The following is a 72,089-nucleotide window of genomic DNA, read 5'->3' as shown; positions in this document are numbered from 1 at the left end:
CACGGCCCTATGCTTCTTCCCGCTGCCCGGAGTGCCTGGCGCGGCAGAAGAGCCCGCGCTAGTCTGGCTGGCTCCTGGCCGATGGCGGGGGGCGACTTCCCCCTCGGCATCGTCGTCAGGCCAGTCGGCGAAAGTGGCCGAAGGCTTGGAGCCGCCTGCTGCTCCTCCTCCTCCCTCGGCGTCGTCCTCCAGAGCCGCCGCCCCCAGATCAGGGTCGTCGACGTCGCTCTCCGCCCGATCGGCAAGGAACTCGTGGGCTGGCCCCGAGGTGCCGGCTGGTGGATGGAGGAGGGGATTCTGACCAAAGCCGACTGGTCAAAATAAACTCGGCAGGAACGAAGACAATCCAAAGAAAGAAAGAAAAGGCAACTCACCATGGGCGGGGGGTTGGCGCGGGAATACGGCTCCTTGCCGAACCGCCAATCCTCCAGGAGCTTGCTGTCCGAGAGGTAGTTCACCATGTAGGCCACCTCCTCGTGAGGCATGTCCTTGGTGCACATCCGACTCGGGTCATGGCGCCCGCTCATTTGGCATATCATGTGGGGGCATCCTTGGAGCGGGAGAACTCGGCGCGCCATGAAGGCGGCCAACAGGTCTGGACCAGTCAAGCCCTCCGACTGCGTCAGCACTCGGAGTCGCGCGACGGCACCGGCTCCCGCAGGCGTCAGCGACTTGACCCGGTACGACTAGTTGGGCTGCCTCCCAGCCAGCGGGCCGGCTTCGAAAGCCGGCAGGTTGACCCAGTCGCCCCTCGCGGAGACGCTTCTGACATAGAAGTACGATCTCTGCCACATCTTCACCGACTTAATCAGCAAGATGATGGGGAAGGGGTTGTCGGCCCCCAACCTTCGCACGGCGATGAAAGCGCCGCATTAAGCCGGCACGCCTGCAGCCTGGGTGCCAAGCTTGGAGAAGAAGAACTCCCCCCAGAGCTCGAGGCTGGGGAGGATTCCGAGGAAGCCTTCGCACAAGGCCACGAAGGCGGACAGGAGCACCACCGTGTTGGGGGTGAGGTGGTGCGGCTGGAGGCCGTAGAACTCCAGGAAGGAGCGGAAGAAACTGCTCGCCGACAGCCCCAACCCGCGCAAGCAGTGCGAGTGGAAGACGACCCACTCGCCCTCCCGCGACGCGGGGGAAATCTCCCCCTTCGGCGCAAGATGCACCCGCACGTGATCCTCGCCGGGGAGCCGACGAGTCTTGCGGCGGAACTCGATGTGGTCGTCGCGAACTTCAGAGCGGTCCCAAGTGCCGGAGCGCACCGGGGGAGGCGCGGCGGCAGAGGAAGAACTCATCGCGAGCTGATCGCCGTGGTGTTCGTCGAAGCTTGGGCACGCGGAGGAGCGAAGTAGAAGAAGGAGGAGAGCGAGGAGCAGTGAGAAGGAGGAGAGCGAGGAGTAGTGGGAAGGAGGGACGCGCGTGCACCCCTCTTTCCCCTACTTATAGCCTCTTGGGCTGCGAAGCCGAGGGGGCGGTCGTGGGATTTACTGCGCCCACGGCCCCACGACCCCCACATTCCACGACAAAGTTACTGCGCACAGTAACTCCACGGGAATCCCAACTGTCTGCCGGGGCCGCAGCGGATCCGCTCGGGCGCCGAGGCGCGGTAGTGGCAGGCCCCGCCTATTGGCATGTCCCGTCGCGCACGTAGGCTGGCAGAATGGCCCAGCCACGTGTCATCGCATGACAGGCCTAGAACGGGCGGCGGCCTGGAGACTTAGCTAGCACGCTACTTGGATCCCACCGCGACGTTCGAAACATTGTGCGAGTCAGAGTTGGGCGAGTCTGACACCTTCTAGCCGGCCCGGCAGAAGTCAACCAATAACCATGTGTTGAGCACCCGGAAAGAGAAACTGCTGAGGCTTCTCGGCCAATCGTCCGCGGCGCCTCACCAGCTTTGGGGACTACTGTCGGAGTAATGGGCCACGGGGCAAGGTGCGCCCCTCAAGACCCCAGGGTGAAGAGCCACCTTCTAAGGAGTCGACGGCAAGACGACCGACTGCCCACTCACGGCCGAGTCCCAGGGACGACTTCATGGTAAGACGACACCTGACTGGCGACTTCCAGAGAAGCCAGCTTTGGGGAGTCGGCCTGCGACTCCAACAAACCCCATGTCCTCATCAAGAGGGACAGGGCAGGGGAGTGGCTACAGTGAAGCCCACTCCCGCACCTTACCAAGGGCAGGCATGGCCACAGCACGCCGTACCCCGGAAGATCTCCGTGCGGCGTGGCACTGTTGCCATGCCGGCCCTGACATCAGCACCGCAGGACCGAATCCTGCACCCACGACGGCTTGTCTGTACGGCCCAGAGGCAGCGGGTCCCACCGGTCAGTGAGACCCCAGGAGACCGCAAGAGGACCACCTGTCAGACCCGTTGGGAGCCGGCCCCGGGGAGTCGGCCGAGCCCTCCCCCGGGGGCCCACGCGCCATTAATCAGATGTGATGGAGAGTGGCAATAGTGATCACCCGCCAGGCGGCGGGGCTGTTGCCACGACTCCATGATCAAGCCCGCGTCATTAGAAGCACGGCTACAGTAATCAGCAGCCGGCAAGACCCGCCCGCGGCGGACACGGCCTGTCGGCTCCGTACCAGACCAGTCAGCGGGCCCCAGCAATTGGCAGAGAAGACGGAGGCCAGAGGCACTGACGGCTGGGCCCGCGTCCAGCCGGATTACCATTGTACCCCTGGGGGGTGGTAGGCCTATATAAACCCCCCAGGGCACCCGTGCAAAGGGTTGGAATCCATTAGCTCTAGACCAGATCATATAGGAGGGAGAGAGCTAGCCCTGCCCTCTCCTACCTCCAGGAAACAGCTCAAGGAGCAATCGTGTAAACACTTTGCCATAGTGATCATGTGGAGACCCCGCAGAGCAGCAGTAGGGGTATTATCTCCCCGGAGAGCCCTAAAGTTGGGTAAGATTTTCCGGCGTGCATGTCTTCGCCTCATCCCGTTTCCAGGCACCGGCGACGTTCTACTCGCCCCCACCATGATAAGCCATCCTTTGGCATATGTCGCACCCAACCCTCGACACTTAGCACTTGATCGTATAGTTTGTTGCTATTGCTTTCTTCATGACTTATACATGTTCCTATGACTATGAGATTATGCAATTCCCGTTTATCGGAGGAACACTTTGTGTGCCACCAAATGTCACAACGTAAATGGGTGATTATAAAGGTGCTCTACAGGTGTCTCCAAAGGTACTTGTTGGGTTGGCGTATTTCAAGATTAGGATTTGTCACTCCGATTGTCGGAGAGGTATTTCTAGGCCCACTCGGTAATGCACATCACTATAAGCCTTGCAAGAATTGCAACTAATGAGTTAGTTGCGGGATGATGTATTACAGAACGAGTAAAGAGACTTGCCGGTAACGAGATTGAACTAGGTATTGAGATACCGACGATCGAATCTCGGGCAAGTAACATACCGATGACAAAGGGAACAATGTATGTTGTTATGCGGTCTGACCGATAAAGATCTTCGTAGAATATGTAGGAGCCAATATGGGCATCCAGGTCCCGCTATTGGTTATTGACCAGAGAGGTGTCTCGGTCATGTCTACATAATTCTCGAACCCGTAGGGTCCGCACGCTTAACGTTCGTTGACGATATAGTACTATATGAGTTATGTATGTTGATGACTGAATGTTGATCGGAATTCACCGGAAGGGGTTCCGGATGTTTCCCGAAATGTTTGGGCACGAGAACACTTTATCTGGGCCAAAGGGGAAAGCCCACGAGGCTTTTGGAAAGTGCAAAAGGAAGTTTTGCAGAGACCATAGGCTAGACGCAGGAACCCTTGCGTCTATGGGTAGACTCCGGGAACCCTGGCGTCTAGCCTGGAGTCCGAGAAGGACTCTTGCCTTTCGGGTGAAACCAACTTTGAGGAGGCTTTTACTCCAAGTTTCCACCCCAGGGCTCAACATATAAATAGAGGGGTAGGGCAAGCACCAAAGACACATCAAGAAACACCAAGTCGTGTGCCGGCAACCCCGTCCCCTCTAGTTTATCCTCCGTCATAGTTTTCGTAGTGCTTAGGTGAAGCCCTGTGGAGATTGTTCTTCACCAACACCGTCACCACGCCATCGTGCTGTCTGAACTCATCTACTACTTTCCCCCTCTTGCTGGATTGAGAAGGAGAGGACGTCACCGAGCCGAACGTGTGCAGAACTCGGAGGTGCCGTGCTTTCGGTACTTGGATTGGTCGGACGTGAAGACGTACGACTACATCAACCGCGTTGATATAACGCTTCCGCGAACGGCCTACGAGGGTACGTAGACAACACTCTCCCCTCTCATTGCTATGCATCACCATGATCTTGCGTGTGCTTAGGATTTTTTTTGAAATTACTACGTTCCCCAACAGTGGCATCCGAGCCTAGGTTTTATGCGTTGATGTTGTGCACGAGTAGAACACAAGTGAGTTGTGGGAGATATAAGTCATACTGTTTACCAGCATGTCATACTTTGGTTCGGCGGTATTGTTGGATGAAGCGGCCCGGACCGACATTACGCGTACGCTTACGCGAGACTGGTTCTACCGACGTGCTTTGCACACAGGTGGCTGGCGGGTGTCAGTTTCTCCAACTTTAGTTGAACCAAGTGTGGCTACGCTCGGTCCTTGCGAAGGTTAAAACAACACCAACTTGACAAACTATCGTTGTGGTTTTGATGCGTAGGTAAGAACGGTTCTTGCTAAGCCTGTAGCAGCCACGCAAAACTTGCAACAACAAAGTAGAGGACGTCTAACTTGTTTTTGTAGGGCATGTTGTGATGTGATATGGTCAAGACATGATGCTAAATTTTATTGTATGAGATGATCATGTTTTGTAACCGAGTTATCGGCAACTGGCAGGAGCCATATGGTTGTCGCTTTATTGTATGCAATGCAATTGCGCTGTAATGCTTTACTTTATCACTAAGCGGGAGCGATAGTCGTGGAAGCATAAGATTGGCGAGACAACAACGATGCAACGATGGAGATCAATGTGTGCGCCGGTGACGATGGTGATCATGACGGTTGTTGGTGTCAAAACCGGCGGATCTCGGGTAGGGGGTCCCGAACTGTGCGTCTAGGCTGGATGGTAACAGGAGGCAAGGGACACGAAGTTTTACCTAGGTTCGGGCCCTCTTAATGGAGGTAAAACCCTACGTCCTGCTTGATTAATATTGATGATATGGGTAGTACAAGAGTAGATCTACCACGAGATCGGAGAGGCTAAACCCTAGAAGCTAGCCTATGGTATGATTGTTGTTCCGTATGCTGTCCTATGGACTAAAGCCCTCCGGTTTATATAGACACCGGAGAGGGTTATGGTTACACAAAGTCGGTTACAATGGTAGGAGATCTACATATCCGTATCGCCAAGCTTGCCTTCCACGCCAAGGAAAGTCCCTTCCGGACACGGGACGAAGTCTTCATTCTTGTATCTTCATAGTCCAGGAGTCCGGCTGAAGGTATAGTCCGGCCATCCGGACACCCCCTAATCCAGGACTCCCTCAGTAGCCCCTGAACCAGGCTTCAATGACGACGAGTCCGGCGCGCAGATTGTCTTCCACATTGCAAGGCGGGTTCCTCCTCCAAGTACTTCATAGAAGATTTTGAACACAAAGATAGTGTCCGGCTCTGCAAAATAAGTTTCCACATATTGCCATAAAGAGAATAATATTTACACAAATCTAATCTGCTGACATATTCCGTAGTGTGACGCACCACATCCAAGCCTTTATTCGAATCGTTTTATTATCCCACCTCAGCGCGTCATGCGAGGCGGTTTCCTTGGCACGTCTTGTTAAAGCAGAGATCGTGTCCCCTTAGTCCGGGATTCTCATCAATATGGGCGTGGGTAACCCAACTGCGCCATTGATTACGGTGATTGGAGATAAGCGAGTTTTACCAGGCTGGTGGGGACACGTAGTTGCGTCCACCCATATAAGGGGATAAGGATCCACCTTTTCACCCACGCCTTCTTCCTCCTTTGCCTATCCATTTTCGCGCACTCGTGCTCCAGCGCCCAAGTCCGCACTCCCACCTCAACCTTCTCCAGCCATGTCCGGACCGGGAGGCAAGTGGATGGTCTCCTCCGTCACGGAGGGACACATCAAAAAACTGAGGAAGGTCGGATACTTGTCTAAAGACATCGCGTACCGGCTTCCCGAAGAGGGGCAGCTCCTCCCCACCCCAAGGCCCCATGGGAGGGTAGCGTTCCTTCCCCACTTCCTCCACAGACTGGGCTTTCCTATCCACCCATTCGTCCGGGGACTCATGTTCTACTACGGCCTGGATTTCCATGATCTGGCCCTGAACTTCATCCTCAACATCTCTGTGTTTATCATCGTGTGCGAGGCTTTCCTCCGCATCCGCCCCCATTTCGGCCTATGGCTCAAGACTTTCAATGTCAAGCCGAAGGTGGTGCGCGGCAACCAGGCGGAGTGCGGAGGCGCCATGGTGGGCAAGATGCCTAATGTCTTATGGCTCGAGGGCTCCTTTGTGGAGACCCTGAAGTTGTGGCAATCGGGGTGGTTTTACATCACCGAGCCGCGCGACCCTGAGTGGGTCGCAGCCCCCAAGTTCTGGTCCGGACCCCCAACGCGGCTCCTGTCCTGGAAAGAGACGGGCCTATCGTGGGGCAGCAAAGAAGAGGTGACTGGACTGCAAACATGCATCCAAACCCTGGTGAACAAGCAGCTCAAGCTTGTCAACGTAGTCCAGGTTATGCTCATCCGCCGGACCCTCCCGTGTCAACAACGGGCCTTCAATCTGTGGGAGTTCAACCCGGCGCAGCACCAAACTTTGAGCAGGCTTTTCGACATGACATACGAAGATGCCTGGAAGGTGCTTTTCAAGGGCGCCGAGGCTCCCGCATCCGCTACCGAGGATCACGAATTCAGCGTGCAGCATCACGCTAGCGCGGTAAGTTGTTTGTACCTTTTACAGGGTATTAGTTTTTCATAGTTTAACTCTATGCAGGATCTAAGCTCCCTTACCTTTGACTGGATTGGCAGGCGAAGTCCGGACAGATCGACTGTCCGGCTCCTTTGCCCGAAGACCCAGTCGATGCCCGCTTGGCGAAGCTACTCGTTCCGGCACCCTATGTGGTGCCGGAGAAGAAGGCCACGAAGAAGGCCACGGGGACTTGAAAAAGTGCCCGGCGCTAGGAGATGTCGGGTTCATCATCCGGCGGCTCCAAGGCGCATTCCTCCCGTGAATACGAGGAGGAGGAAGAAGATACCTCTCCCCCTCCCGTGGGGGGAGAGAAGAAAAGGAAGGCCGCCCTCACCGGGGAGGCCAAAGGGTCCAAGAAGGGGAAAACCCTTCCTCCGGACTACTCCAGCGACGCCAACGACGGCGGAGAGGAGTGGCCGCTCAGGGCCAAGCCCCTGGCGAAATCATAAGTATCCGGATACCAGAGTAATTCATAGTATTCCTTTATTGCACAGCTTTCCCTTATGTCGAATATGATTATGCAGCCCACCCAAAGACCGGCTCGACGCGTCGTCGAGCGGTTCACTGGACTCATTGGATGTGAACTCGCTTCCGACGGCTACCTCCCCCCGCCCTACGGACGACGCCGAAGTGTTGTCCCAATAGGTTCCAAGCCAGGAGGAGATGGTCCTGGAGGCGCCGCAAGGCGACCTCCCGGACTCCAGGAGTAAAGGAGATAAAACCCCCCAGGGCTCCAAGTCTGGCTCTAGGCCGGAAACCGCTCCGGAACCTTCAAAGGTTCCAGAGTCCGGCGGGCGACCTCCTTCCAAGAGGAGCAAGTCCACCATGCCGGTGACCCCCGTCCAACCGGAGGCGTCGGACAATCTGTTGGAGGTGCTCAAAGGCGCCTCCATCGACGAGGAGCACCGCACGATTATGAGTGTGGTGGTCCAGAAGGTTCAGTCCGCCAAGAGTGGACTAACTGAAGCTTGTGCTAGCCTTTTAACAGGCTTTGAGGTAAATAAAAAATGTGTAAATAATATTACCGCATAGACAGTAGCCCCTGATGCTCTATTTGGCGTTCGGGAAGAAAAGCCGAATAGAGGATCAAATAAAATTCGCAGGAGTCTAACAAAAAGGAGTCAATATGCGTATGCAGGCTTCTCTGCTGGCGTCCGCCGCACTGACTGCAGAAGTGGACAAGCTAAAGCAGAACCTCGAGCAGTCCGAGAAAGAGCTCGGGCGTGCCAAGAAGTAGCTCAAGGACAAGGAAGGTAAGAAATACCTTGTTTAAAGATATATAAAAAAGGTGCAATTGCAAAAAATGACAGGATTATCGTGGCTATTGTAGGGGCCACGTCTGAGGTGCGCGGCCCTTAAGCAAGCATTGGTCGAGGCCGAGAAGAGGGCGGCCACGGAGTGCACCGAGCGGGAGAAGTATGAGGCCCAGGTTGGCAAGGTGCGGCAAGAGCTCCAGGCTCTCATGAAAAAACATGAGAGTTTGGAGCTTGACTCAAACAGACGAGCATCCGAGCTCGCGATGGCTATTGAAAATGCCAAGGCTGCCAAGGCCGAATCCCAGAAGACCCTCTAGGAGTTGGATGCGGTGAAAAAGATAGCGGTGGGTAAGGCATTCTTTATGCAAAGCAAACACATAAACGTGAGTTAGTTGTTACTTACCCGAATTCGGAGCTCTCTAGGAGCATTCGCAGATCTTCCCCGTAGCGTGTCCGATACTGCCGCATTCTATCGAGCCGAGGAGGGCAGCTCGACAGAGAAGGTGCTCTGGTCTCAGTATGCTGAGGCCAGACACCCCGTGCCCCTGAGCGACCAGCTGAAGCAACTGGTCGAGCTCCACAAGGCGGCCGAACAGGCCATGAAGGGCCTCATAGTTCGGCTGTGGCCTAGAGAGGCTCTTCCTGGGAGCTATTTCGGGCTAGGGCGGTGGCTGGTGGGGGCCTGTCCAAGTCTCGAAGTCATCAAGCGCTCTGTCAGCATTGAAGGTGCCCGTAGGGCCCTTGCCCGTGCTAAGGTGCACTGGGGCAAGCTGGATACTGAGAAGCTTATGAAGGAAGGGCCACCGCCGAGGAAAGAGCATCGTAAGCCCGAGAATTATTATACGGATGTTTTGAAGGGTGCCTGCCTTGTGGTGGATGAATGTTCCAGGGATGTAATTTTTGAGTAAAACTCGCTCGTTTTGTCCTGTGCACTGAAAACTTGTTCATATGCGCTAAGCAATGCTGTTGGAATTTAAAATATTACCTTCTGTGCGGCTGTTTATCAATTCTGAGAGATGGCGAGTCGTCGGCTTCTGCCCCCGTGCCGCTAGTGCTGGAGTGTTCGGGGATAAACCTGAGCGCTCTTTTTCCCATGCTTTGGTCCTTCGAGGGAGGCGCTCAGCACAACGAACAAGGCAATCGGACTATAATGCGTGAACACTCTCACTTAGCCATAGAATTCTATAATTTTAAATTTCGGCGAAGCCCATGGTTTTCGGAAGACCGAGTTCGGGGCGCTATCCACACCTTGGCTGGACAGAGCCGACTCCTCGCTCTATGTGGCATAAGTGATTAGGGACTCGAAAAACCTCTCAAATAGCGACCAGCTCTCGCTTCATCATGATAGTCAGTTTTAGCTTTCTCTCTTGAGGTGCTCGACCCAGCTCAACTGGGGCACAATCGCAGTAGTTCTCCTAGTGCTACCTTAGCCGACACAGCGGAACGTAAGGCACCAAAACATAGGAGCCGAGCAAACCCAACTATTGAACCAAGACATGATTCGGAGCCGATGCATATAATGCTATAAGTTCGGGGTGCCGCACTTGTTAAAGTGTTCGGACATCTCACACCATATTGAGGGGTACTAAAGCCCCTGGCGTATTTTGGCTGTACCAAAGTGTACGAGTGCAACATGTCGTTAAGGAACATATATTTGTAAAAAAAGTAATGCAAAAATAGACAAATGCTATGCATTGTTTATTAAAAAGGGTTGCGATCAAAGCAAAATGATACAAATAATGCGATAAGCAAAATGTTGGACTATTTAACATGTCCGTTCCAGGGGCAGGCTGCGGAATGGTATGCAAAACAGGTATACTGCTCGTGATAGAGACCACCTGGGAGTTCTGTAATGTGGCATGGCTTGTCTGCTTCCTTGGTTCTTGCATCGTTTGTGCGGCAATTGAACTGCCGAACAGGCCTTCCGAAGAATGGAGTCCTGAAAGTAAGAGAAAATTAAAAAAATCGGTAGCCCCTGGTGCGGTTTAAGCCGTGTTTCGGGCGTGCCGTGATGGTACCCCTCCCCCTGGTATTTCTAGAGCGTAGTTATGTACGCGAAGCACTGGTGTCGCATTTTTGCGAGGCTGGGGTTGGGGCCGCATTGCTACGTCTACTCAGAACGTGCCAGGCGGTCTTGTCGCAGGTTACTCCGGGCGCGCTTGACGGTGTCCGGACGTTTAACGGCCGGACTGGAGAACTGTCTGGAGAGGCTGCTTTGTACTTCCCCTGCAAGGGCCGCCGTGTGCTCCTCCGTTCGGAGAGAGCGTTCGGTGTTATCATTGACCGTAATTACTCCTCGAGGGCCTGGCATCTTGAGCTTCAGGTATGCGTAGTGTGGTACCGCATTGAACTTGGCGAATGCGGTTCGCCCGGGCAGTGCGTGATAGCCATTGCAGAATGGGACTATATCGAAGATTAACTCCTCGCTTCGGAAATTATCCGGAGATCCGAAGACCACTTCAAGTGTGACTGAGCCTGTACGGTTGGCCTCTATGCCTGGTATTACTCCTTTGAAGGTCGTTTTGGTGGGCTTAATCCTTGAGGGATCTATGCCCATTTTCCGCACTGTATCCTGGTAAAGCAGGTTCAGGCTGCTGCCGGCGTCCATAAGGACTCTAGTGAGATGAACTCCGTCAATAATTGGGTCTAGAACCAATGCGGCGAATCTTCCATGACGGGTGCTAGTGGGATGGTCCCTTTGATCAAAGGTGATCGGGCAGGAGGACCATGGGTTGAACTTTGGGGCGACTGGCTCTACCGCGTATACGTCCCTTAACGTGCGCTTCCGCTCCATCTTGGGGATGTGGGTTGCGTATATCATGTTCACCGTCCGCACTTGTGGGGGAAAACCCTTCTGTCCACTGTTGTTCGGCGGCCGGGGCTCTTCGTCATCATCGCTATTCAGCCCCGTGTCTTTATTTTCGGCATTTAACTTGCCTGCCTGCTTGAACAACCAACAATCCCTATTGGTGTGATTGGCCGGCTTTTCGGGGGTGTCATGTATCTGGCACAAGCGGTCGAGTATTCGGTCCAAACTGGACGGGCCCCTAGGATTTCTTTTGAATGGCTTTTTCCGCTAACCAGATTTATAGCCTCTGAATCTGGCATTAACTGCCGTATCCTCAGCATTGTCACCGTTAATGCGGCGCTTCTGCTTGTTGCGACGCGACCTGCCACTACTGTCCCTGGTATCCGAATTACCAGGGTTCTTGGTCATATTGTTGCTACGAGCAAGCCAGCTGTCTTCTCCCGCGCAAAAGAGGGCCATGAGTGTCGTGCGTGCTGCCATAGATTTCGGCTTTTCCTGTCCAAGGTGCCGGGCAAGCCAGTCGTCACGGATATTGTGCTTGAAGGCCGCTAGGGCCTCTGCGTCCGGATAGTCGACTATTTGATTTTTCTTTGTTAGGAACCGTGTCTAGAATTGCCTGGCTGATTCCTCTGGCTGCTGAATTACGTGACTTAGGTCATCGGCGTCTGGTTGTCGCACATAAGTGCCCTGGAAATTGTCGAGGAATGCGGCTTCCAGGTCCTCCCAACAACTGATTGATCCTGCTGGCAAGCTGTTAAGCCAATGCCGAGCTAGTCCTTTCAGCTTGAGTGGGAGGTGTTTGATGGCGTGGAGATCATTGCTGCGGGCCATGTGGATATGAAGGAGATAATCCTCGATCCATACCGCAGGATCTATTATGCCATCATATGATTCGATGTTTACGGGTTTGAAACCCTCGGGGATTTGATGATCCATTACTTAGTCTGTGAAGCATAGTGGGTGGTGGGTGGGCTTTGAATTTCTTCATCGTCCGTATCCCAACCTTGCTGACCGTAGTCCGGCCAGGGCTCTCCTGATAAAGAGAGAGACTGTAGTGTCTTCAGAATATCGCCGAAAGGCGAGTGCTGAAAGATGTCCGCGGCAGTAACCTCCATGATCGGCGCCCAATCGGATTCGATCGGCAGGGGCGCGGAGGGTTCGGAGTCCGGAGAGGAGTCCGGCTCCTTGGAGTCACTAGTCTCGCGGAGTGCGGGGCTGGTGTTTGGCTCGATCACCGTTGGGATCGCAGCCCCCAAGGCGGCGTCCAACCACCCATCCTCGATCGGTGCAGTTGGCTCCTAATTAAGGGTCGAAGCCAATGCGGGTGCGGCCTCCAGGGCACTGTTCGGCCGCAGAGCTAGATCATGCTCGTCGTGATAGTGCGGCGCGCTCGACAGTGGCTCGAATCTGTCGAAGATCAAGTCCCCGCGGATGTTAGCCGTGTAGTTTAAACTTCCAAATCCGACCTTACGGCCAGGGGCATAGCTTTCGATCTGCTCCAGATGGCCAAGTGAATTGGCCCACAATGCGAAGCCGCCGAAGACGAAGATCTGTACGGGGAGGAAGGTCTCATCCTGGACTGCATCGCTATTGATGATCGTAGGAGCCATCAAGCCTAACGGTGACGACATAGAGGAACTCTCAATGAAAGCACCAATGTCGGTGTCAAAACCGGCGGATCTCGGGTAGGGGGTCCCGAACTGTGCGTCTAGGCCAGATGGTAACAGGAGGCAAGGGACACAAAGTTTTACCCAGGTTCGGGCCCTCTTAATGGAGGTAAAACCCTATGTCCTGCCCTATTAATATTGATGATATGGGTAGTGCAAGAGTAGATCTACCACGAGATCGGAGAGGCTAAACCCTAGAAGGTAGCCTATGGTATGATTGTTGTTTTGTATGTTGTCCTACGGACTAAAGCCCTCCGGTTTATGTAGACACCGGAGAGGGTTAGGGTTACACAAAGTCGGTTACAATGGTAGGAGATCTACATATCCGTATCGCCAAGCTTGCCTTCCACGCCAAGGAAAGTCCCTTCCGGACATGGGACAAAGTCTTCAATCTTGTATCTTCATAGTCCAGGAGTCCGGCTGAAGGTGTAGTCCGGCCATCCGGACACCCCCTAATCCAGGACTCCCTCAACGGTGCTTCGGAGATGGATATCACAAGCACAAGATGATGATGGCCATATCATATCACTTATATTGATTGCATGTGATGTTTATCTTTTTATGCATCTTATCTTGCTTTGATTGACGGTAGCATTATAAGATGATCTCTCACTAAATTATCAAGAAGTGTTCTCCCTGAGTATGCACCGTTGCCAAAGTTCGTCGTGCCCAGACACCACGTGATGATCGGGTGTGATAAGCTCTACGTCCATCTACAACAGGTGCAAGCCAGTTTTTGCACACGCAGAATACTCAGGTTAAACTTGACGAGCCTAGCATATGTAGATATGGCCTCGGAACACTGAGACCGAAAGGTTGAGCGTGAATCATATAGTAGATATGATCAACATATTGATGTTCACCATTGAAAGCTACTCCATTTCAGGTGATGATCGGTTATGGTTTAGTTGATTTGGATCACGTGATCACTTAGAAGATTAGAGGGATGTCTTTCTAAGTGGGAGTTCTTAAGTAAGATGATTAATTGAACTTTAATTTATCATGAACTTAGTCCTAGTAGTATTAGCATATCTATGTTGTAGATCAATAGCTCGCGTTTAGCTCCCCTGTTTTATTTTTGATATGTTCCTAGAGAAAACTAAGTTGAAAGATGTTAGTAGCAATGACGCGGATTGGATCCGTGATCTGAGGTTTATCCTCATTGCTGCACAGAAGAAATATGTCTTTGATGCACCACTAGGTGATAAACCTATTGCAGGAGCAGATGCAGATGTTATGAACATTTGGCTAGCTCAATATGATGACTACTTGATAGTTTAGTACACCATGCTTAAACGGCTTAGAATCGGGACTTCAAAGACGTTTTGAACGTCATGGACCATATGAGATGTTCCAGGAGTTGAAGTTAATATTTCAAGCAAATACCGGAGTTGAGAGATATGAAGTCTCCAACAAGTTCTATAGCTAAAATATGGAGGAGAATAGCTCAAATAGTGAGCATGTGCTCAGATTGTCTGGGTACTACAATCGCTTGAATCAAGTGGGAGTTAATCTTCCAGATAAAATAGTGATTGACAGAATTCTCTAGTCACCATCACCAAGTTAGTAGAACTTCGTGATGAACTATGATATGCAAGGGATAACGCAAATGATTCCCAAGCTCTTCGTAATGCTGATATCGACGAAGGTAGAAATCAAGAAAAATATCAAGTGTTGATGGTAGACAAGACCACTAGTTTCAAGAAAAGGGCAAAGGGAAGAAGGGGAACTTCAAGAAGAACGGCAAGCAAGTTGCTGCTCAAGTGAAGAAGCCCAAGTCTGGTCCTAAGCCTGAGACTAAGTGCTTCTACTACAAAGGGACTGGTCACTGGAAGCGGAACTGCCCCAAGTATTTGGCGGATAAGAAGGATGGCAAAGTGAACAAAGGTATATTTGATATACAGATTATTGATGTGTATTTTACTAGTGTTCGTAGCAACCCCTCGGTATTTGATACTGGTTCAGTTGCTAAGAGTTGTAAATCGAAACGGGAGTTGCAGAATGAACATATACTAGTTAAGGGTGAAGTGACGATGTGTGTTGGAAGTGGTTCCAAGATTGATATGATCATCATCGCACACTCCCTATACTTCTGGGATTAGTGTTGAACCTAAATAAGTGTTATTTGGTGTTTGCGTTGAGCATGAACATGATTTGATCATGTTTATTGCAATACGGTTATTCATTTAAGTAAGAGAATAAATTGTTGTTCTGTTTACATGAATAAAACCTTATATGGTTACACAACCAATGAAAATGGTTCGTTGGATCTCGATCGTAGTGATACACATATTCAAAATATTGAAACCAAAAGATGCAAAGTTAATAATGATGGTGCAATTTATTTGTGGCACTGCCGTTTAGGCCATATTGGTGTAAAGTGCATGAACAAAATCCATGCTGATGGGCTTTTGGAATCACTTGATTATGAATCAGTTGATGCTTGCGAACCATGCCTCATGGGCAAGATGACTAAGACTCCATTCTCCGGAACAATGGAGCGAGCAACTGACTTATTGGAAATAATACATACTGATGTATGCGGTCCGATGAGTGTTAAGGCTCATGGCAAGTATCGTTATTTTCGTAACAAGAAAATAAAAGTTTCTACAATATGATCGCAGAGGTAAAATATTTGAGTTAAGAGTTTGGCCTTCAGTTAAAACAATGTGAAATAGTTTCACTACTCACGCCACCTGGAACACCACAGTGTAATGGTGTGTCCGAACGTCATAACCGTACTTTATTAGAAATGGTGCGATCTATGATGTCTCTTACCGATCTACCACTATCGTTTTGGGGTTATGCATTCGAGACAGCTGAATTCACGTTAAATAGGGCACCATCTAAATCCGTTGAGACGACACCGTATGAACTATGGTTTGGCAAGAAACCTAAGCTGTCATTTCTTAAAGTTTGAGGTTGCAATGCTTATGTGAAAAAGTTTCAACCTGATAAGCTCTAACCCAAATCGGAGAAGTGCGTCTTCATAGGATACCCAAAAGAAAATGTTGGGTACACCTTCTATCACAGATCCGAAGGCAATATATTCGTTGCTTTGAATGGATCCTTTCTAGAAAAGGAGTTTCTCTCGAAAGAAGTGAGTGGGAGGAAAGTAGAACTTGATGAGGTAACTATACCTGCTCCCTTATTGGAAAGTAGTTCATCACAAAAATCTGTTCCGGTGACTACTACACCGATTAGTGAGGAAGCTAATGATGATGATCATGTAACTTCAGATCAAGTTACTACCGAACCTCGTAGGTAAACCAGAGTGAGATCCACACCAGAGTGGTACGATAATCCTGTTCTGGAGGTCATGTTACTTAACCATGATGAGCCTACGAACTATGAGGAAGCGATGATGAGCCCACATTCCGCGAAATGGCTTGAGGCCATGAAATCTGAGATGAGATCCATGTATGAGAACAAAGTATGGACTTTGATTAACTTGCCCAATGATCGGCGAGCCATTGAGATTAAATGGATCTTCAAGAGGAAGATGGACGCTGATAGTAGTGTTACTATCTACAAAGCTAGAATTGTCACAAAAAGGTTTTCGATAAGTTCAAGGTGTTGACTACGATGAGAGTTTCTCACTCGTATCTATGGTTAGGTCTATCCGAATCATGTTAGCAATTGCCGCATTTTATGAAATCTGGCAAATGGATAAACAAAACTGCATTCCTTAATGGATTTATTAAAGAAGAGTTGTATATGATGCAACCAGATGGTTTTGTCAATCCTAAAGGTACTAACAAAATATGCAAGCTCCAGCGATCCATCTATGGACTGGTGCAAGCATCTCGGAGTTGGAATATACGCTTTGATAAGTTGATCAAAGCATATAGTTTTATACAGACTTGCGGTGAAGCCTGTATTTACAAGAAAGTGAGTGGGAGCACTACAACATTTCTGATAAGTATATGTGGAAGACATATTGTTGATCGGAGATAATGTAGAATTATTCTGCAAAGCATAAAGTAATGTTTGAAAGCAGTTTTTCAAAGAAATACCTCAGTGAAGCTGCTTACATAATGAGCATCAAGATCTGTAGAGATAGATCAAGACGCTTGATAAGTTTTTCAATGAGTACATACCTTGACATGATTTTGAAGTAGTTCAAAATGGAACAGTCAAAGAAGGAGTTCTTGCCTGTGTTACAAAGGTGTGAAGTTGAGTAAGACTCAAAACCCGACCACGGTAGAAGATAGAGAGAGAGAATGAAAGTCATTCCCTGTGCCTCAGCCATAGGTTCTATAAAGTAAGCCATGCTGTGTACCAGACCTATTGTATACCCTGCCCTGAGTTTGGCAAGGGAGTACAATAGTGATCTAGGAGTAGATCACTGGACATTGGTCAAAATTATCCTTAGTTGAATAAGGATATGTTTCTCGATTATGGAGGTGACAAAAGGTTCGTCATAAAGGGTTACGTCGATGCAAGTTTTGACACTGATCCAGATGACTCTAAGTCTCAATATGGATACATATTGAAAGTGGGAGCAATTAGCTAGAGTAGCTCCATGCGGAGCATTGTTGACATAGAAATTTGCAAAATACTTACGGATCTGAATGTGGCAAACCCGTTGACTAAACTTCTCTCACAAGCAAAACATGATCACACCTCAGTACTCTTTGGGTGTTAATCACATAGCGATGTGAACTAGATTATTGACTCTAGTAAGCCCTTTGGGTGTTGGTCACATGTCGATGTGAACTATGGGTGTTAATCACATGGTGATGTGAACTATTGATGTTAAATCACATGGCGGCGTGAACTAGATTATTGACTCTAGTGCAAGTGGGAGACTAAAGGACATATTACCTAGAGGCAATAATAAAGTTATTATTTATTTCCTTATATCATGATAAATTTTTATTATTCATGCTAGAATTGTATTAACCGGAAACATAGTACATGTGTGAATACATAGACAAACAGAGTGTCACTAGTATGCCTCTACTTGACTAGCTCGTTGATCAAAGATGGTTATGTTTCCTAAGCATAGACATGAGTTGTCATTTGATTAACGGGATCACATCATTAGGAGAATGATGTGATTGACTTGACCCATTCTGTTAGCTTAGCACTTGATCGTATAGTTTGTTGCTATTGCTTTCTTCATGACTTATACATGTTCCTATGACTATGACATTATGCAATTCCCGTTTATCGGAGGAACACTTTGTGTGCCACCAAACGTCACAACGTAACTGGGTGATTATAAAGGTGCTCTACAGGTGTCTCCAAAGGTACTTGTTGGGTTGGCGTATTTCAAGATTAGGATTTGTCACTCCGATTGTCGGAGAGGTATTTCTAGGCCCACTCGGTAATGCACATCACTATAAGCCTTGCAAGCATTGCAACTAATGAGTTAGTTGCGGGATGATGTATTACGGAACGAGTAAAGAGACTTGCCGGTAACGAGATTGAACTAGGTATTGAGATACCGACGATCGAATCTCGGGCAAGTAACATACCGATGACAAAGGGAACAACGTATGTTGTTATGCGGTCTGACCGATAAACATCTTCATAGAATATGTAGGAGCCAATATGGGCATCCAGGTCCCGCTATTGGTTATTGACCAGAGAGGTGTCTCGGTCATGTCTACATAGTTCTCGAACCCCTTGGGTCCGCACGCTTAACGTTCATTGACGATATAGTACTATATGAGTTATGTATGTTGATGACCGAATGTTTATCGGAGTCCGGGATGAGATCACGGACATGACGAGGACCTCCGGAATGGTCCGGAGACAAACTTTGATATATGGGATAGTAGTGTTTGATCTCCGGAAGGGTTCCGGAATTCACCGGAAAGGGTTCCGGATGTTTCCCGAAATGTTTGGGCAAGAGAACACTTTATCTGGGCCAAAGGGAAAATCCCACGAGGCTTTTGGAAAGTGCAAAAGGAAGTTTTGCGGAGACCAGAGGCTAGACGCTAGGAACCCTGGCGTCTAGGGGGTAGACGCCGGGAACCCTGGCATCTAGCCCTGGAGTCCGAGAAGGACTCTTGCCTTTTGGGTGAACCTGACTTTGAGGAGGCTTTTACTCCAAGTTTCAACCACAGGGCTCAACATATAAATAGAGGGGTAGGGCTAGCACCAAAGACACATCAAGAAACACCAAGCCGTGTGCCGGCAACCCCGTCCCCTCTAGTTTATCCTCCATCATAGTTTTCGTAGTGCTTAGGCGAAGCCCTCGGAGATTGTTCTTCACCAACACCGTCACCACGCCGTCGTGCTGCCAGAACCCATCTACTACTTCGCCCCTCTTGCTTGATCAAGAAGGCGAGGACGTCACCAAGCCGAACGTTTGCAGAACTCGGAGGTGTCGTGCTTTCGGTACTTGGATCGGTCAATATAACGCTTCCGTGAACGGTCTATGAGGGTACGTAGACAACACTCTCCCCTCTCGTTGCTATGCATCACCATGATCTTGCGTGTGCGTAGGAATTTTTTTGAAATTACTACGTTCCCCAACACTTCACATCTTGCAATCTCATCCTCAAACCATTTTTGATAAAAAACCATGCTTCTATGTTTCCCTTATTACATGGAATATGCTTCTTTTTTGTCGGCGTATGTGTCTTCAACTCGTCTTATTGGCCAGTGATTGTTTCCTTTCTACCTATTTTTTCCAAACAGGGCTATCCATTTCACCTCGTTGCTATTGCGACCTTTTGGTGAACTGCACAAATCACTTTTTTACTTAAGAGTGTTTTGTGCAGTTCCGCCAAAATGTCACACGGGCAACGTTTTTACATTTCCGTGGGACTACAGAAAGGGAGATTGTTTTTGCTATCCTCCTCATCCAACTCCGTGTCTAATCTTCTCCAACAAGTAGTTAGTCCTAAAGAGAGATCATAGAGGTGATCAGCTTCTATTTGTGTGTGTTATGTTTCATCATGTAGTTCCACAATTAGTGTAATCACACTGACTGGATATCTTTGCAAACAGGGATGGTCAGCTCTATTTTAATGGAGCTGCACAAAATGATCGGATTGTGGTGTCCTCCGTACACCTCTTTTTTGGCAACAGAGCTGGGTGAAACTAGCTGCCAAGCAATGAACATTGTGCCCAGGAAATGGAGCCATGCCTACGAACAACATCGATCAATTATATATTTTTATTTATTTGTACACCTTCTCACAACTTTGTCTTCAGTTGTGATGTGAATATTGGCGCGGATATGCGAACCATTGATATGCATTAGCAGCCATGGTAGTTTCATTTGTATTTGATGGAATGTTGTAAATGGATAATCTTGAGGCAAGAGGACACATGAATCCTAAGTTGAAACCTTTTTTTCCTGCGGGAACCAAAGTTGAAACCTTCATATCATCATAGTACAATTTCATTAAGATTATGCGTACATATAAACAAATCCTGAAGGATTGATATCAATGCTAGAAACAATTCAACTTTGCTTCGCTGACATGTGGGACATCCTTCATCCGGCTCCACCCGTCGTGCAGCAATATTGAGTGCACAACTGCAGGAAAAGATTCACCCCAGTCGTTGCGCCGCATTAGTAATGACTAGTGAGTAGTCAAATCACAGAGCCCTACCTTCGCCACAGTAAGTTCCTAGGACGAAGCAACCATCATTTCTCTGTTCCTTGAATCCGCTGGTACTCCCATATTCCTAGAGTAATAAGTTGCTCGAGCGAAGCAACCATCACTTCACCTTTCCCACAGTAAGTACTAGTACCTCCTTGGGCCCACTGAAAAATCACTTTTCTCTCTCCATCAAGTGCATTTATTGTCAATCTAACCCTATCACCGAAACACCTCTTTGGCTACAGTTAGTTCAGGGTTAGTCATGAGTTAGTCTAACCTCTAGCTAAGTTAGAGAATCCAAATAGGAGCAGTATAGGACATGCAAGTTTCTCAAAGCATACAGTCAAATTCGTACGTGAAAGGATCCTTTTTTCTTTTTGAAAACGGAATGTGAAAGGATCTTCGAATGATATAATTATCAAATTATATAAAATCTTATCAATAGTCAAAGGCATCCTCGAAGAATATATTAGGCCCTACTCCCTCCATCTAGGTGTACAAGTCACCTTACGAAAATCAAATAATCCCAAAATACTTAGGTGCGGTGCATTAACTCCCACCTCATTTCTTGTTTCTTGACATATCCACCAATAAGAGATGTGTGGCATGCATGTTTTTAGTGACTTAGACTAACACGACATGCAATGATTAGTTCATTGCATGCAATGCTATTAATTAAAAAATAAATATTAATTTCTCATGTTTTTCCCTCTTCCTTGGTCACGATGCACAATCTAAGATGACTTATTCACTAGATGGAGGGAGTATATAAAATCTCATCAATAGTCAAAACCAAGTGTTACTACTACACCAAACAAGCTCAAAACGAGAAACTAGACCCACTCACGGCATGGCACGCCTGTCTCATTTGGTCCGTCGGTCAAAGTGATTCCTCTTCTTGGCATAACAATACACTACAGGAAACAGATAATTTGCCGTCTGTGGATCACAGACGACAAAGACCTAAATCCAGACGGCAAAGATTTTGCGGTCAGAAAGCAGACAACAAACTCAGACGGCAAAGATAAATCGGCAAAGAATACTTTGCCTTCAGCTTTTCATTGGGAAGACGGCAAAGACTTTGCCGTCAACCAACTATCCATTTGCCGTCTGCCACAAAAATAACAGACAGCAAAGTTTGCATCTTTTGCTGTCAGGCAATTTCGTCTTTACCATTAGTTGACTCCATCTTTGCCATCATCCTCGAACCCACAGACGGCAAAGAGATTTTGTTTTGTTTAAATATAAAAACAACAATGCATAGGTGGACACGCTAAGGAAACGTACTCGGTGAAGGAAAAGCATGCGGTTAAGGAAACGTTCGACCCAGAACCGCTTAAGTATATATATATAGTGTTACTATTCATCATCCAGAGTGCAGAATAAGTTATTCTTCACCCGAGGTAATCTTACGATCATTTCATAATTCAATTACGTTTAGAATTCAAATAGTTACATTCCTATTGATTCACTATGTAAAATTTGACATAAGAAAATAAAAATATAGGTCATAAGACTAGAAAATTTGTAGCTTATCTGTATTTTAGACTATGTTTTTACGTTTGTAATTTTACATAACATAAAATATTTTTTACGGCGATTATATATTTTCTTACGGTCTCTTTTTACGTCGGAAATAAGACAAAACTTACAGAATGTAAAATTACGGTGCATTGATGGTAAAATAGAGGGGGGTGAAGAATAACTATTCCTCAACCAGGGTGACGAATTGTGCGACCCTATATATATATATATATATATATATATATATATCTTTGCATTAACTCCCACCTCGTTTCTTATATATATGTGGTGGTTACACTTTACATAAAAGACCCCCACATAAAAAGAAAGAAAAATTAGTCCTGGTTTCTTGCAAGAACCTTACAAAAATTTGTAAAAAAGAAATCGAATCTTTGTCTTCTCCTGGGCAAGGCAGGGCCGGCAACATGCCTGGGCGAGGCAGGTCCGTTGGCGCGCACGGAGGGGCTAGGCAGGGAGGTCCGGCGGGGTCACGCGCATCAGATCCTGCGGTGGTTGCTCGACCTCGACCGGATACGCAGGGTCGCGCGCGCGACGGCAGGAACTCGATTGGTTGTAGGGTCAACGACCTCCATGGCCAGCTCCTGCAGATGGTGGAGGGATAGAGAGAACTTCAGGTCAGAGGGAAAGAAACAAGGAAAGGGAGAAGAGCTCGGGCCGTCCGGTGGGAGTGCCGGGTCGGCGGGCGGTGGGCGTGGACGGACGCTTCGACGGGGAGGTGGTGACAGGAGGCCGCGATAGGCCGGGGCAGCGGAGGCGACCGGCCAGCCGCGCCGGGGAGACGCCGCACCGGGTCGGCACCGCGGAGGCGACGGGCGACGCGCTTGCCACGCCGGGGGCGACGGGGGCAGGGGCCGGCCGCGCCGGAGGCTACTGGAGGCGGTGCCGCCGCCTCTCCGCTCACCAGTTGCCAGCGTCGGCCATGGATCGATGTGTGCAGTGGGTTAGTGGGTGGGTGGGGCTGTAGGCGTGGTAGTGCGTACATCACGACGGGTGGGTGGGGCTGCGTGGGTTTGGACGGGCCGCCACGTCATCGATCCGTGGGATCGATCCGCGTGGTGTGCTTCTTTATTTGCCGTGTGCGTTTTTATACAGATGGCAAAGAGTATATTTTGCCGACTGTAATATAAAATGCAAATGGCAAAGATTTTTACTGTCTGCATTTCATATTACAGACGGCAAAGTATCTTCTTTGTCGTCTGTAATATAAAATGCAGACGGCAAAGATCTTTGCTGTTTGTATTTTGTTTTATAGACAGCAAAGTTAGCTCTTTGTCGTCTGTGTTTTTTTTGGTAGACGGCAATGGCTATTTTGCCGTCAGTTTTTCTTTGCCGTCTGCAGATGACGGCAAACCTTCTCTTTGTCGTCTACCCGACGAAAAGATGACAGCAAAGACGACTCCTGACGGCAAATTAGCTGTTTCCTGTAGTGATAGAGTACAATAATTTTTTTAGAATGCTCCTAGCATGTCGCTAACATGTGATGAGTTAACCGACCTCAATAGACGGCAAAAATGGCAGCCCGCCGCACTTTGAGACAGGCGAGGATCGAGAAGCAATACAGGATGCTGGATTACTAGAGCTAGGTGTCGCACGGAGGCCAAGAAATATGGTGATAGCGTGGGTTAGCCATGTAGTATGATGATGTAACTACATTGGGCTATCGTGTTCCGTACTCTTCCAGTCTACTATGGAGATGATTGGTTGATTTTATATTGCTGAATAATATAAAATATTATGAATAATATAAAATATTATGAGTGCAGATGCTCCACCACGAGGTTCCTTGATCCTTCTCGGTCATCGGGAATCTACGTCCTTCCACTCTTTTTTTACATGAGCTTTCTTCATCCTTTTACCAACACGTGGCAACTCGCAGAACGACGAGAAGCTTGCTTACTACGCCTTCTCCCTCGCTAACGCGTGCGCGGTGGCTCGCAACACTTACTCTATTTGTCTAGGAATCCACATATAGCTAGGCACTTGCATGAGAGCCCACTCACCTGATAGACTACCCCTAGCGGGAGTAACATAGATGGTAACATCACACATCTCAAGGCAAAACAAATGATGTGGCGAGTAATTAATGATAAAATAGAAGCATGTGGTAACATAGCTAGTTACCGTAACATCACACATACCAAGACGAGTCGAGTCTACAACCTAATCAATGAAGTGTTGCATGACACCACACATACTCCCCACTATAGAGGTAGTAATCTAAGTTACTGTACCAATTGTGTCTAGTCTTACTTTTTCATCACTCTCACCTCCACATAGGCAAAAAATGCCATGTAAGCGGGCTATAAGCCCAGTATTATACTTGCAGGAGCCTAGCTATATACACATTCCTAGGTAAATGCAATAAATGTGAAGAAAGAGATAGAGAGAAGATGGAAAAAAGTAGAGTACTAATGTACTAATAGCCAACCTTATAGCCCACACTATTGCATGACTGCATATAGATGATGGATGTAGATGACATGGCGGTTCCTTGTAGCCATCAGTTGGCTATATTATTAACCATGTTGGTTTGTAACATAAATGTAGTCATAGTGGGTAGTAATTTAGACTAGTACTCCCTCCTTTCCAGTTTATAAGGCTCAAATCTAAAATCTCATCAACCAAGGCACTTGGTGAGTGGACGAATGTATCTCGTACTTTACAAAGCTACCCAAATTAAAATGATGCATTCATTTGGATTAATTGCAGTGCATGTATGCTTGCCCTCTAGATGAGTAGGAAAGTTACATGCATTGGTGAGTTCCTTTTAATTATGGCATGCAAATATTTGATGTGCCTTGGAATCTCAATAGAAGATGGAGTTTAGTCCTTTAAATCGGAAAAACAAAAGAGTTGAGATAAGCCCTATAAACTGGAAAGGAGGGAGTAACATATGCATGTTACGAGTTTATGTTACTATCATCATAGTGGGTAGTAACATAAATGTAGTGTCATGCAAGCCTTCATTTATTATGTTGTAGACTCATTTTGCATTGGTGTGCGTTATGTTACGGTAACATATATGTTACTACAAACACCTCTCTCCTCATTAAATAGTAGCCTCAGCAAAGTTAACTTGGGAGTTCTGTTACATGATCTATACGTAGGGAACTTGGTCCTTGCTGATATAGGATGCATCTTCGTATCCTTTATGGCGTACCCGGATGACCGCATGTTGCCGCCCAATAGCCAATGCCACGTCCCCTATGAATGTAGAAGCTTCCCTCCCTCGTCTTAGCTGGTTCGCTCCTTTTCCCTTGTTTTAAGCCACCTGCCCACCTATACAACCGCCTCGCACTGGCCAATTCCTCTCCCAACACCTAGGGAGGTGGTTGAACCGAACAAGTCTAACTTGTTTCTAGTTGGTACATTGACGTGGCATCGATTCCTCCGTCCTGGCTTATTGGTCCCCATTGTATATTGTGTCAAATTTTGACTATAGACTGAACTAACAAAACCTTCGTGCATGTTACCAACAATTATATCATTGAAAACTATGTTGAAATACGAATCCAATGATATATTTTTTGTTGACATGCATTAACATTTTGTTAGTTAAATATTTGGTCAAAATTTGGCACGAACTACACAGGTGACTTATAAACCAGGACGGAGGTAGTATGTGAGAGTGGAAGGTGGGCCTGTATTGATGAAATAGCAATTCTTTGTATCTTAGGTTGTGCACCGTGACCAAGGAGGAGGGGAAAACGAGAGAACTTAATGTTTGTTTGCTAATTAATAGCATTGCATGCAATGAACTAACCACTTCATGTCGTGTTTGGTAGTCTCAGGTCATTAAAAGCATGCACACCCACATCTCTTATTGGTTGATATGTCAAGAACCAAGAAACAAGGTAGAAGATAATGCACCGCACCTAAGTGTTTTGGGATTATTTGGTTTTCGTAAGATGAATTACACACCTAGACGGAGGGAGTATTATACTTGACGGCTACAAGGTTGGCTATAGATGACGTGGCAATGTCATGTAACCATCAACTAGCTATACTATTAACCATGCTCTTATAATACTCATATATTTAAGAATGGAGGGAGTAGTTGGTATCCATGATACTACATATAATAATCCCATTACAGCCAGCCTGGTAGAATTAAAATACCTAATCTAAATGGTCGCCGCCCGATCTCTTTGTCCTCCTCCAGCATCTGACAGAAGAAGAATCGAGCAAGACACGGTCGTATTCGCCGGCATCACCTCGGCGGTGGCCTTCATGGTATACAATCGGCGGCGGCCTCCCGTGTTCTACTTTTCCTCGATAATGGCGGTGGGCGGGGACGTGCTGCCCGTCACCTCGTTCACATCCGCGCAGCCGCATCACCTCATCGACATCCGCGACGGCTTCTTTCTCTACCTGCATGTCGCGGCTACGCGCGCATCAACAACGGATGGCGCAGTCGCAGACACTAGAGGTGTTGTACGACGCGGCGGCGTCGAGGGCAGCGAGTCGGCACTCTTCCTCGAGCTATATTGGAGAGGCCAGCTGCGGAACCAAGCGCTGGCTTAGTGCGGCAGCTGCCTCCAACGGGCTAGCCGAGGTAGGTGGAGAAGCGAGCTAGCTGTCGAGCTGGGCAAGCCACCCAGATGGCTTTTTTGCCGGAGAACTGCTCTTCCTGATCGTCAGATGCCGCCGAAAGAGTGGACAAAATGGTGGAAGGAGGAGCTTGGCCGGCGTCCTACTCCTGAACGGACGTCTGTGTCTGGAGTGGGTTTCTCGCATTCCATGCGGGTTTCTATACTACTATATAGTGTACCAATTTTAAGTAGGACTAAGAACATCAATCATAACCATTGATCTTCTAAATCCAACGGCCAATATCAGTACGATACGCATGAACAGTACACTATTGCTACCTCACCTGTGTTCTAGAACTATCATGTACCCCTTCTAGAAAAAAGAAGCCCATAACTAGCTCCAATGGGCTGTGTTGCCACATGACCACCAGATGGTTTGATTGAGCCCAATCGAGATTGTTTAGTAGGAGAATGTGGATATTTCTCAAAAAAAAAAGAAAACCTGAATAAAGTGAAGCAACGTGCAGTTCTTTTTAAATGAACGTACAGTTTTATGGCGTGAATACTACTTCCCGCATTTACAATATTTAACTAATATCGGCACTTATACATCACTATAATTTCCTTTTCTTTGAATCTATTTGCACATATATTAATTCGTTTCCCTTTTACCAGAATCACTCTGTTATATTAAGATGTGCCATGCACGTGTATACATACTAGTAAATGTAGGTTTTTGAATGCGGCGAGGAGGCAGCGGGCGGCACCCTAGGCTGGCGCGCCGCTTCAAATGGAGGACGCAGTGATAGGTCGCATCCGCCCTGACCCCTTGACCGTGGACCTTGACGATGTATGTCACCTTGTGTCCAGATCTGAGATGCCACGTGTACCAGATGAATGACTCCAAGCTCGACCATCGTGATGCACGAGGTGCGAGCCGAGGAACACTGTTTGTCAGGACCGGTTTTCCAATAAAACATTTATTGAAAAACCGACCATTATATCAGACCAGTATAGAAGAATCCTCCTTACTGGAAGAAAAATCCTTGATACATAAATCCAGAAGTACTAAATATTATATAAGGTTGAGATGAGGCTGCTCAACAATTTATTACAAGCACGCTGATATTATACATAAAGGCGGATATGACACAAAGGGTATGGTGGCATAACTACTAACTCGTAATAAAAGTGGTGGTGGATATGTCACAGTGAAGTGGGTGACATGACTCCAAAATCTTATAGCTCATCAAGTGTCGGAGTGAGGCTCGATGATTTTATTAGGGTAGCGGAAGCATATATAATACAAGTGACCAACTCCAGGATCGCACGGGACTGACTGGGACTCCTTTAGGCATCAGACTCGCTATCGTACTCTTCATCCATAAGATCGCCTTCGTCAACATCTGGCCAAATCAACAAGCCAGGTGAGTAATTTGAATGTACTCGCAAGACAGTTTGGACATAATATATAACAAATGCAAACATGATGCACATGACCAGACTAGTAATGCCCACTCAGATAATAAATTTGCACTGCATGTTAAATAAAAAGGAAGTCAGGCGGTAGTCCTCCTGAAATCCCAATAAAATAGTTGAAGACTGATCGGTGTCTAAAGCGACGCCTCGAAAGGTAAAATAACTTAACATGCCGCAGTCGGGCGTCAGGGCGACACCACATAAAGGGCTTATATTGAAACGTAAATGACAGTACGAGCCACAGTCGTACGTCTAAGCGACATCTCGAAAAGGGCTTATAATGAAAGTAAATAACAAGGATGCCACAGTCGGACGTCTGAGCGACATCACATAAAGGGCTTATATCAAAAGTAAATAACAAGAATGCCATAGTCGGACGTCTCAGCGACATCACATAAAGGGCTTATATCAAAAGTAAATAACAAGAATGCCACAGTCAGACGTCTAAGCGACATCACATAAAGGGCTTATATCAAAAGTAAATAAGAAGAATGCCACAGTCGGTCCTCTGAGCGACATCACATGAAGGGCTTATATCTCATCATTCGAATTCAAGTAGCTCATGAAGGTAACGTCATTCCACGGAATACTCGGTACATGATAATAAACTAGTTAGTCCATCCACAAGAATAACATTCTGCCGGGTTTACCACTCTTAGTTTCATGCTTATTCTCTGGAGACTCTCACTGAGACTGACACTGAGACTGATACTGAGATTGACACTAATTTGGTGATCAAAGTCCTTGACCGTGGACATGGTTACTCAAATGGTTTTGACTCTGCAAAGTTTGTACTCTTTAACCACAGCCAACGGATTTCAATAGTCACAAAGGACTAGTTCCGTTTATGGTATTTTAGGAGAAATGCATCTAACTAGTACACACCCATTCCACATTCAGCTGCCAGGAATCACCCTAGGCAACATTCAAGAAAAACTCTAAGACGGGGAGGCTACAACCTCGAATAGCATAGGATCAAATTTATATCGCGCGCTCTAAGGGGTGCCCCCCTCTTGGTCCTAACCGGAAACACCCATGCTCCCTGACCGGATGACGGGCTTTACTCCAGGGCCATGGAACCCTCATCATGGCCCCTCTATTTGGTGTGTACAAGGAAAGAGGTTTGCAACTTTCTAAACCGTATTCTTTGCAGAAAACATGTGGTAGCACGGAAGGGGACGAACGGGAACAAGACTTGATCCACGTTAATACTGGAGTTAAATAGTTGATATAAAACTGGCATGCTTCAACAATACCAGCTTGCAACCTATCATGCCACCACATGATCAGGTTATCTCACCATCATATGAACACATCGAATTTCGAAGCTCACTTGCACCTTGCTTGCATGAAATATAACATTCACAAATGCTTATATAAACATGTCATGAGAAAACCACTTAAGCAATCCTGAAAAACACTCATCATATCAAAGGTTCAAACATGTTTGCCTGGTTCAGAGTAGTTAGAGTCTAGCTCAGCGAACTTTGTGGCTCCGTCACCTCCTTCAGTATCTATGTTATAAAAGAAATCGGATACTAACATAAATACTGTGCATGCATAAAAATTGTTCCAAATATTGTTTAGGGGCTAGTTTAAAAAAATAGAAAATGTTTCGGTTGGAAATACGCCAACCCAAAGGGAAAACATACTTTCCCCGAAGGCGCTTTCAGAAAACGTTTCGAATAAAAGAGGAGAGGCTAACGAGGGGGGGTCCCGCATGTCAGGTTTAAAATCGCACCGCCGGCCGAAGCAAACGATGGTCGCCGGCGACGATCGACGGCGATCCAGAGGAGGGAAAGGGTATGGTTGCACTCACGGGACAATTCCGCGTCTGTGGGTGGTGGATTTGGTCGTCGGCGAGCACCACGCCGGCGACAGCTTCCACTCCGGCGGACGGCGGTTCGGTCGAGGATGGATCCCTCCGAAGAGAGCTGCAAACGCCACATTGAAGCGCGGGTTAGGGGAGTGGATGCACTAGGAGGTTCCTCCTCAAGTTTGAGCTAGAGCTATGCAAGGAATCGAGTGAATGAAGCTGGCTACCAGAGCAGGTTGTGGCATCCGGAGTTGGGGAAGAAGGCCTCCTCAAGGTCCTTCTAGCGGCTGGGCGCGGCTCTGGTGAGGTGGAGGAGTGGTGTTGGGTCGAAGGCGAGCTCGGGGCCTCTATTTATAGCCGGCCCGAGGCGGTTGCCGAGAACGGGATCACTCCAGCGAGCGATTACGACGAGGCAGTGGTCGGGCTGGAGGTTTAGGTGACTGGGCACCTTCGGATTGGTTCACTGGTTCCATTCAATAGCTAAGATTGATCGGATTTGGCCTGCTCCCATGGCCTCGACGAAACGGAGCTCACGGGCTCGTCGGCGGCAGAGACCGTGCTCTGCACCTCTCAGGCCACGGCGATGGTTCTCCAGCACGCACAGGGAATAGGACGGCCACGCGGAGGCTCCTGGTGGTGTGGGTGGTGCTGGACGGCGCCGTACTGTAGGGCTGGCCCCTGCTGGTCGCCACGGCGGTTCTACCTACGCGGAAGATGCCTGAGTTAACATGACACGTCACCACCGACGCTCGCGACCGGCCAAACAACCGTGTTGCGCATTGGATAAGAAGGAGCAGTGAGAAACGATCCAAGGCAGCTACTGGCGAGATTGACGAAGAGCCCTGACAAAAACAACACTGGCGACTGAACCCAACACTGAACTTCTGAAACTTGAGAGGAACAGTGCCGGCCACCTATTCGACGAAATGATTTATGCACGTGGAAATTATTTATAGAACTGAAACTTGGTGAAGTGATCTCTTGAAGCATCTGGAGACTGCGTGAATTATCTCAGAATTCTTGGAAAAGAAAAAGAATGAAATTCACCAAAAATGGCAAATCTGGTCCAAACTTGCAGCATGCAAATTTTGAAAAATTTGTACTGTGGACTAGCAGATCTTGATGGATCTAGGTCGAGGACACTAAGGACTAGCCAGGGGAATTTATTTGGCACCAAAAATCAAAGGAAATCTAGTAGTTCCTTTGTAAATCACTAAGGTCCAAATAAATGGCAGAAAAAGATTTTGAGTTTAAGATAAATAGAACAAAAATCTAGGGGAAGTTGAACTTTGCTGGACTTGATGCTTGACTTGACCCAAAGTGGGGAGGTGCGTTTTGGAAGAAATTTTTCAACATAGGTCATGGCAAGAGAGTAATTTTTGAATGGGGAAGAATAAAATTCATAATTTATAGGAATTCCTTTTAATAAAAAGGAATTGTAAAAACCTTCCAAAATTATTTGTGTTGAGCCAACACAAGATGAGAAATCTTCAAGACCAAAAATCAAGATTGGGAAGAACTCATGAAATATTTGTCATAAAAAGATTTGAGAAGATGAGCCCCTTTTTTGAAAAAATTAAGTGACCTTCTTTAAATCAAATAAAGAATTGATAAAAATCAAAACCAAAATTTTGGCTTGTTACAACACCTACCCCCTTAGGAAAAATCTCGTCCCCGAGATTTCAGCTGGTCCTCAAATAGGTGTGGGTACTCTGCCCGAAGGAAATCCTCTCTTTCCCATGTTGCTTCATCCTCGGTGTGATTACTCCACTGGACCTTCAAAAACTTAATTGTTTTCTGACGGGTCCTTCTTTCAGACTCCTCCAATATTTTTATTGGACGTTCCGTGTAGGTGAGGTCTGGTTGCATGTCAATGTTCTCGTGAGATACATGCTTTTCTGGGTTGCTTACACATTTTCTCAACTATGAGACGTGGAACACGTCGTGGACGTCTGACAGTTCTTCGGGTAGGTCTAGCTGGTAGGCCACTATGCCTCTTCGTGCAATCACACAGAAGGGTCCAATAAACCGTGGTGCTAGCTTTCCTTTAACTTTGAATCGTTGCAGGCCCCTCATAGGAGATACTCGTAGATACACATATTCACCGGGTTCAAATCTGAGTCGATCCCTGATTAGTCACGATGTTTTTGATTGTAATAACTCTTTTGTCGGCTCTGGGCTGTCTTGAGTCGATCCCTGATTAGTCTAACTTTCTTCTCAGCTTCCTTGAGCATGTCTGGGCCAAAGATACGACCGTCTCCTGTTTCTGACCAATTTAATGGGGTACGGCATCTTCGCCCGTAAAAGGCTTTAAAAGGTGCCGTTTGTAGACTGGCTTGATAACTGTTGTTGTATGTGAACTCAGCATACGACAAGCTTTCTTCCCAACTAGTTCCATAGGTGAGAACACATGCTCTTAGCATATCCTCTAGAATTTGGTTAACACATTCAGTTTGTCCTCCAGTGTGGGGGTGGTATGCTGTACTGAATACTAGTTGAGTTCCCAGAGCTTGTTGTAAATGATCTCAAAATCTAGAGACGAATTGAGTGCCTCTGTCGGATATTATAGTCCTTGGAATTCCATGCAGACAAACTATATGGGAGAGATAAAGTTTGGAAAGCTTCTGAGTGGTGTGGGTTGTCTTTACTGGGATGAAATGTGCCACCTTAGTTAATCTATCTGTGATGACCCATATGGCATCATTTCTGTGTCATGACCGAGGTAGTCCGACAATAAAATCCATTCCAATTTCGTCCCACTTCCACTCAAGTATCCTGTTTGGCTAATAGTCCTACTGGTTTTTGGTGCTCGGCTTTAATGCGCTGACATGAATCACAACATGCAATGAATGTGGCTATATCCCTGTTCATACCATGCCACCAAAATTTTTCCTGAATGTCCTTGTCATTTTGGTTCCTCCAGGGTGGATTGAATATGGATCGGTGTGGCCTTCGGCTAGAATTTGCTGTTTGAGGTCCTCTATATTTGGTACACAAAGTCTCTCTCCGTACCATAATATTCCCTTATCGTCTATGACAAATTCTGAAGCCTTGCCCAGACTCACTTTTCATTTTATGCCTTCGATGTTGGGTTGTCCATGCCGAGCCTTCTTAATCTGTTCCATTAGGGTGGGCTGTATTTCCAAATTTGACACATTGCCTTCAGTGACCATCACCAAGTTGAGTTTGGCGAACTCCTGCTGACATTTAGGTCTCAAGTTCTGTAGACTGTCATTGCTCGAGCTAGGGTTTCGACTAAGAGCATCTGCCACTATATTCGCCTTTCCTCGATGGTAGTGAATGCCAACATCATAATCTTTCACTAATTCCAACCAGCGCCGTTGTCGTAAATTGAGTTCTAGTTGTGTGAAAATATATTTGAGGCTTTTATGGTCTGTATATATTTCACAACGATTTCCAAGCAAAAAGTGCCTCCACTCTTTGAGTGCATGAATGACTGCTGCCAATTCCAAGTCATGAGTAGGATAATTTTCTTCATGCTTTCGTAGTTGCGTAGAAGCTTATGCGACTACTTTGCCTTCTTGCATTAGTACCCATCCGAGGCCCTTCCGGGATGCGTCACAATATACTTCAAAACTTTTGTGTATGTTTGGTAGAACCAATACTGGTGCTGCTGTTAGTTTCCTTTTGAGTTCTTGGAAACTTTTCTCGCAAGCTTCAGTCCATACAAATTACTTATCCTTCTTGAGTAACTCTGTCATTAGTTTTGCTATGGTGGAGAAACCCTCAACAAACCTTCGGTAATATCCAGCCATCCCGAGGAAACTTCGTACATCTGTTACGTTGGCTGGTGGTTTCCAGCCATGTACGGCCTTGACTTTTTCTGGGTCCACGGCAACACCTTCTTTGGTCAATACGTGGCTTAGAAAACCAACCTGTCTTAACCAAAATTCACATTAGCTGAATTTGGCGTATAATTGATGTTTCCTTAATTCTCCCAGTACAATTCTGAGATGTTCAGCATGTTCTTCTGGTGTCTTAGAGTATACCAGAATATCATCAATGAACACCACAAAAATGTTGTCCTTAAATTTCATAAACACTTTGTTCATGGGGTGGACAAAATATGCGGGGGCGTTTGTCAGTCCAAACGGCATTACTGTATATTCATATAATCCGTATCTGGAGGTGAATGCTGGCTTAGGGATATCTTCTGTCCGTACTTTTAATTGATGATACCCCGACCTTAAATCAATTTTTGAGAAAACCTTGGCTTGTGCGAGCTGGTAAAATAAATCATTAATTTGTGGCATCGGATATTTGTTTTTGATGGTGACCATGTTGAGTGCTCGATAGTCAATACGTAATCTCAGTGTCCCATCCTTTTTCTTGGCAAATAATACTGGAGAACCCCAAGGCGAGGAGCTGGCCCGTATAAATCCTTTGTCCACTAATTCTTTTATTTGCTTCTTTAATTCTACCAACTCGTAGGGTGCCATTCTATAGGGTTTCTTGTAAATGGGGGTGGTTCCAGGTTCTAGTTCGATGATGAACTCTATTTCCCGGTCTGGTGGCATGCCTGGTAGTTCTTCGGGAAATACGTCAGGGAACTCACACACCACTGGAACTTTTCTTAACTCTGAAATGTCCACCTTGTTCAACCTTGGTTGCTGTGATATTAGTCTTTCTTGAGCTGCAATTTTTATCGTCTTCCGTGATGATGAGTAAGGATTACAGTCCGATTGAAGCAGTCGATAAATCCCTTGTTGGTGGTCAACCAGTCCATTCCTAGGATAAAATCCAGTCCCTTATTTTCCAATACAATGAGGTTTGCCTGAAACTTTAGTCCCTCAATCTCAATAACCACACCTTGGCAGTAACTCTGAGTGATTTGCTTAATCCCGGGGGAGTTGATGGTCATGGATTTTTCCAAGGGAAGCATCGAAAAATCATGTTGAAAAGCAAATTTCTTTGAAATGAACGAGTGAGAAGCTCCAGAATCAAACAAAACCATGGCAGGTATTGTGTTGACAGGGAACGTACCGAGTACGATATCCGGGGTATTCTGTGCTTTCTCCTTGGTCACATGGTTCAAGTGACCCTTCTTGTGATTGTTATTGGGGTTGAAGTTGTTACGCTTGGGTGTTGAATTATTTCCACTGTTGTTCGGCTTGGGGGCTGAGTTTCTTGGCTTTGGGCACTATTTGGCATAGTGTCCTTCCTCTCCACAAGCGTAGCAAGTAACACCTGGGTGATATGTAAAATCCTTGTCTCTTGCATGAAAGTTTTTTTTTGGCCGTGGAACAATGGTTGTGGATTTGTTCACTCCAATTTCCTAAAAATCAGTCTTGTTCCGATTGTTGCGAGCATGAGTAGTCTTGTCCCATTTGCGCTTGCGAAAATCCTCCAAGCTGCGGCGCTCATTTTCAAATGTAATAGCTTTGTCCACAAGTGTTTTGAAATCCGGAAAGGTGTGTACAACCAGCTGGCATTTAAGTGCTGGTGCCAAACTGTCCAGAAATCTTTCCATCTTTTTATTTTCAGTCATATGCTCTTCGTTGGCATAACGAGATAATTGAGTAAACTGACTATTGTACTCACTCACTGTTGGAATGTGCGCCCCACGAAAACCTTCTTTAAATTCTTCCCATGTGATGTTATATTCATTGGGGTGCATGTGTAGGAAATTTTCCCACCATGATGCAGCTGCTCCAGTGAGGTAGTGAGGTGCATAAAGTACCTTCTCACGGTCCAAACATTGTGCAATAATTAACTTCCTATCAATGTATCGAAGCCAATCATCGGCCTCAAGAGGTCTATCAGTGTGAGAGAACGTTGGGGGACGTGTCTTTTGTTGTTCAGACAATTCGGAATGCTGCTGATATGGTTCTCGGTGATTTCCCATATTGATAACATGGTTCATCATTTCTTGATGCTACTGTTGGCTTTGCTCATAAAGGTGGCATACTTGAGAAAATGCTACTTCACTGCCTTGCTGACTTGACTGCCCCTGTGTGAAATTGTTACTTGTCTGGGTACCATAATTTTCTTCCGGTGGACTTGGCATGGAACGAGTCCAGTGACGAGGCATTTTCCACTCTGGGGTATTTTTGCAGAATTGATGAGAAAAACTGAGTGGCAAAAATAAATAATTTGACAAAGGCGGAATTTTTTAAAACTCCAATATTTTTCAAGAAAATACTTGATTGCGCATGGAGAAGGAACGCTTAGTACATATCTTACATGCAAGTCGTAATTATACAATACATCACTCAGGATGTGCGTACACATTCCTGACATGTTATTTAGGCTAGTGCACTTCTCCGAGTTCCTACATGATGCGCACAAAAACTACTTCTCGCCAAACCTATATACGTATAAACATATCATACAAGCTGGTACATCGCACGGATGCTAAGCGCACTCAGCCGGACATGGTAAAAACTTCCCTTAGCCTGCCGAGGGTAAGACCCAGTGATGCTGGAGAGTTAACCTCCTCCTCACTAATAGGCTCCACGCGTGAAGTACTGGGTTGAGGAGCTGCTGCAGGCGCGGCAGGTGGTGCAGCACTGACTGGAGTAGGAGCAATGACTTGGTCAAACTCCTCAGTGGTAGGCAGGCGGCGAGCGGTGGCTAAGATGGCAGGTGCATAGGATGCTGAGGACGAGACGTAAGTCAGTGGTGGTGCTGTATGGAGGAGCTCCCTCTTGTTGATGGAACAGCCCTGAACTAAGTCCATACGAGCAGCCACAAAGTCGTCCACGAGGTTATCAAAAGCTGCCTCAAGAGCTTTGAGATACTCAACAAACATTTCAATAGCCTCATCTCTCTCCCCCCTAGCGCAAGCGAACGCATAGCGACAAGTGTATGACATGTGGCAAGGGAGGTAGCGGTAGCGACGAGCCTTCATCGAAGGGAGGGCATCCCGGAGATGAGCTATCGCCTCACTGGCACTCATCTGCATGGCATGCCTCTTCGTAGGCATGGCCCTTCCCACAAATCGGAAGTGGCGTGACTCAGAATGTCCTCCCTTGAATTGCACCGTGGCCTGGTGCATAGACACGTTGTCCCTGATCTTGTGCTGGTAGAGTGTGAACTCTGGACGAGGCGGTGGCCCGATCGCGACTTTGGTGATGGAGATGAGAAGCTTGATAAACCCCTCAGGTACATTGGCGAACACCTGTGACTCACAATCGCTGCCAGCCATCTACAAAGGCAGACAAAAATTCCAAATAGTCAAATCATAAATTTATGATGACTAAATTTTTTTTGCTACATTTGCAAAATGTTAAAATAGCACAAATTACGCTAATAACCGATTAGCGATCGCACCTAGTGGCTTCCTATAGTCAGCCTGGCTCTGATACCAAGGTTGTCAGGACCGGTTTTCCAATAAAATATTTATTGAAAAACCGACCATTATATCAGACCAGTATAGAAGAATCCTCCTTACTGGTAGACAAATCCTTGATACAGAAATCTAGAAGTACTAAATATTATACAAGGTGGAGCTGAGGCTGCTCAACAATTTATTATAAGCATGTCGATATTATACATAAAGGCGGATATAAAACAAAGGGTATGGTGGCATAACTACTGACTCGTAATAAAAGTGGTGGTGGATATGTCACCGCGAAGTGGGTGACATGACTCCAAAATCTTACAGCTCATCAAGCGCCGGAGTGAGGCTCGATGATTTTATTAGGGTAGCGGAAGCGTATATAATACAAGTGACCAACTCCAGGATCGCACGGGACTGACTGGGACTCCTCTAGGCGTCGGACTCGCTATCGTACTCTTTATCCATAAGATTGCCTTCGTCAACATCTGCCCAAATCAACAAGCCAGGTGAGTACTTTGAATGTACTCGCAAGATAGTTTGGACATAAGATATAACAAATGCAAACATGATGCACATGAGCAGACTAGTAATGCGCACTCAGATAATAAATTTGCACTTCATGTTAAATAAAAAGGAAGTCAGGCGGTAGTCCTCCTGAAATCCCAATAAAATAGTTGAAGACTGATCGGGTGTCTGAAGCGACGCCTCGAAAGGTAAAATAACTTAACAAGCCGCAGTCGGGCGTCAGGGCAATACCACATAAAGGGCTTATATTGAAACGTAAATGACAGTACGTGCGATAGTCGGACGTCTAAGCGATATCTCGAAAAGGGCTTATAATGAAAGTAAATAACAAGGATGCCACAGTCGGACGTCTGAGCGACATCACATAACGGGCTTATATCAAAAGTAAATAACAAGAATGCCATAGTCGGACATCTAAGCGACATCACATAAAGGGCTTATATCAAAAGTAAATAACAAGAATGCCAGAGTCGGACGTCTAAGCGACATCACATAAAGGGCTTATGTCAAAAGTAAATAACAATAATGCCATAGTCGGACGTCCGAGTGACATCACATGAAGGGCTTATATCTCATCATTCAAATTCAAGTAGCTCATGAAGGTAACGTCATTCCACAGAATACTCGGTACATAATAATAAACTGGTTAGTCCATCCATAGGAATAACATTCAGTCGGGTTTACCACTCTCAGTTTCATGCTTATTCTCCGGAGACTGTCACTGAGACTGACACCGAGACTGATACTGAGATTGACACTAATATGTTGATCAAACTCCTTGACCATGGACATGGTTACTCGAATGGTTTTGACTCTGCAGAGTTTGTACTCTTTAACCACAACCAACGGATTTCAATAGTTTCAAAGGACTAGTTCCGTTTACGGTATTTTAGGAGAAACGCATCTAACCAGTACACACACATTCCACATTCCGCTGCCAGGAATCACCCTAGGCAACGTTCAAGGAAAACTCTAAGTCGGGGGAGGCTACAACCTCGAATAGCACGGGATCAAATTTATATCGCGTGCTCTAAGGGGTGCCCCCCTCTTGGTCCCAACCGGAAACACCCATGCCCCCTGACCGGATGACGAGCTTTACTCTAGTGCCATGGAACCCTCGTCATGGCCCCTCTATTTGGTGTGTACAAGGAAAGAGGTTTGCAACTTACTCAACCATATTCTTTGCAGAAAACATTTGGTAGCATGGAAGGGGATGAACGGTAACAAGACTTGATCCACGTTAATACTGGAGTTAAATAGTTGATATAAAACTGGCATGCTTCAACAATACCATCTTGCAACCTATCATGCCACCACATAATCAGGTTATCTCACCATCATATGAACACATCAAATTTCGAAGCTCACTTGCAGCTTGCTTGCATGAAATATAACATTCACAAATGCTCATATAAAAATGTCATGAGAAAACCACTTAAGCAATCATGAAAAACACTCATCATATCAAAGGTTCAAACATGCTTGCCTAGTTCGGAGTAGTCGGAGTCTAGCTCGGTGAAGTTTGTGGCTCCGTCACATCCTTCGGTATCTACGCTATAAAAGAAATCGGATACTAACGTAAATACCGTGCATGCATAAAAATTGTTCCAAATATTTTTTCAAATAAATATGATGAAAAACTAGATAGAAAAATAAAGATGACAGAAAAAGAATCAACTCAAAATCATCTCCTGTTTAGAAGTTCTTAAGGTTTTAGTCCAGGGACTAATCTGTGATGAAACAGAAACTTTCCAGGGGCTAGTTTAAAAAAATAGAAAATGTTTCGGTTGGAAATACGCCAACCCAACGGGAAACATACTTTGCCCGAAGGCGCTTTCAGAAAACGTTTCGAATAAAAGAGGAGAGGTTGACGAGGGGGGGGGTCCCGCATGTCAGGTTTAAAATCCCAGCGCCGGCCGAAGCAAACGATGATCGCCGATGACAATCGATGGCGACCCAGAGGAGGGAAAGGGTATGGTTACACTCACGGGACAATTCCGCGTCGGTGGGTGCTGGATTTGGTCGTCGGCGAGCACCACACCGACGACGGCTTTCACTCCGGCGGACGACGGTTCGGAGGTTCCTCCCCATGTTTGAGCTAGAGCTATGCAAGGAATCGAGTGAATCAAGCTGGCTACACGAGCGGGTCGTGGCGGCCGGAGTTGGGGTAGAAGGCCTCCTCGAGGTCCTTCTAGCGGCTGAGCGCGGCTCTGGTGAGGTCGAGGAGTGGTGCTGGGTCGAAGGCGAGGTCGGGGCCTCTATTTATAGCCGGCCCGAGGCGGTTGTCGAGAACGGGATCACTCCGTTGAGCGATTACGGCGAGGCATTGGTCGGGCTAGAGGTTTAGGTGACTGGGCACCTTTGGATTGGTTCACTGGTTCCATTCAACAACTAAGCTTAATCGGATTTGGCTTGCTCCCGTGGCCTCGACGGAACGGAGCTCACGGGCTCGTCGGGGGCAGAGAGCGCGCTCTGCGCCTCTCAGGCCACGATGACGGTTCTGTAGCACACACATGGAAGAGGACGGCCACGCGGAGGCTCCTGTTGGTGTGGGCGGTGCTGGACGCCGCCGTACTGCATTCCTGGCCCCTGCTGGTTGCCACGGTTGTTCTTCCACCGCGGAAGACGCCGGAGTTGACGTGACACGTCGCCACCGATGCTCGCGACCGACCAAACAACCATGCGGCGCATTGGATAGGAAGAAGGAGTAGTGAGCAACGATCCAAGGCAGCTACTGGCGAGATTCACGAGGAGCCCTGACGAAAACGACACTGATGACTGAACCAAACACTCAACTTCTGAATCTTGACAGGAACTGTGCCGGCCACCTGTTTGACGAAATGATTTATGCACGTGGAAAATTTTTCTAGAGCTGAAACTTGGTGAAGTGATCTCTTGATGCATCTGGAGACTGCCCGAATTATCTCAGAATTCTTGGAAAAGAAAAAAGAATGAAATTAAAATAAATGACAGAAAAAGATTTTGAGTTTAAAAAAATAGAATTAAAAATCTAGGGGAAGTTGAACTTTGCTGGACTTGATGCTTGACTTGACCCAAAGTGGGGAGGTGGGTTTTGGAAGAAAGTTTTCAACATAGGTCATGGCAAGAGAGTAATTTTTAAATGGGGAAGAATAAAATTCATAATTTATAGGAATTCTTTTTAATAAAAAGGAATTGTAAAAGCCTTCCAAAATTATTTGTATTGAGCCAACACAAGATAAAAAATCTTGAAGACCAAAAATCAAGATTGGGAAGAACTCATGAAATATTTGTCATAAAAAGATTTGAGAAGATGAGCCCCTTTTAAAAAAATCAAGTGACCTTCTTTAAATCAAATAAAGAAGTTGATAAAAATCAAAACCAAAATTTTGGGGTGTTACACTGTTGGAGACACCCCCCCATAATTTTCCTTCTCGTCATCTGAGTCCTAGAAGATCTCACCCACATCATCATTAGGCATGTAGCCTCCTTCATAGATAACGTGCGCAGAAGGAGTAGGGGCGACTGGGGATGCACCACGGCGTGGGCACTCTGTACGTGCTCGTGTGCGTGCAGCGTGCGTGTTTTTCCATCAGTGCTAGCTCTAAGGCCGAGGCTGCGGTCGTCCTCGTCTCCGGCTAGTAGTTGAGCAACGGCGGCAAAGATGTTCTGCAAGAGATGCGTAGGCGCTGTTGTGTGCGAGCTTCGCTGTAGCACGATGAACCGGACGTCGCCGCAGATGGCGCACTCCTCCATGCAGCCGAGTGTCACTCCAAAAAAACACTTCCATGATGATACGTGTTTGTCACAGTAGGTCATGTTTTCTATCATGCATGTACATCCATGACAATTTTATGACAGAATCGATATAGTCATACCCGTGCTGTCGTAGAAGTGTTACATGACATTACCAAAATTATCATCACGGAAGTGTCCACTTCCATGATGATAAATCGCGCGTCACAGAAGTGCTTTCGTCAAGGGTGACAGACACGTGGCATCCACCGTAACGGAACGCCGTTAAGCTATCGGGTCCGGTTTTGTATCCGATAACCCATTAACAGCTTGGACCAATGGGGATTTTCCACGTGTAAAATTCTGATTGGCTGACGGAAACACGTGTTAGCTCCGCGTTGGCACAGGTGTCACTCATCCAATGGGCGAGATGCGCCTATGATATGTTGACACGTGGACTGGCCCAAAATTGGCCCATAAAGTTTAAATGGGTCGGCCCAACTAAAGGCCGGCAAGATTTTGCGGACCATAATGGGCCGGCCTAGTTAAAGGCCAACGAGATTTTGCGGACCATAATGGCTGGCCCAGCTAAAGGCCCACAAGATTTTGCAGGCTCTAATGGGCCGGCCCAGGTAAAGGCCCACAAGATTTTTGCGGCCCATAATGGGCAGGCCGAGGTGAAGGCCCACAAGATTTCTGTGGACCATAATGGGCCAGCCCAGTTATAGGCCCACAAGATTTTGAGGACCCTAGTAGGCCGTCCCATTAACTGGCTGCCATGTTTTGGGCCAAATGCCGGCCCATATCTGATCCAGTCCATTAATGGTCTGCCATGTTCTGGGCCTAATAGTGGCGCATATGAGATTTGGCCCATCAAAAGCCTACCACGTTCTGGGCCGAATTATGGCCCAGATCAGGTCCGGCCCTTTAAGAGGCTTTGGGCTGAATTATGGCCCATATCATATTCGACCCGTCAACTAGACGCTATGCTTTTGGACCCACTTGCTAAAAACCCATTTAGTAATTCGGCCTGATACTAGTTTCGTCCTGTTAAGGGCCCGTTTAACATTTCAGCCCTATATGAATTTCAGCATGTTAAAAGCCCGTCATATAGTTGGGCCTAACTATGACCCGGTTTGCATCCGGCCTGCTTGCAGTCGATAATCTATTGGGCCAAACAAGGACTGAGACAATTTTGGCCTGTTAAAAGCCCGTGATTTGATTGGCACAATCATGGGACGGGGTCCATTTTGGGCTGCTGCCAGCCCGTGAGTTGTTCGGCACGTTTCAGGCCTTCTAACGGACCAAGATGACGGGGCCCATGATGCGGATCATACATTGTTATTGCATGACACCCCGATTATGTACCGTAATTTTACGGTTTGGCCGGTTTACTGCGAAGACAGGATATATATATATATATATATATATATATATATAGTAAAATAACTACAACGTCCTGAATAAGAAAAACCCTAGACTATACAATAAAAAATTTACGGCATATTACATCCGCTGGGCATCGAAGTTCGCCACTATGATAATAAAGCACAAGCAGACATCAGATTACATACACAGGGCATCAAAGATCGCCACCAGTGCAACTAAACACGCCGACAAAATAATATACAAAACCGACAAAACTTCAATAGAGTTCAAGAAAGGTTAGCCCTGCTGGGGAGCTGCAGCGCAAGCAGCTGAGCAAGCTGATGAGACTACGCCTGTTTAACACTTATATCCTCCTCACTCTGAAAGATAAACAAGCAGACAAATGACAGGTTTTGCACATAAAAGTATCTGTGCTGACAATTAATCACATTTCTTACTGACCAATAAAGTGACACAGTTTAAAATTGCATTAACACAATATGGTATTGTTCAGGTCAAGACATGGCATGAAATGACATTGTGAAGGAGTTGGTAGCTTCACGACACCACTCGATTACAGATCAAGAACTCATAAGTATCAATGGTTAGTGTGTTGTCAATTTATCCCATTTTAGATTGGCAAATAAAGAGACAGTTTAAATAATAGTAGATTATATGACATTGTTCATAGTTATGACATTGCAGAATATGACATTGTGCTGTAGTGGGTAGGTTCACCACACCACTGGATTACGGATCAAGAACAAAAGCTTACATGTAGTGCAAAAGAAGATCACTTGCTATATATAGTTTACTTTACATGGTATGAAGAAGGAACTTGGTTGTACAACTAAAAACTTAAATTGAGAAGGACAAACTTTTGTTTATGAACTACATAATAAACTTTAAACATTCAATTTAATGCAAACACCAAAAATAAATAGCTATTGCAAGCATGCCTAACCAAATAGACACAACAAAGTTTGAAGGCTTGAGATGGACAAACTTACATTATTGGTGAAGGCAGGCTCTATAAATCCCTTGTGCATGCTGATGGGGGAGCAATTCAAGAAGTTTACCACAGAATCTTCTTCATAAGCATTGTCTTTATTCTACATTTTGTTAAGAGTAAACATAGATGTGACAATATAACAAAAAATGGAGAATATTTAAGATAAGATGAAGAGTGATGCTACATAACCAAGTAGCTATAAATGTAAGTAGATCGATACAAGCAAAAGGTACAGCCAAGAGCTATGCAGAGCTAAACTTCTTCAGTACCATCGGTGTTATCCAACCTTATGGTAAGAGTAAATATAGATCTTATGTGTAGAAAATGGAGGGCAAAGGAAAATAAGCTGCAGAGTGATGGTACATGAACAACTACATGTCAATATAAGTACACTAATAAAGGACAGCAGTTACTTACAAGAACAATGCAGAGCTAAAAAATTTCATTGGCATTGGATATATTCTAAACTAACGTAACCATTCATACAGATCAGATAATTTGGAGCGAAAAATTCATAAGCAAGCTATCATGCATACTGCTGTCACATAATGAACCAGGTATGTAATGCAAGTATAGTGATACAGGACAACAGGTATTAACAACAGCAAAGCACTGGGCATCATATTTGCAATATCCTATCATTTTTTGAAACCGGAATTCTTTTTCGAGCAGATTTCCTGCAAAAAGATCCGGAAGGCACATGCGGAAAAGTAGAAGTTCAAATTGTCATGCGATATCATAGACAATACCTCATCCTCGGAACGAGACCAGTGCATAACAAGGTTTTTCCATTCAATGTCTTCTAAATTTAGCACAGGAGACTACACCAGAAATTCATTTATAGACTTGCCATCAAAGTGTGATTTCCTCAGATAACACCAATACTACTGCAATGCTTCCTTGAAAAGCACAAGCATGCTTTGCTCGTCATGACTATCCAGATTGAGCCTCGCCTGCTTACAACAATTTAATGTAAATCATTGATGTGTTCAATCAGCAGAAAACACGAAGATAATCACCATGAATAATAGCACTTACATGTAAGTGGGACAGGAAGATGTGAAAATGGTATTTGTCTTCACTATAATCTTCCCATGATGGGAATATATGCATGTAGTCCCTAACAACATTGAAAGCATTGTCTTTTAAACTAGGAATAACTGGAATGGGGTTGCAATCTGCAGGAATTGGCCGTCTCTGCAGTTGGGTCTTTGGCCGGTGGCCTTGCTGTACATTTTGCTGGAGTGGGATTTTTCTGTGGTATGGCTAGTGCTATGGCAACTGAAATCGGCATACCTTTTGCTGGTGTGCAGGTCATGTGTGGGGCGGCTAGTGGTGTGGCCAGTGAAGTATGGGTACATTCTGCTGGAGTCGGTCCTACGTTTTGTGTCACTAGTTGTACATCCAATATAAGTGGGGTCCTGTCTGATTTCTCCGGCACAACCACGTTTTTCAAGGACTTTGCCGGTGCTCCTTCAGGTTCGGCAATCACCCTCTTCCTTTTTGATGTCTGATGCACAAGAACAACATTTGAGTGGAAAAACATGGTATGATGGCAGATGGAAAATGTATTGATAATGGATGAGGACGACATCTCGACATATATGATGAGTAAACTAAGCAGATGGTGGTGCAACAAAGTAGAAGAAATGCAAGACAACATATGCAAGATACGCGAAATCAATAAAGTCTTGCCAAATTAGAACAGGCACCTTGATGGGTGAACAGGACTGGCCATCTGCCTTTGACTTCTCGAGGTTAGAATAGTCATTAGGATCATATTCTGAACAAGAATCAACAGGTGGGGAGCATATGAGTTTCATTGCATCCAGAATGGCACTCAATGCCTTGGTGCCAATTTTGTAAGTCATTGCGGTGTTTAGCTTCAAGAGTGTACTGCTGCTAGTGTGACACAAATCAGCTACACACATCATAGTGTAGATATAACAGGAAAACCATAAGCATCAAAGTAAAATTAGCAAAGTGGACCTTGCTGGAATATATGTGCTAGTATTGCCGGTATGGCTAGAAAGGCTTCGGATACCAGCTCTCTTCAACTGAAGGTGCGGTACTGTTAATAATAGTGTAACTCTCAAAGGCGACACAACTCCCTGCATTTCCTTGCTATTCTTATAGGATTCAAGTGGGCAGGCCACTACAGATCCTATTCCCATGTTTACAAAATCTACGAATCAAAGAGGCCTGAAGAGTTCAAAATGTCCATACCAACCGACCGTATAGACCTCTACACTGGAAATGTCCCTGCTCATCTTCACTACAAGGAACATATTGTACTACTATCATACTCCCTCTATTCCAAAATATAAGTCTTGGTAGAGATTTCCACTATGGATCACATACAAATGTATCCAGATACATTTTAGAGTGTAGATTCACTCATTTTGCTCCATATGTAGTCCATGGTGGATTCTATACAAAGACTTGTATTTAGGAATGGAGAGAGTACTTATTAAAGAAGAACGGAAGAGGAACATGCTAAAGAAGAGCAAGCAGATTTTGGATAATAAAATGTTCGTCGCGCAGTGCCCACACATGATGAACCAAAGCGCATTAAGAAAGCAACTCCCTACTGTCTCTCTATATGTGGTGCACGTGCTTTTTCAAAAGTAAAGTAGGAACATTAGCTGACCAATTAAATGTTATCTGTTTTAGTAATATCAGCATCATATCAGATTCGTACTTGAGCAACAAGTCTGGAATTATGAGTGGCATGTTGTTTAGCTTGATGGATTTAGGAGAAGTGCTAAGGAGGTACGATGATGGTACTGAATATAAAGGCATGTCTGCATGCATGTCGCGTGACTTTTGTCATTTGGGTCAGTCGACCATTTCAGGCGGTTGGATGAAGATCCTACATCTCCTAACCCTTCTTCTTCCTCGTCTTTGATTCTTCCCATACAGAACACTGCACGGGCTGCCGGCCGGACCACCGACCCCCACCGCCTGTGTTCCTCGGCCACCCCACCCCCCACCCCCGCCCCCACCCGCGTCGAGTTTTCTTTGTTCGGCGAGGCCCCACCACCGCCCCCACAACCAAAGTCCCCACCCGAGCCCCTTCGTTCGCATCGGCGAACTCCGGCGAGCTCTGAAAAATCGACTGACCCAATATTGAAATTTAGTCTACTGTGATTTAACTAGTGTGGAATATAAAAGGGGAAAACCATAAGCATTGGGAGTATAGTGTTGAGCGTGCCATGGCGGATCTGAAGGTGCAAACCGGACAAAGGCAACTTCACAACCAATGTTTGCTTTCAACTAGCAAGTAAGTGATGGACAAGAAATCTGAGTAAAGCAGTGGCGATCTACTTTCTTGTTGCAATAAATAAGTTGAGCAGATACGAAAGAGTACCACCTCTAGTGCGGCGCCGTGTATGCATCTGCTGAGAATTTGACGGTGGTGCGGTAGCGATGGCTCTCGGTGGCGTGGAAGTAGATCTAGGAGGGTAGACGGTGGCGGCGGGGTGCGGTGGACGAGACGGTCGTAGGAGCGGCGCTGGCAAGGTGGACGACGACGGGGATGAAGCGAGAGGACAGGATGCAAGGATCCCGGTCCGAAGCCGTGCATGAAAGTGGTCGATCTCTTGTAATGGACGGGGGCGTCGGGGTATCAGCTCCGACATGGTGGAGGAGGACGCCGGTGGATGGGGTGGCGGATGGAGGAGGCTGGGGTGGTGAGGGCGTTTTGGCGCCCACAGAGTACGAATGGGGAAATGGAGGTGGAGAGGAAGGGGGGAACCATGTCTTCAGGGCGCGCTTGTCTCAAATGCGAGGAAATCACAAACATAACCCCCGTTTCAAATTTCCTACATCACAGCAATATTAGTCGGTTGGGGATAGGACGGTAATCTCGCATACACCAAATATTTGCCAACGAGAGTTTGTTTTTGGCGCCCACCGTGTATGAATCGGGGAGGGAGTCGATTTTGGCCGAGGACACACTGTGTTTTGGCGCCCATCCTGTATGAATCCTGGTGAGAGGCGGTTATGTCAAGTTTGAGTGAAATTACAAACCTACCCCTATTGAAACCTATAGAAATCGGGGACATAGGCTTTGCGTGGCAGGGATAGGCAGTAGTAATTTCCATCTCGCAGAATTTGGTTTCGGGCGGTTACTGTGACTTGCCCTGCTTCGTTCAAATTTTGCAGAGTGCACGTTTACCGTGCCAACTCAATTTGAATCCCATTTGTATTTTATTTTTTTGCTGGCAGGATCCATTTTTGATTGGAATAAAATTCTATATACATCACTTTTTAAATATACTTTCAAAAGCACAACACCCTTTATACATAAATAGGGTTTACAAATGGCATGATCTCAGATTCATAAGGTTGTATCCATCAATTTGGATTTTCAAATATTTGAAACCACTTTATGTTGAAATCCAATGTATGCATTCCTCGCTAACTGTCCGCAATTAATGTGTGTTTCATGCGGGTTTTTTTTACTTCTCAAACATGTATAATGTGTTTCACACACACAACATATAGTGTAATCTCGTTTAGACATTAATTGCATACAAACAATGCATTGTTTCTAATTAAAGAATCTATGGATCACCAATATTGATAAACTATATAACATTACATGTGTCCCCAAATTCAAATGAATATGCATGTTTGATACACCAATTTGCATTATGATATTATCGATGTCGTGATCTCCAGTTTAAATATTTGAATCCCATTTAATCCAGATATTCATCTCATATAACTATCACTCATGCTTATATAGGACTATCTCTCTAGACCTATACACGTTCATCGTCTCTCGGGTATCTCTCGTGCTACCGGTATGTCGACAATGATTTTTATCTTCGTAACGCACTGACGGTACTCTATCCCTCGACCTTAATCACTCTATCTCTCTCTCTAAGTATATCTCGCTCCCTGCTATGTGTCTCTAACTATGATTCTCCATGTGGAATCTCTTTCTCTCACACAAACACAAAACTTTGTCTTCCGGGGTCTCATTTCTCTCTACTATTCCCCTGTGTGCCACCCGCACACCCCTCATAGAGAGATGTCTTTCGCTCCTTAGGTATGAGAACCTACGACTCTTCCTCTTAAACTCTATCTCCCAGGGTCTCATATTTCTCCATTGTTCTCTTGTATGTCGCTCACACTACTCTCTCTCCCTAGAGATATCTTGTGTTCCCCCATATGTTTCCCTAGCTATCACTCTCATTTTGAAATATCTTACTCTCTTGCAGACACAAAACTCCGTCTCTCAGGATCTCATTTCTCTCTGATATTTGTTTGTATGTGAGTCACATGCACCCTTTCTTCATCTCTCTCACACCCACACCCATAACTCAGCATTCTGATCCACTCGACTCCTATCTCAAATGCACACTAGCTAGCATCTTTATCTTCCCATTTATCTGTTTCTCCATCACCCTTCTTTCATTTATAGGTTGATCTCTTTTGCACAATCGTTGTGCCTCACTCCCTCTGCTCGCCATAGATGGATGCTCCAACCCACGCCACTATCTCTTAAAGACAAAAACACATGCTCAATTGTCGGGCCTTCTTCCCTCCATTCTCGCATGCATGCATATTGTCATACCGATCCGTCTCTCCCATGTCGTTGATCTTAGCTTATGACTTATGTCTTCTTTCTTTTATCCCGATCATGTGCGCGCGCGCACACACACACATCCCATGTATACATGTATACCTCTCACACATGCATGTTGAAGGTCTCTATGTCTCCATACGTAGTTAATTACCCTCAACCCTAACACCGCATCGAATCGTTCTCTTCTTGTGTGCACATAACTTCCGCCTGGATGGGTAAAACACACACTCACCCTTAACAATCTCCTTGTAGCTACCCCCCTCTCACTCTTCCCCTATATCCCCGAAACCAATAAGACCATCCCTTCGTTTAATTCCTGCCTACATGCACCATTGATATATACTAGTCTTCCTTGGTGACTCTCAAACAAACACGTTCTCTCAATGTCGACTACTCTCACGCACACACACCTTCTGTTCCCTCTCTATGGGCATTTTCTCTCTCGCACCCCATCATTGGTGGCCTCTGCCATACAGATCACCTCTCTATGATGAAGCCATGCAAACTTAAATTACATCCGCCACCAAGGACCCCGCGACACACACACAAACAAACACACACACACATGCACGCACGCACGCACCCACCCACCACCCCCCACACACAAACACACACACACAGAGTAAGACTCCATCACACACACGCACACACACACTAAGACTCCATCTCTCTCTCTCTCACACACACACAAACTCCATCTCACACACACATGCTCTAGGCGGAGCATTTGTTCCTACCACCTTCATCCACCCTTACCCGTATGATAAACAATCACCTTAATTTACTTGTATAACATGGACAAATTCCACTTTACTTTAGTAGTTAGCAAATTTATCATTTGTACCCTTATAAAAAACCGAGTTGGCAATGATGGTGTGCCTGCCATCTTGTAATATAGACCGTCTCATCTATATCTGACGGATAGAAAGCAAACTATGAGAATTTTACAAAAGATTGCCGCACCTCTCTCCACATCCCTATCTCCCATACCTCAATGCTAAGTAATTAAAAAAGAAAGTCTCCAAAACAATCTAGGATGGTGGCCGCTACCGCCTGCCAGCGCCGTCCATCCCCATGCTTTCACCCATTCCGGCCACTAGTCACCACCACGCTCCACTCCTCCTCATCTATCTCTCATGTTTCATTTTTCCGATGACATTCTCGAGATACCAATTTTCCGATAAAATTCTCGAAATATCATTAGTTTTTACACATAGGATTACTCCTGCATGGGTAAATCACAACATGTGTTTTGTATAAAAAAAATGCATATTGATGTTCCGTGCACTGCAGGAGCATCTTGCTTGTAATTATACAACGCAAATCACGAGCAGGAAGTGACATTTTTTTACACAACCACGTTAACATGGCCACGTAAATCACTAGCTAAAGTAAATACCATTATACTTATATCCCGACACTACTAGGAAAAGGCCTGCTAGTGGCACACCTATTTTGGCAACTAATGGCACACTACAGGTGCGCCACTAGCATCACGCCATTAGATTTTTTTACTAATGGCGCACCACGTAGTGCGCCATTAGTATATCCCACGGTGCGCCATTAGTATGCCTCCCAGGGGGCCATATTTACCCATGTGCTCTGGCTTACTAATGGCGCACTAGTTGATGATGCGCCACTAGTGTGCTTTTTGCAGTGCGCCACTAAAGTGATGAGTGGTGCACCACTAGTATGAATATTAGGGATTATATTTTTTCTTTTCTAATATTTTCACAGGTTACAAAACATATTACTGCACAGAATATAGAGAACACAACATATAAACAGCAGATTTGTCGAATACAATAGAAGATTAGTCTCCCAATACAATTCATCCGAATTTAAAACACTGAACAAAGTTAGAACATTACAAGTCTCGAGACCGCGAGTAGCGAGTTTGTCGAAAGTAATGCTGCATTTGGAGATAATTGAGAGATGTGTCCTCTCTTATCTCCGTGCTACTGCTACTGCTATGCCTAAACATGACCTAAATACCCTATTTAAGGTAAAATAGCATAAAACAAAATAGACCCTAACTCTCCATTATGGAGAATGGATATCATCTTGTCTCCAATTCTTGCGCTTCGCTTCCCTTTGCTTCCAAGAACCTCCTGACGACTGTCCATACATTTTTTCCATCCTTTGATTTGCATGTCTCCACTTCTTTTAGAAATCTGGTATGGCCAGTTGAGATTCGTAGGATGACCTGGCTGTATGTTCAAAACATTAAGGCTACCTTTCTGATACATCAAATGAGGCGCACAATTCTCTGGGATTATCTATTGAAAAACATAGTAATAACTTCATAGTTAGCAATGATGTACTAGTTTTAGAAGTATGCAAAAGATGCACGGATGTCGTAATAGTAAAAAATCTTACCAAGGTATCTCCATGGTATTTACCGTAGTTCAACACATGCACTAGTGGCACGTATTGACCATAATTTTGAGGAGTTTGATTGTAGATATTGTAATTCTCAATGTCAGTACAAAATCCAACGAGATGATTTTTCTCCTTGTATGTTAATTCGGAGTCATCGGTGTAGGGGGTTTTGTCTACCATCTCCCGCAAATTCTTTGAAGAATGAACATAAGCTGTCAATGGAAATAAGCTGTCAACTATTTTGAAATGAACAATATAAATTATTTAATAATTAATTATGTATATAATTCAAAACTACATCATCTCTTGCGTTGGGTCCAATAAGATAATCCATAGTGTTTGTGAAAACACGCCCTTCGAACTGGTTTGAGCTATTGGTGAATGGAGATGGTCTATGATTTTCAGTAGTAAGAAGTGAAGTGGTAATTTTGAGAGCAAATGGTTAGGATGAGTGGTTCCTCTTTCATGTTTATCTTTATAATAGAATTTTGTTAGTCATGCACACTTGTGCATTTTCAGCCAGGCCTAGTGGAGTTGGCCTAAAAAACATTTCTTTATTTAAGCCTGCTACATCCATCTCAAGTATTTATGGTCAAGGGTTAGCAGGGCCATCCAAATAGAATATATGGTATGGGCTTTTTTAATAGTTCATCCTACCATATTAGGGTTTATCGATGACGAGCAACTGACATTAGTAATAACTATGAGCTGATATCACACTTCTATATGTATAACACAAGAGGTAGTTGATCCTACTTAATTAAGTACTAAGATACCCCGGCCCATGCATTAGTCGCAAGTACCCCATATGTCCTATTTTTAGCAAAGTCATGCTAAAATTCACGGAAAATTTCAGCATGACCTTTGCTGAAAATAGGACATTATGGAGTACCCGAATTTACCGGAACGGAAGTTAATCGACATTCCAGCAAACTCAAGGTCCTCTCGGGGTACCTACAAAATCATTATCCCCGTGTAATGAAGTCGCCAATGGGTCATTTCAGAAGATCACAACTAGCATCATCACAAGTACAACATCATCACAAGTGAAATACCAGGATGATATAATTAGTGCCCACTGATCACTAACAATGGAATTATTTTCCCATGATTCAACATTCTGATGTCCTAGTATATAGGCATCCACCACAGCAACTTCAAAATCATTCTACATTTTGGGAATCATGCATCAAAAGGTTTCTTGGTTTGATGATCCTTCTACTTGCAGGTTTGGGCATAAGATACAAGGTACGTAAACCAACTCATGGAAAAGACACTACAACAGAAGGGCAGCTGCACCACAAGATTAAACTTGCCACTAGCTCTGAACTACAAAAAATAATTCAAAAAAACAAACATATGAGGCAGCACTGCAAAACCAGAAAGACATATGAGCCATGACACAAAACAAACCCAGCTATCTCTGAACTATTTGCAGAGCAACAACCACGCCAAACTGCACACAGAAGAGCAAAAACACGAGGCCTAAATACCCTAGAGCAGTCCCCAAACCTAGCAAACTATCCATTCGGGGGCAGTAAAACACAAGCCAAAGCAGCTCGAGGACACCAAGCGACAAAACATGACAACCATGGGTTGTAACGGGCAGACGGAGGGGTGGCGGAGCCCAGGAGGGGGCGGCGTTGAAGCTAGGCAGCGGGAGCAGTGAGCAAAGCAGCAGCAATGCAAGGAGCCTAGTAGCAGCAGGAGCAGCAACGCAGCAGTAGTAGCACAAGATTGTGCCATGCTGAAATATTGTGCCATGTAGAAAATTGCCATGCTAATCCTTAGATAAATACAAATAGAACAAACTCTTCGATAAAAATTTGCCATGCTATTTTACAGAACAAACAAACATTTTGCCGCCTTGATACATGACTGAATTTTTGTGTAGTAGGTTCAGATCTCATTTTTTGAGCTATCACACTTTTTTTTGTTTACACAGCTACAATCTTTTGCTATGGCAAATCTTGGGACCATGGTCACATGCAAAATGTAGGATTGCTCTTAGCTAAAAACATGGCAAATGTAAATAACAGAAGGAGAGGCAGAAGAGGGGAAGCGAGGGGAGCTCACCGCGGAGGCACACGAAGGCCTGACGGTGGAATAGGAGCACTAGACCGACCGGGCTTATAGGAGAGGCGGTGGAATCCGATGTTGAAGAAGGACTTCTCCAGCCTGCTTCGGTGCTCGATGGCGTGGAGACGGAGACGCATCAGGGTGGGGTCGGGGGCAGAAGGGGGAGGAAGGGGAGGATGGGGAGAGGGAGGCGGCAGGGGCGAGCGGGCGGCGGCGCGGGGGCGGCGGTGCACATAGGGGCGGCGGCGCAGTGGGTCGTGGCTGAGAGAGATGTGAGATTGGGAATAGGGGATTGGGGATTTTAGTGGGGGGAGGGATAGTAATGGCGCACCACCTAGCGGTGCGCCATTAGTAACTTTATTTTGATAGCAATGGCGCACCTCCTGGAGGTGCGCCATTAGTAATCTTTTTTTTGGATAGCAATGGCGCATCCCCTAGAGGTGCGCCATTAGTAATCTTTTTTTGGATAGCAATGGCGCACCCCCTAGCGGTGCGCCATTAGTATTTTTTAGGATTTTTTGTTGCCTGCCGGAGGGCCGGCAGTGGTGTCTTGAACTCTAGGTCTCGCTCGGGGGGGGGGGGGGGGGGAGGGAGGGGGTGGGTGGTGTGCTCGGCCGATTCCGTTTGGGGGAAAGAGCGAGGAGACAGGGGAGGGTCCGGGGGGTCGGCGGCGGCGGTGGTGCGGGGGAGGGTGCGGGGAGTCGGCGGCGGCAGTGGGGTGGGGGAGGGTGTGGCGGGTCGTCGGCGGCGGTGGAGCGGGGGTGGGTGCGGGGGGTGCTCGGCGGTTAGGGGGATTTGGCGAGGGGGGATAGCGATCGAGATGGAGGGGTGCTCGGCAGCGAGGGGGGTTGAATATGAAAAAATATCATCAAATTTGAAAAAATATTCATGAATTCAAAAAGTGCACATGAATTAAATTTAAAAATATTCATGAGTTCAAAAAATATTAACAAATTCAATACTTTTTGTGAATTAGAAATTCAATACCATAATAAACATAAATAAATATTCATGAGGACACTAGAACAGAAGAAATATCATTTCAATATGTCGAAATAAAATCGAGAAATGAAGGCTACAATTTAAATACAATCGATCTTAGCTAGCTATCTGTTCACAATCTTCTTGCCCTTATTTTTCATAAATGGAGTTCTTTGTAATGGCGCACCACCTACAAATGCGCCATTAGTAACCCTGGTTACTAATGGCGCACCAGCTGGTGGTGCGCAATTAGTAGTTTTGCAAAAAAAATGATAGTAGTGGCGCACGGGTGAGTGGTGTGCCATTACTAGTTAAAACTAGTAATGGCGCATTGTGCCCTGATGCGCCATTAGTATATTTGGAAAAAATGTTAGTAGTGGCGCACCATGGGCGTGGTGCACCATTAGTGTCTATCACACCACTACAAAAAAGACACATCCGTGACATTTTGGGCCGAATGAAATTTTTTTTTGTCATACATATGACACTTCTATGACGATAGTTGGGACAAAACCCGGTATCATCATAGATGTGATGGGCTCATACTTCTATGACAAGAACTCATGACAGGAAATGGGCTTCTCGTCCTGGGCGGGCCGGAGACGCAGCTGCATGACATTCTTTGGGCCGTCCATGACGGAAAAAACCATGGTAGAAGCTAGGGGGAGGAAAATTTCGGGGAGTTCCCGGTTACGGTGGGAGGTCGGGGGCCGAGCGATGCGCGTTTCTCTCGTACACGTACGCGCGTGTGTGCGAGGCGTTAGCTCTAACTGAACCCGAGCGAGGCGTTGGGCTCTAACTGAACCCGAGCGATTGCACTGCGGCTACGCGTTACTGAACCCGAGCGATCGATCGATGGCTCTTAACTGAACCCGATCGAGCGATTCCTTGGCTACTGCTGCTAACTGAAGCCGATCGATGCTGCCTCTGGATGAACAGTGAGCCTTGCGGGGGGGGGGGGGGGGGATGAACAGTTCCCAGTGGGGGTGGATGAACAGGACCCTGTAGTGTTGCCTCTGGATGAACAGGACCCCGATCGATCGAGCCGGTTGGGCTCGATGAACAGGACCCCGTGGAGGGCTGGATGAACAGGACCACCCCGTGGAGGGAAGGATGAACAGTAGACGATGGAGGGGTGCCCGTGGAGGGGTGGTTGAACAGGACCCCGTGGTGTGGAGGGCTGGATGAACAGTAGATGATGGAGGGGTGGTTGAATAGGAGCCGATGGAGTAGCGCGCGGTGGAGACTGGATGAACAGGAGCCCGTGGAGGCTGGAGGAGGTCGACGGTGGATGAACAGTAGCTCATGGAGGCTGGAGGGGGTCGACGGTGGAGATGAACAGTATCCCGTGGAGTCCCGTTTTGCGGTACGCCACACCCCTCCCGATGAACAGGACCCCTGTTTCGACCGTAGCGCTCCAACACAAGTCCGTTTCCTCCGTTTTGCAGTACGGCACACCCCTCCCGATCAACAGGACCCTGTTTCGACCATAGGAGGTCCGTTTCCTCCGTTTTGCGGTACGCCACACCCCTCCCGATCAATAGGACCCCCGTTTCGACCGTAGGAGGTGCGTTTCCTCCGTTTTGCGGTACGCCACACCCCTCCCGATCAACAGGACCCCCGTTTCGACCATAGCAGGTCCGTTTCCTCCGTTGTTCGGTACGCCAGGCCTCGTTTCCATCGCCTCTTCCGTCCAAGCCCTCCCGATGAACACGACCACGCATCCAGTTCCGACCCATGAACACGACGACAACACTGTTTCTCCGTTCCGACCCAGCCAGGTACATGAGCCCTCGCCGTACGTATGCGCGAGTAGGCGTTCGAGACCCCGCCCGTATGTACACATACGTGGCCGTATTTTCTTTCTTGCACCCTGGCCGCTATACGTACATGTACATGCTACGTGTGTGCCTCTACTATGACACGTGCGCGCCTCTACTACGACACGTGCGCGCCTCTACATCGACCACTATGTACGTACACGTTTGCGACCAGAATGACAACGCTACGTACGCTTCGACCAGGTGGATCTCGACTGTCAGGCACTTCCTTGCCTGCGAAGATGTAGCTGGTGGGTCCCAGCAGTCAGGGGGCGAATCGTTTTTTTGCCCGGATGCACTTCCTTGCATGCGAAGATGTAGCTGGTGGGTCCCAGCAGTCAGGGGGCCGGTGGGTCCCAGCAGTCTGGGGGGCGAACCATTTTGGTTTTCTTTTTTTTTGCCCGGACGCACTTCCTTGCGTGCGAAGATGTAGCTAGTGGGTCCCAGCAGTCAGGGGGGTGAACCGTTTTTTTTGCCCGAACGCACTTCCTTGCGTGCGAAGGTGTAGCTGGTGGATCCCAGCAGTCAGGGGGAAACCTTTTTTTCGCGAAATACGGTGGCCCGTCCGGTGGGTCCCTGCTGTAAGGTGGAGGAATCATTATTTTCCACGTAATAAGGAGGCACTTCCTTGCTGCCGCTGTGGACCCAGTTGTCAGTCTCTCCACGTATAGTCCACGTCCGATGGAAGTCGTTCCTTGACCATGTTGACCACGCCGCGCCGAGAGCACCAGGGCGGTGGACGACGATGAGGCCTAGGAAAGGGACGGCACAGAGCCGGTGAAGACACGGTAGTGGATGCCCGCACGGAGAGGAGTATGAGGGTTCACTTGTTCGGCTGCGGTGTGATGCTGCCGTCGCCGCAGGGCCTGGCCAGCGGTGGGAATAGTAGGGGGCAGTGAGGCCTCCGCGGCAGCACAGCCGGCCACTGGAGGCAGGAGCAGGCTGCACGACCGGCACTGCTTTGGGCGGCTAGAGCAAGAAGACCATAGGTTGAAGAAGCACTACAGCCATTGGATGGACATCGTACGGTCACTTCAGCTAGAATCGTTTATATTGACTAAGTTGACAAAGCCCTTGGTACGTCAACTTAGTAGGCCCACAGGCCAGCTTCCGAAACGGTGCGCCCCAGATGTCAGGGGGAGGAATCATTTTTTGGGCGGGTGAAGCTAGAATATCCGAGATTGAAGAAGAAGCACGGCATCCGTTGGATGGACATCCAACGGCCACTGCTGCTAGAACCGTGTGTTGACTATAAGTTGACAAAGCCTTGCATACGCGTCAACTCTGTTTTTTTAGGGGACGCGTCAACTTAGTAAGGCCAGAAGTGTGTGGCAGAGAACTTATAGCCCATTTGAGATTTGTAAGAATGTGTAGCCCATTTTTGAATTCTAATGGAATTTACTACAGCCCATTTACAGTTTGTTAAAAGTACAGCCCATTTCAACCAACCGTTCAAAACAGAATTCAATAAAATTTCCCACATTTTGATGGGATCCGAAATATTTTTATCCCGAAATTTCTAGTCAGATTAAATAAATTTATATTACGTAAAAATCCAACGAAACATTGCGCTCGCAACAATTAATGAAATTAAAATTTTCAATATCCAAAAATAATATTTTATAAAGTAATCACGTGTTTGGTGCATTTTTTATAGTTACTGCCCAGTTTTTATAATTACATCCCATTTATTATTTCTTAAAGCCCATTTTCTTGTTAAGCCTAATGCATCCCTCCTAGGAAAGATTTGCAGCCCAGCGGGGCGGAGAATAACAACTTGACCTTTCCTGGGTATTCCTAAAAAAAGTATAGCTGGGCTAGCCATTTTCAGCTTGAAAAAAATTAATATCTGGGCTGGATATCTGGCCTGGGCTAGACGGGCCACAGCTCGCCTAGTTAATACCTGCAGCGATGTTTTCGTTGTTGTTCAGAGGAGAAAAATTAATATCTGGGTTAAACATCGAAAAACTCTGCAGTGTTCACACCTCAAAAACACAAATACTACTCGAGCTGGTTGGTCCCAGCTGTCGGCCGCTTCTTGTGCAATTCTCTAGTTTATTGACTACTACATAGGTTGACAATGGTGTGGGACCATGATGTCAGGAAACCAGGGGAAAGCAAAATAAATTACTCCAGTGAGCGCTTCCACCTATGCCTCGTTGTCTCCCGTGGAAACCCCTTTCCTCCCTTTTTTTGCTTGGGCAAGGACCAATGCATGCAGCACGTCCATGTGGTTATTAGGCAAGAAATAAAAGTGCTTTGCATGCTATGAATTACGATGGCCTGCATGGGTAGCTAATAAGGCATCCTCTTAACTGCTGTGATTTAATGTTATGTTTAGAAGAGAGAAATATTCTTCTTTTCCACAAATCTTCTTGCACCTAGGTCGTGATGCACCTTCTAATACGACTTATTCACCTAGACGGAGGGAGTACAGTTTTATACATACATACATATATATATATATATATATATATATATATATATAAGGAGGCACTTGCGTACGTGAGGCTATGGACCTGGTGGGTCCCCATTGTCATCCTCTCCAAGTAAAGTTATCTCCTCGCCCGCGCGCGCTTTCTGCCTGAAACAGTCAGCGCTGCCCGCCCCGCTTACCGGTGCAGGCGATTGCTCCACCTTCAAACGACACAAGTGTCGTCCGTTCATCCATCTGCCTTCCACATTAATGATACGCGGTTGCCGAGGCGGCTACTCCGGCGCCACACGTCTGTCCCTCCGCCCGCCCACCATTGCTATATAAACTGCTGCGCCGACCATAGGCGCAGTCATCCGCATCCGTTCCCTTTCTCCTGTCCACACCACTACTGCCCACCATGGCTTCCTCGCGCTCCAGCGCTCTTCGGGACGGGCGGACGACGGACCACAAGGAGATGGCAGCCATTGCTGCCGACCGGCTGGCCGGCAGGCAGCCGGAGGATGACGACGTCCAGATGGAGAACATGGTAGTCGACAATCCGGCGCCAACCCCCTCCTCCGCGCCATCCTCGCCGGTGCATTGCACCCTGACCATTGGTGAGGCCCGTGCCCTATATATGGACAGTGTGAGGCAGATGCATCAGGAGCAGTTCCGGGAGGCGCAGGCCGACGCCTCCTACAACCACCATCTCCTCCAGGAGCACCTACAGGTGGAGGAGCAGATCGCCGCAGAGTGGGCGGAGCAGGAGCCGCTGCTCGACTCATACTGCTCCGCCCGCAAGGGCCGCCTCGAGCACTGGCGGTACCGCATGCAGGTGGCGGAGGCTGTGGCCGCCTACAAAGAGGCTAGCAAAGAGGGCGATGAAGCGGGCAAGGCGTTGTTTAGCAAGACCGAGGACGAGGCCGAGGAGAATGCCGGCTCCGACGAGTCCCCGCTCCGTTGACGTCGACGAGGCCCTACTCTGCAGAGGCCCCGCGGCACCAACAATGAGGCAGAGGACACCGCCGGCTCCGCCAAGGCCCCGCCCCGCCAAAAACGAGGCAGAGGACATCGCCGGCTTAGCCAAGGCCCCACGCTGCTGACAACGGCGGGGAGGATTTCCGCCGCTCCGCTGAGGCGCCGCCTGCCAGCAACGAGACAGAGGACATTGCCGGCTCCGCCGAGGCCCTGCCACGCTGCCAACAAGGCGACGCCACACAGAAAACGAGGAAGAGTAGAACACGGTAGGTCGTCGCCGCTCGGGTCCAAGTAAGGCCACCGCTGCTACCTTCCTGGTGAAGCCAAGCTAGGCGGGTTGACCATTGACGGCTGGTTAGCTTCTTGGCAGTGACGTGGAGTCGGGGAGTTCTGCTGGAGAATAACGCTGCTTCTACTTAACTGCTAGTGCAGTTGGCTGACTGACACGTGGGCCCAACAGGCCACATGTTAGTTACGCAACTGCACCTGCATTTAAGTCACTGAAGCTTCAGTTCGGCTCAGCGGGACACAGATGGGTAGCTTCGGTTAATTAATTATACCTCCTTCGTCACCAAGCTTCCTCCTTCATGGATCTCATTGGCACTCTTGATGTGGAAGAAAAGGCGAGAGCAAAGGAAACACATGCTTGAGGAATTGAGGGAGGATCTAGTGCCAATATGGTACAGAGGAACTTCCAGCCCCACAAGTTCAATAACAAGGGCAAGTTTGATGGTAAAGCAAAGTTTGATGGGAAGAACAAGGCTGTGCAACACACAAACTTCAAGAAGAAGAATGACAAGAAGAAAGGTGTTTGTCATGTGGTGATCCTGATCATTGGGCTCCTAGTTGCCCTAATCGCTATGACAAGCTAGGCCGGTTAATTAATTATACATCCAGCGCACCCCTTTATAGTTGAAATGTAATGAAATCCGGCATGTTTATATGAAATCCGACCGTGTATGAATGAATTTATTTCGATTAGTTCGAATTCCTGTATCACTGGCATTGGATGAACATGCAAAACAATACGTACTAGCATTATTCCCAGGGTGATCACCTCGTTTGCAGCAGTTTCACATGTACTCCCTCCGGTCCTTTCTAGTCTGCATACAAGTTTTGTCTGCAGTCAAAGTATCTCTACTTTGACCAATCTTATACAAAAAGTATGCACTTACACAATGTGCGAAGTAAAAAAGGAACAGAAGGAGTACAAAGAGTTTGAGAAGCTTTTTAGCGTTTCTGTAAATTGCAATCAAACACACAGGCCTGGAAATCCATAGAGAACATTCAAAACAATCGATGATTATGCATCTCAGTGACTCACATGTCAGAGGCAATATTTACTTCACAACTAAAGAATAAAGAAAAAAATGATCGACGCTGCTGACAGCAAAGGGCGTCCCATTCGAAAATATCAAACGCATGTCTTGCTAAAATCAATGAGCAAAATTTGACAAGGTTGTCCCATTCCAAAATATCAAATGCCTGCGATTGTGGAATGGACAGGGTTTGCCATCAGTTCGGACATTGACATGGCACCTCGTGCTAAATAAACCAGCTGTTCTTTTTGTGCAGTTCCACCAAAATCAACCAAATTCGCGCGTAGCTTGTATGATTTCGCCCTTATATGTTGCAATGCCTTGAACTTATCGGCACCTCCTTTCTTGTGGTGGAAATGAATGATTCGATGTATTCATGAACATTTTGTGCAGTTCCCATTGAAATCAAGCTGAGCACCCCTGTTTGCACAAATACAAAAAAGTGATTAGTATAGAGCAAACTGTACTATGAATTGACAGTTTCAACAGGCACATACATGGTCCATGTAGAGCACACTTTTAGAAAAATGGAACTCACCAGAAAGAATCCTACAACAACAGCAAAAATGGAGATTTTGTCAGTCCTTCTGAGCTGAAGTTAGTTTGGTCTTGTGGGGAGTAATGTAACCATCCTTCAACTGCTCCTTCTGATGATAAGATAGACAGGGCTTCTTCATCCTGGCATAATCGGAACTAGTCACTTCACGTACTCCATATTCTTCTTCAGAGGAAGATGATCCTGTTGTGCAACGACAAGAGGACTACTAAATTCTAGCATCACTGTTTGCTCGAAAAAAAGGAAAGGAAATATTTAAAACAGCACAGATGAAGCACTTCTCAAGGACAATACCACTTTTTCATGACAGTATCTAAACAGTAGCACAACACCAATAGAGATGACAAAGCTCAATCATATGGATGAAATCAGTGGGCGAGTACCAACCTTTGTCAGGAGGCTTATTGTGTAGAGCATACAGATGAAGCATCTACGGTGGTGGCCAAGCTTACTATATACTCCTCGATTAGTTTAATGTTCCCAACATCTTCTTGTGCAGTTCCACTAAAATATATGGTATCTTCAAAGAAGATCCATGTTTGCACAAGTAGAGATAATTACATATTACATTAAGAGTGGCATCAAATCAGTGGCAAAACAATTGCTCGTTCCAGCCATAGCAATAAATTAAGATGCAAAACTATATCATTACTTGTGCCATCACAGTTCCAGTGCTTCATTACAGCACCGGGAGTTGATTTTTGTTTTTCTTCCCCTTGTTCTTCCCCTTCATCACTTGGTTCAATAACAAACAAGCTTCGCCTTCAATGTAAGATTTGGCATGTCAATTAGGGAGCACAAGTATAGTACTAAACTTAATTTTCTGATGAAAGTGGCAAAATACAGGCCAGCAGTTGTGAAATATCCTTATCTTACCTCAATGGGATATTACGGTGCACATACAGATTGGAAGTCTTGTCTCCATTTGTGCAGTTCACTAAAATCAAGCAACATTATCGTACAAGTAGCACAACATATGAATGCACACTGCAGAATCATGTGAAAGAAGGCTAGTACTGACCTCTCATGATGCGGAATTCAAACAACTCACAAGAAGAAGATCTGAACCAAATTCGCCTTAACGGATAGGAAGTAAGATCTCCTCTTGTGCAGTTCCACTAAGATCAAGCAATCAAGCAACGTTGTCGGTGTGACATTTTGGTTGAACTGCACAAAACACTCTTAAAACAAAAGTGTTTTGTGCAGTGCAACAAAAGGTCACAATGGCAACGAGGTGAAGCAGATAACCCTGTTTACACAGAGGTGCAAAGGAAACAATTAGTGGTCAATAACGGTGGATGACACAGAAGCCAACAAAAAGAAGCATCTACCTTATCTAAATGGGAAAGAAAGCAAGACAGTAGCATTTCTCAAACGGTGGCATTGATTAATATTAACATAGAGATTATATTAACAATAAAATTCGTTAAACATGTAATTTGCTTTTAACTGTGGCATTGCATCAATTTTGCAGCGGCATTATTAGAGGGTGTTTGTTTACAGGGACATTTTGGTGTAGGGACTAAAAAAACTCCGTGTCAGTCCGTGTTGGTCCCAGTTTTGTTATCAGACGCCTTTCCCTATGTGAGCGCAGCAAATCTAGTCCTGCTCAAACTCTACAGCCTTGTCCCTTCCTTTCCTTTTTGAACTAGTACTTTCGCCCCTTCCTTTCCTTTTTGAACCACGTCCTAGATTTATGCGATACAACTTTCCCCACTACTTTCCCCCATTCCTTTCCTCTTTGAACCACGCCCTAGATTAATGCTATACAACTTTCCCCCTTCATTTCCTCTTTGAACCACGTCCGAGATTCATGATATATACAACTTTTCCCACTCCTTTCCTCTTTGAACCGTGTCCTAGATTCATGGTATACATGCAGCTAGAGCAATGCATGTGGAGTAAGTAAATTATACCTTAAGGTTCTTGGGGCGTGGTTCGGAGAGCGACAGGACGACAGCAAAGAAGAAGGGGTCGGAGGCCCTCCCGCACCGCCGCTGGGTGGAAAGTGAACAGCTGCGCCAGTAGTCCCTCACCGACGGCGACAGCGTTAAGCCTCCTCCCCTTCCCGGCGGACGGATCCTGCCGGCTCTTTGAGCAGCAGTGAGGGGAGAGAGAGGCCAATGAAGTCTTGTTTAGATCTAGAGAGGGCGAGAGAGTGCAAAGAGAGCAACTACAAGCGCTAAGGCTCAAGTGGGAGAGGGCGAGAGAGTGTGAAGAGAGCAACTACAAGCGCTAAGGCTCCAGCGTGTATATATATACTGGAGAGAGACTGTGAAGCGTGCAAACCCTAGAAAACATTTTGACTAGTCAAAGGATCCTCCTAGCACAAATTATGCTCAAGTGTAGTTATCGAACACGAGACCTCAAGTTTGACGAGCGAACATGCTAACCAGCTACACAACCCTCCCGTTATGTTCAACAAGAGGGAAATAACCTTTTATACATTCCGGAATCCTTATTATAACATGCACACAAATTTTGGGCACTTGTATTCGACTTAAGTCAATGTGCCACCGTATCTCGTATACTTACTACTCCCTCTGTCTAGGTGTAATAAGTCACGTTAGAAGGTGCAACGGCACCAAGGTGCGTGCGTGTGCGCATGTGTGTGTGTGCGTGTGTGTTTAACACCATGTGTGTGTTAGAGAGAGCGACACATCGACCTACTCCTACAGAGAGATGTTGTGTAGTGTATGATTTTAGCCGCGAGAGTCGGTGCATCCTCTCATTTCCGGGCGTGTCTGGTAGGGACGTGCGGACAGCTGCCACAGTCGCTCCTGACCAGCCTGGCCCACGCAAAGCCCCTCCATCACCCATGCGCGCTTCCCGCCCGAAACAGTCAGCGCCGCTCCAAAGAATCGGTGCCGCATTCATGCCCGGGCAGAGCGGACGCGACCTCTCACTGGCGCAAGACTGATGGTTGCTTCGTCTTTCCAACTTACTGCCGGGTCTATGTGATTTGACGGCTCATTAGTCTTTATTACTGAGGTCGTAGGACTGCTGGATGTCCCACGCTTTCGGCGAAAGGAGGTATACCTACTATAGATTACAATTTTCTCCATTCTTACAGCGGAGGCGTGCAAGAGCAGTGAAAAACACACAGGCTCAGTGATCCGCATGTGGTTCATGGTGAAATCTCTACAAAGACTTATATTTAGGAACGGAGGAAGTACTACTATAGTACGTACTGTAATTTATCAGCGAGATAAATTTGTACAATGCTATGAAGCTTCCAGCTTCTGTTACATGTATCTTGCGTCCAAGGTTACCCGTTGCAACATTTCATCAAATACAAAGGAGACTAACATGCATGCTATTGCATCTCAATGATTGACAGATCATAGCAAATATGTACTCCCTTCGTTCCAAAATAAGTTTCTCAACTTTGTGCAAACTTTGGTACAAAGTTGTACTACTACTAAAGTTGACACTTATTTTGGAACAGAGGCAGCTAAAGAAAAAAACGATCCATGCAGTCCCTAGCCCTTGAATCGTGAACCCTGACCAGGCTTCAATTTGCTGGCAACGTTCGAGCTTTCTAATAAATGAAGTTTGCAACCTTTTGACCATCAGATCATTTTGTGCAGTTTCACCAAAATCGAGATGAGCATCCCTGTGGCAAAGAAATTGAACAAGCGTGATTAGAATAAGATTACTGGGACTAGTTGATGAGACATAAACTCATCACAAATACAGTACGTAGAAGCAAGTAGAGGTATGTGCGGGGCAAAGAAGTAGAGAAATATCCACAGGGAGTGATGTGGGCAGCTGGAGCAGTGGTGCAAGCTGGCTGTAAAGGGAGTTATATCTGAGGGACGTAGCTCAACCTTGAGGAGGGCGGCGGGAGGCGGCAACTGCCCACGTCGCGGCAGTGAGCAACGGACGAAGGCAACCTCATCGGCTTTGTGAGAGAGAACGGTGGGGACCCTGATCGGGACGTGCCGACAGTGGTTTTTCGCCGTCGGCGACGGCCACCGCATCTACACTAAGCATCCACCCCTTCCCCAAGCGGACGTGATCCGCCGGGGTGTTAGAGATGTGGCCACAGTCGTTTTGTGTGAGAGAGTGTGAAGAGAGCAACCCCAGCAAGCAACCGTGTAGGCTGGCCCGTCCTGACTATGTATATAGTGGAGCGGTTTCCTTTTCTCTCCATATGAACCTATCATATTGCGTACGTGCCACTGAAGAAAAAAAAACTTTATTTATAAATGATGCGGCACCTACTACTCGTTCTCCTATAACCTTGAACTTCGCATCTCCAAGATATTAACCTTGCGATTGGCTCTTCGCCTCTTCGGGAAGTCGAGCAATAATTGTAGTGCAGTATATATCGTTCTGGCTATATGAGACCGAATGAATTGCTGCACGTCCACCACATGGGCGAGGGTCGAGGGACGAGGGAGAGTGCTACATACGGAGCAAAATGAGTGAATCTACACTCTAAAATACGTCTATATACATCAGTGTTTGGAGTATGTACTAGTAGTTCATATTGAAATCTACTAAAGGACATATATATTCCAAACAATATGATTCTATAATCTCTATAACCAAGGTAGTAGGGACGAGGAGTAAACGGAGGGAGTAGTAACATTTTCTCCTCGGGCTGTGAGCCACCGCGCGCGTGGGCAAGGGAGCGGGCGTAAGGCGTGGTAAGCAAGCTTCACCTCATCCTGTGAGCCACCGCGCCCGTGGGCGGGGGAGACGGCGTACTAAGCAAGCTTCTCCTCGTTCTGCGAGTTGACAGGACACATCAAAAGTACTCCAGTGTATAGAGCCTTGCCTCTAAGGTAGGCCCCACATGGTTTGCCTCTTTTTTTAACATAACACGTCAAGTCGCAATTTGTTTGTTCACCCGTGGTAGACGATCCTCCCTCCACCAAGTGGACAACTAGTACACGTGCCAAATTACCACATGGGCTGCCTTTTTCGTACAGAAATGAGCTCCACCGTGTACCCGCGCGGGTGTGGTTGGGAAATAGACGGGAGTACATGCGCCGTGCATGCACCTCTTCTCTTCGTGCACGTCCCCCACCTACGTGGGGTGTGTGTGAGAGATACAAACCGCGTTCGTGAGTGTTTTTTGTTTTGGGGTGGGGGGTGGGGTGGGGGTTGATTTCGTGAATTATTTGTGGGAATATGTGTCGATGACATCTCAAACAAAATTTTGCATGCAATGCGTGTGAAATGGAGGCCTATCCATATCCACGAGAAGAGAGAGAGGGGTCATAGCTATCGATAGAGTCAAAGAGAGGATCAAGTGGGTGTGTGCGAGATCGATGAAGAGAGCCATCGAAATTGTTTGTGTGTACAAGTCAAAGATATAGGGCGACTAGCCTACCAGAATGTTAGATGGCACACGTCAAGTTTGTGTGTGGCAAGGAGACATGACTAGAGCGCTCGATGTATCGATGTGTGTGGGGGGAGGGGGTGGTGGGAGGGGTAGGCAGAGGCCTAACTATAGAGGTAGAACGACTCGTATATGTGTTGAGAAGGAGAGACCCAGCTATGTCTTGAGGGAGATAGGTCGACATCCATACATAACTGAAGGACGGGAAATATGATGGGACAGAGAGAGAGAGAGAGGCCTACTAGACAAACTGAGGGTGGAACTGCAATGTTATCAATAAGAGTGGGGATGTGTTTCTGTGTGTGCCTGTGAGTGATAGATCTGTCGGGACGCATCCATGGATTATGAAGGGGAACCATGTGTTTGGTAAGCAAACCTAACTAGATTGGTAGATCAATTGTTGTTTGTCAAAGGAAGGGAGAGACACAACTAATGAGGTAGATCGATTGACGTGTGGGTAAAAACGAGTTATAAGGACCTAGCTAGCTATATGTATAGCGAGAGATCGATCGGTGTACGTCCATTTGTTAGAGGCAAATAAGGCCCAGCGAGATGGATAGACAGAGAGAATGGAGCTAGGACGTGGTGCGAGAGGCCCAACTACTAGCTAGATAGGGGGAGGAGTGTGCGGTTGTGAGAGCGATGAAAAGAGGGGCGAGAGTTTACACGTGTGTCTGACGGTATGAGAGACACGAGGCAAGGACACATAAAGGAGGAGATTGAAGGTGTGTTTGTATGTTGTAGGCAGGCACTGCTGGAGAGGTTTATCGATTGGTGTGTGTCAGAAAGGAGTTGTGGAGACTCTGGGAGAACGACCTAAAGAAAAAAAATGAATGTGCCAGGTGGATAGAATGCCGAGGGAGGGGGAGGGCGAGGAGGGCATGTGCATGCATGAGAGAAAGTTAGTGGTAGCTACAAAGGTTAGAGGATTGTGTGGGTGTAAGAGACTAACAAAGATCATAATTTGATATGAAAGCGGATTCATATATTTGAATAGGAGATCATAGTGTTTTAAACATTGCATGCATGAATATAGCGGTGATACACGTGCTGTGCACATGTTATACCATAATGTGATAATGCATGGCGTTTGCAACTCACAGCTAAATGCCGAACAATCTAAACCATACTATAGATCAAACAATCTCACATTTTATTTGAATTTGTGATAATGTGTGGCGTTCGCAGCTTACAACTAAATATCAAACAATCTAAACAATACTATATATCGAACATTCTCACATTTTATTTGAATTTGTGGTAATGTGTGGTGTTTGCAACTCACATCTAAATACTTGTAGGCGTAGGGGGCGGGGCACCATACATAATGTGATAAACACATTATACATATGAGACATGGTTTAGATTATGAAGATCTAGCTAGAGCTAGAAATGTAATGTGATTTGAAATCAAAATAAAGTGGATTCAAAAAATCTAGTTGGAGTTCATATAGGAGTACACATAGTTCATATGTAACTCGAGACTAATCATGTGGTGTGCTGTGAAGATAATACACAAACGATGGTTTAACTTGACAATAATGATGATTGTAGATCTTATTAAAACAGAGAAACGAATTCAAATGCTTTGACTTCACAACAATCATTACTGTAGATCTTATTCAAATAGAGAAACGAATTCAAATTTAGTTCATATTGAAGCGGTAGTATATACGTTTGGAATGCACTAAAACGTTCATTTGAGTAGTAGGTTGCATGCATTATACACGTAGCGAAATATTTTAATTGAACATAGCATGAATTCAAAGTTTTGAATGACATTTGTAGGGCGCATTGATTTGGGACAGTACACGTTAGGCTTGTCCGGAAATTTCAACCCGCGCCTTGTTAGCCCGAAATATTTAAGATATATCTTTGTCTCGTTGTGCTCCGACAACTCCCTCCATCTCAACCCGCACCTTGCTATTCCGAAATTACAACGCGCGCGAAAACTCCCACCTCCTGTGAAATCCAGACACGCGAAATGCTCGAGGTACCCCTGAACCGAAAGAACCGCCTCAAATCGGTGGGGGTACTTTCGTAACTTACCCCACATTTCGGACAAGCGCGCCTCTAAGCCATGGTTCCCCACTGCCATCCTATCCGCCCACCCATTCGTACACCGAGGCCGCAAAAACCCGCGACGAAACCCCACACCCTGCTCCGTCTGCCAACCAGCTGGAGCCTCTTCCTCGACGATGTCGTCCACAGCAACACCTCGACGTCCCTCATCCACCGTACCGGATGAGGATCTGTCGTCGATCTCATCGTCCCGCCGGTTCAGCCACCCCGTCCTCCACCTCCAAGGAGCTGCCCCGACGTTCCCCTCGTCTTTCGCGCCACCTCCATTCCCACACCATCGTCTTCACTTGCACCACCGGAAGAGCATCATCATCACCGTTTCCTCGGATGAAGTTGCGGCCTAATCGGCGCCACCAAAGAGGTTGTACACTAATCTCCGCATTTTCTTCTTGATTCGATCTCACGGTGCTGCCGGCGCTCAGTCCTGAGCCGACATGGCGCGGCTCCATCCACGGCGGCGTCGCCGGCCACTTCCTCCACGACGTCGCTCCCTCGGCGGCGACGTCCACATCAGTAGGACCTGCTGCTGCTTTAGCTCTCGCTCGCGCTGCTGCTCTTTTCTTGCTCTCGGTCCCCTGCTTGGTCTGCTCTTGCTATTGCTCTTGCTCACGCTGCTGCTCTCGCTCTTGCTCTTGCCTGCGATGCTGCTCCAGTTTAGCTACACTTCGGTCGACTGAATTGACTTTTGGGTCAGTCGATTTTCAGGTGGTGGGGGGGCTCGCCGGGGTGAAGGAAGAACCAGCCGCAGCGGGGAGGGGGGCTCGCCGGCAAGATACCCCACTATCTATCTTAGGGTTCAGGATGGGGGCGGTGGTCGCCGGCGGTGGCGGGGCATTGGTGGGGCGGTGGCGTGGGGATCGCCGGAGAAAAAGCTCGGCACGGGGTGGCCTAGAGGGATGGCCAGGGCGGCGGCGGACCGGCGGTAGGGAGTGTTTTCGGGGCGGGCAGGGCGGCGCACCGCCGGCCGCGGGTGGCGGGGGGCTGCTGTTTGGCCGGCTCAGGGGGTGGAGGTTGAAGATGAACCGCAGACCCTTGATTTCATATCCAACGGCTACAAAATCGACTGACCAGAGATGAAAAAGTCAGTCGACCGACGTGTAGCCTCACCTTGCTAGTGCGTTCAGTTTCGACAGCAAAATTTAGTTTCGACAGCAAAATTCAGTTTCGACAGCAAAATTCAGTTTCGACAGTTAAGTTCAGTTTTGACAGTTAAGTTCAGAGGTGAGCGGCTAATGCATTTTACATCTAGCACTTTGTGGTTATGTATTTTACGTCATGTATTGGAGATGCTATTAGAATTCCACTCAGGTTAACGTTGTTCGTTGTCTCTCTTGTCCTGCTTCAGCCTCGGCGTCGTACAACTCACCGGAGCTGCTCCAACGACGAAACCCTCCATCATAGTGGAGGAGTACCTCGGGCTCCATCTCCAGACGCCTAAGATCTTCTTCCCCTCCTCTGACAGCCAAGTCAGCCGGAGCATCCTCACCGGCTAACCCAATCATGCTGAGATCGACATGGCTTCGCCAAAGAGGTTCTACACTTGTTGCATCTCTTTTTTACTCTACATGTTATATATATTGTCCACTAAGCACACGGATTTGTTCCTTTAGTGTCTCCTTGAAAGAAAAAACATAGGAACTTTAATTTTCACTTGTCATCCTTTTGAAATTCTTATTCATGAAGCACAAGACTAAGAGATAGTAGCATAATAGCATTATAACCGTACATTTTCTTGTGGTTTGACTTAATGTCACCACGCTTCTTTGCATCCTGTGATCTTCCAATTGTTGTGAATCAAACACCCAGATTGGCAGAAATCCTGTGTTTTTAAATTCTCTGTTTTGCACGTGCATCCCTATCCTATTCCTGTCTATTTCCTATACCTGCATTGTTGGAATCCTCCAATTCAAACGAGCCCTTACATAATTACTTCTCTTACAGATAGTTGTCAAAGAAAACCTTGTGTGGTTTCTCCCGCTCCTGCTGCGCCGTCGTCCAGCCCAGCTCAGCTGCCACAACGACAGAATGGTCCACCACAGCAGGGATCCGGCCTCCAGACTATCATTCGCCGCCTCAGATCTTCTTCCCCACCGCTGGCAGCCATGAAAAATGCACTACCGTCATCAACCGAGCAGATGACCTCGAGGACTACACGGGTCCGCAAGAGAGGTCTCACTCTTTCATGTCTGCTTACGTTATGTATCGCTTAATATTACATGCTACTTTCTCGTCCTGTTCACCGATTAGACTCTGAGTCAGCTCCAAACTAATGGTCAAACTTGAGTTTTTAAATGGTTGTGGGGTACATATCGGGGCCGCTATCAATAGTATCTATCTACTATCTGGTTAATCTCCGGTGTCTACTATGAGTTTCATGTTGGGTGGGAAACAAACAGTAAAGAAGCCATTATCTGTATTTTTTAACTGAAGCCATTATCTGCCTGCTATTATTGGTTTTGGGTCTATCCACAGGTTGCTACCATCACTCTGGATTTCTGCATGCACTCCTTACATAATCTCACTATGTTTTATTCCTATGCATGACAGTTATTGTAAACAATGGAACTGAACATGTAGAGCAAAAGAGACGAGCCTTGCGTGGCAATAAAATTTCATGCAGACGTCGCTCCATGGTAGGCGCAAAGGCAGCCCCCCTCCACGCATTTCGGATTGTAATCGAGAGGAAGATATCTGTTCTGAGGGGGATTCAGAAGGAGAAGACAACTCCTATTTACCCCCTGAGGTCTTCGCTCTAACTTGGCATGCTGATGTTGGTTATATCATGCATATGGTGTCTTGCATTGCTTACTTTATACATCAAATATGTCATCTGCTTAGTTTAGACATCCTTTGTGCGAATGCCATCTGTTTAGTTTATTCATCGTTTATGTGAATTATGCAACGCCATCTTGTTTAGCCAGGCATCATATATGTGAATTTTGCAATGCCATCCTGCTTAGCCAGTCATCTTATATGTAAATTATA

This window comes from Triticum aestivum, chromosome 5A (genome assembly GCF_018294505.1).
Source record: "Triticum aestivum cultivar Chinese Spring chromosome 5A, IWGSC CS RefSeq v2.1, whole genome shotgun sequence".
Classification (NCBI taxonomy): domain Eukaryota; kingdom Viridiplantae; phylum Streptophyta; class Magnoliopsida; order Poales; family Poaceae; genus Triticum; species Triticum aestivum.
Note: the sequence above shows the minus strand (reverse complement) of the source record.